Consider the following 68,261-nt stretch of genomic DNA (forward strand, 5'->3'; position numbering starts at 1 on the left):
TTTCAATCAAAGCAACAAATTACCTACAGCAAAACAATGCCCAGTTTCAATACAAGCAATTTCACTTTGTGTAATTCACTTTGTATTTTAGCTTAAAAGCTGAATTCATCAGTATACCTTACAACCACATAGTGATTTATTGGTTCAGAAGGAAGTTCAAAGGTAAGACTGCCTGCTTCTAAACTACTGCAACCTGCTCTTTATCACCAATTCTGACAAAAAATATTTGATGTTCTCCTAAACTAAACATACATTTAAGCTTTAAACACCAAACTGCTCACACACAGAGAACACAACTCTTGTTGAAAGAACAAGCAGCACCCGGGACACTGCATCTCTACTCTATATGCTGATTAGAACCAGTATTTAGTATTGTCTAGACAATTGCCACCAGATCCAGTACGTATATGAATCATGCTTTGTAAAGTTACCCGACATCTCCTGTATCTTCTTTCAAAGAAAAAGAACTTATTATCTTGCAAATATCTTTATTACAATTTACAGATTAGTTCTGAATAGTTTTATATACAGAAATATAACTTTAGATATAAAAACCCAACAAACGCGACACAAATCAATTAAAATCTGTATAAAGCCAATGTTGAAGGTTTTCTAACTTTCTCTCTAAATCATACAAAAATAAAATCTGATAATTACAGTTTTGATTTAAAGTTTAAGAAGTGTTATTTTTACTGTCTCACTCAAAGCCACTTACACATCCTGCAAGACCATTTTAAGATCCGTTATAGGGAAAATGGTGACAAATAAGCTTAGCTTGCTTTTAAGTGGCTTTATTTCTCAACGTTTCTGATCATAAAGTTAGTGTGAGAATAATTTCCTAGCACCTTACGTTTGACACTTGGAAAACATTAGGCTGGGGGGGAGGGACACACACACTTACCCAGGCAGATACAGAAGAACAGAGTCCTTAGTACACTGCAGGCTGAAAACAGGATTTCTTTGATGCGAGAAGCACTTTTGGAAGCAGCAGCTTTCAATCTAGTTTACATCTAATTTGTGTATTGTGTTCAGTTCCAGCTGTAGTCCTTTCCCAGCCTTTGCAAATAGCGCATCAGTATCTGCATGTTTATTTACATCATTCTAAGGCTTCTTACAAACACTAGTAAATTAAGTGAGTTATCTGGAGCAACTGAAGCAGCAGCAAGTTCTCCAAGATCAAAGAAACTAGCAGAGTCAGGGGAAAAAAAAAATCTGACTCGTGTGTTTTTACCAAAGGCAACAAAAAACATTTTTACTTATGAGCCACATTGGGACTCTAAGTCAAAAAAAGTTTCTATTATAGTTCTAACACATTCATCATCCTGCATGCTTTTTTAACTAAAAAGCTGAACAATTGTTATCAAATATGATATAGGAAAACAAACTCCTAGAAATTAAAACTTTTTCATAGGATTTGAGAGCATGATTTGAATTAAGATTTCACAGATAAGATCTTCTGTAGGAATGGAGAACCTGACTTTTTTATTGCACCAGGACTAAAAACAAGTGTTTCATGGCTTTCAAGTACCCAATTAAGACCGCCTGAATTTCAGCCATATTTTAAATTTGCATGACTCTACTACAGTTCACTGCTAAAGCCTGACTTTTATAACAGTAATATTTCTAACTTGTAGCAGACAAAAATCATTTTTAAATCCAAAGATTATACTTTATGCAATAACACATCAAACAAAGCTCTAAAATTTTAGAGACAGAATTAAAAATAATGGCCAGAAAGATCACAAGATAAAGCAGAAAATTCAGTAAAGTTTGGTGAAGCCTGTCATTTGGATACGCTCTTCTCTCCATGTATCCGTACCTTTCTTTTGAATTAAGATTTCAATTCACTGAGCTTACGCATCTAAAGTGTCTAGGTTTCCCCCTTCCAAAAGTAAAGCAATTCTAGTCAGCTGCTGAATTAAGTAGCAGATCATTTATTCAAGCAACTTCATGAAAACAGATCTGAATCCTTTAGATATGTCTGATATTTATTCCATTGCACTACCTCAGTTCTGCTTAGATAGCAGCCACCCAACATCCTTCAGCTCCAAGAGTGTATCCAAATGGTGTTGCCTTTTCATTTTGACTGAAACATCATTAAATATTTTAAGTTGGGAACACAAATAAGGAGTGTTTTTATTCCACCGAGGACCTCTCAACTTCCAGACCCAAAATGTGAAAAGTTATTTTGGTAGCAGTTGAACAAAAGTGCAGAGACAGAGGTATTAATACTGGCTTTTGGTAAAGAACACAAAAATTTGTAACCTTAGATTTCCATAAGTCAAAGATAACTCTCCTTACAAGCACCAGAGCAAGTACGCTGGATACCAGAAATACGAAAAATCCTCCACTGGAATCCATCTTCAGAAAGCAGAATCAATTTATGGTGAAGTTACTTCAAGAGTAACTAAAGAACTAAGGCTTAGTTCCCTACGTGTGGCTACACCTAAACTCAGATTATCACCCATAGTTTCACACATGCCTTGAAGTTTAAATTATCAATCAGGATGAGGCCTTTCAGTGTCCTGAAAGCAAACAGCCTTGGTGCACAAGCAGCCAACACCCTTTGGAACAGTACCAGGCAAAGATATTATTTAAATAAAAACAAACCAAAGGGCTCATAGTGCACCAGAGTTCACCTGAACCCCCCAGTGTTCTAGACTGAAATATTAAGACATCAGAGTAAATGTTACATAAACACTCAAACACCAAATTACATGCAAAATTAGGATCTTAAAAGGAAGGAAAAAAGTACCTGCTTTGCACAGTAAATTTAACATTAATAGCTAGCAAAATTCAAGATGTCTTTTTTTTTTTTTTAAAGTTAAAGAAAACAGAAGAACACAAAGGTAGCACACACATTTTCAAACTTTAAATCAAAACTGCAATAACTGGGTTCTGAGCCCCATAAATATTTCCTTCAAAATATGTTTTGCTTTTTCAAAGTGCAAAATTCCAACTTAATAGCCACCACTTCTCAACATACGGCAGACAAGGCATTTTTGGAATGGATTTAATCTAAAGCAGTCCGTTTCAAGTGCTACTTAAAAGGAATGCAATTATACCACTCTTTACCCTCGATGATACTCAAAAGGTTTTGTTTAGATACCAAAATGGGACACACATTGGTAAATTCATTGGCTGAATATTAAATTGGGACAAAGTGTTAAAATCCCACTTTTCCCCCCCCCATTTCAAAACACAGGCAGCTGCCATTTGTTGTTTTGAAGGTGTTCATGAGTGCTTAGGGTCACACAACTACCACATCTTTTAAGGTGCTAGAAGAGATCAAGCCTTTTGTAGTAAGTTTCTTGGAGTCTATTAAATACTTTTTGTCTATGCTCTACTGTTAAGCAGTATCCTATGGCATCTTCTGTTTCTTGGATACGTTTCTGGAACCTGCATCCATCTCGCGCAAGTTCTTCCCAGGGTCCTTTACGATCCTCCTCGCTGCTTATATAATACTCAGTAACTTTTTCAAGGAAGGTTACCTGGAAGAGACAAGCATTAAAGCATTAAGCAAACATTCATGCAAAAAGAGCTCAATCTTGCACATACATTTCTAATGTTTTATGAAGGTTATTAAATGTCTAAAATAGCAAAAAACCTGAAATATGAACCAGTTCATGCTACATAGGTCTTTGCACCACCTAGACAATAGCGTATCTTACCTTTATTAAATAGATGAATTACACTTCAGCTTTAAAAGTGACCTCACTTCCAGGTGCTGACTTCTCCCTCTACTGAAAGTAGTGCTCAACTTAGTTTCTGAACTATGGTCTAAAAGGCCTCATTAAGCAGAGGGAAGATCACACAATGTTCCAGACTCAAGTGGCCCTGCGAAATAACATACCCCCTGACATCAGTACTGGAGTGGAACCTTACACAGACATAGTTAATCAAGGAGGTTACTCATTAGGGTAGGTCAGAACACTGATTTAAAGCTAAAAAATATGCTACCTACCAAGGTCTAATTACTGAAGCATCTTTCAAAAAAAAAAAATCATTGTTCTACAGAATGAGTAATCATGTGAGTCAGCCTGTACTTTAGCACCAGGAAAGGAATGCTACATTTAAGGAAGCAACACTCATTACTACGTGACTGGAACAAACCAATCTATTCAGAGCTAGTATGAAATTCCAGAGTATTTAAACGCATTCAAGGAAATCAAAACAACGTCATGGTGCTTTAAAATATACTATAACCAGAATTTTCCACTCGTTATCACTTTAAAAAAGCTAGAAGCAAAACATTAGCATCACTCTAAGACAGACTACAAACACCCTTTTTAAGGGCTATTAAAGCTATATTAAGAAAACAAAGAAACCTATAGGCTCAGAACCAAACTTAACAGTACTTAGCCTATTGCTATACTAAGGATTTCACCTTTTCTGTTTTCAAGCAAAAGCCAAACTGTGCTTTAGACTCCTGCTGAATTATGTATTGCTTTTCATATAAAAGGCTTAGAACTAAAGGACAAAACTAACTAGCTTTCAAAGATTCCAACGACTCTTAGACTAGGACTAATTCCTGAAGACAAGGCAATTGTTGCAAATACGGATGACTCCATAATCAGCATGCATTGTAAATTTGCTCTGGTACAGTTACTTTAAGACTGCACAAAGGCTACATACTTTATTTAGCTTCTGGAAGATCAAGAAGAAATTTGGAGAGGTGTAAAAAAATATTACTGTTCCATTCCTATGTTTTATTAATATAGAACCGTAGTTTCACACCTGGTTCATGCTGGAAAAAAGCACATATGGTGAGATTGCTTTTTGTCCTAGTGCCATCTTCTAACCTTTACAAAAAACATATAGATAAAAGTTATGGAACAGCTGAATCTCTAGGGTTAATGACCAGGAGAAGATACAGTCATAAAAGACTGCTGAAAGTAACCTCAAGAAGCCATCTAGTGATTCCAGTGCAGTGATCCCAAACTGCTTCTGAGTTGTCTGTGAAAAGTGAAAGAAAGCAAGCTTGCTGCCATGCCAGTAAGCTTAAACTCAGTTACACATTTCAAACTTAAAAAATTACTAATCCCTCTGAAAGGGATCATAACATCCCAAAGTTAATTTTTAATCAGACAAGTTGCAATTAAAAGTTTTGCTTTTGATACAAGATTCTGTGGCACATCAGATCCCACATGTTCCTTGAGCAGTGTTAATACATTCGCTAACTCCTAAGTGAAACAAAACACTCCCAGGTTTTATGGCTTTAAAAACAAGAATACTGCTGTTTGATTGCAGGACAACATACAGAAAATAGCCTTGACCAGGATGAATGACCTGAAGATTTCTTTAGAACACCTCAATCATTGTCCAGCGATCTTTGTTCAGTTTTGCAGACAGGCCTAATTAAGCATCTGCTTTCAAGCACACGGAGTTGTTACATCAGCCTATCCCTTTGCGACTTACTACCTTTCATCCTTTTTACATCAGTCTAAGATGCCCTTGAGTACAATTACCGGATTTTGTAACATCATGCTAAATATTGCATCTAGATCATTGTTCTTTCATGATGCCACTAGAAAGATGATACAGCTATTGGAACACTGTTTTGAAAGTAGGGTAGCCAAAAAATTACTATTGCAAACAAGAAGTCCACATCTCTAACAGGCAACAAGACAACCCATGGAAGTATGAACTTACAGCAGAGTTCATCAATGCTAAGTTACAGCGTTTCAGACAGATGCTGTTAGTTACTAAATACCTCTCGCAAAGACAGTTCAAGTTAGAGTACTTTCCAGGTGGATGGAAATACAATAGTTTGTCTGTTAAATTGTTAAGTCTGGAACCATCGCTTACCCTAGCAAAAATAAGTACAAGGTTACCTCCAAGCCAGTATCTCAAAGGAGCAATCACTTGTCTTCACTAAGAATGCATTATACAACTTTTCTATTTTGCGAAGTTGTTACACAAGTGTATTATCCAGGGACTTTGTATTACAAGCCATGACTCACACAAAGGTTTGAAATACCAGGCAATACTCAGAAGTACATTATCCTTGAAAAGCAATGTTGTACATCTGTAGTAACATAAGGTTTATTAGAAGCTAAATTTATTACTATTTACCTAAATTTTAGCCCACACATTAGAAAGTCTTTTACCAAGCCAACTCCTCATACACACACTACACTTCCAATTTGTATTCAGAAGCCTAGTTCCAGATTAAATCTTAAAAAAAACAACAAAAACACACACCCTTGAATTACAAGTAACAATCACTTAACCAGAAATAGGAGCATTAATATATATATTGAAAACTTTAATGACTTACTGTAGTGCGTGTTAACCCACAACAGAAGAGTTCTTCCTATCCCAAAAGGCACATGGTTGCTGTAAAGTACTTAAGTCGCCTTGTTAGAGGTCTACATGTTTACAACTAAATGTTTAAAATCTCAATTATACTACGCACACAGAAGTCCCACAATATTTTATCGACATCATTCATAACCCAAAGGATTCTTTCCAGAGGAAAATAAAATGTAGCTCACACAGTTCTCATCTGTTTCTCAGATGAGGAAAACTACATCATAATACCTAAATAAAGAATGAAGAGAGAACTATGCTTTAAAATGAAAATTTAAAGTCTAGAAAGGAAATTAAAAAAAAATAAATTATTTGGTTCGTGTCACTGAATTACAAAATCTGCCCTCATGTAAAAAAAGATGCGGTACACTGACTTCAGCCAAATAATTAGACCATAAGCTCATGTGGGCATGATCTGCCTACCACTGTGGCTGGAATCCCGGCACAAATGACATCACCATTCACATACTACTTAGCACAGTGTTTGGTTTTTTTAAAGCATTCCCAAAACACAAAAACGCAAATGTGAACTGAAGTATACCTTTTTTCTCTTGGAACTTCCACACTTCTCACCAGAAAGAATGCCCTGCTGCACAGAGTCTGTGATGCCACAATTCTGCTTTTCCAGCTGTACTGAACAGACAGTTAAGTAACTACACTCAGGAGTGACCAAACCTGGCCTCTCTGCTACTTTTAAACCAGGCTTCCCTTTTTTTTCTGCTGTTTGAAAGGGTGCTTTGAAATTAAAAGGGTTATAAGGATCATCTGAGGTACAGAATGAATTCCAAAGTTTCAAGTTTTCTGTCTCATCCACACTACTACACTCCCATTCTTCATCCTCTTCAGAACTAGCGTCAGGAGAGCCTGAAGACTCCTCTGCCCATGAATCCTCCTCCTCTTCTTCTGTGTCTGACCCACAGGGCATATCCTTTTCGAGATCACTGGAAGCTGTCTGAATGGTAGCTGTAAAGTTCTGAGGGTTGTAAGGATCCAAACTGTAGAAGGAATTCCAGAGATGTAATCTTTCTCCGTGTTGGCTACCAGCGTCTGAATCCGAGACGAGCCCTTCACTATCGAACCCATCATCATCATCCCAGTCTTCCTCATCATCTGCACTCTCCTCCCCACTGGAAGCTCCCCCTATGATATAGTCTATTAGTTTATTAGCACAAGCAGGCCTGGCTGAAACTGGCAGGTTTTGCTCTGCTTCAGAGTCCGTGTCATCCTCAGCTTCGTCAGTAAAGGCTTCCCCCTCAAAAGCAGCCATCTCAGGGGAACTCCTCAGGTCCTGTTGCAAGCGGCTGTCTCCAGGCTGCCTCCCTGCGCCGTGCTGCTCCTCGGGACCCTTCAGCTCCCTGGCATCGCACCACTGCTCCTGCTGCTGCCTTGCCTTCTCCCGACAGGCGCCCCTATGCTGCTGCTCCTCCTCTAGGCTATGATAGCCGTGGTCCGGCTCAGGCACAGCCAGGCCCCGGCTCGCCAAATGCCGCTGCTGGAGAAACTCCAGGCGCTTGGTCCGGAGGAGCTCGATTTCCGGCAGGCCGCCCCGACCCGAGCATCCGCGCCAGGCCTCCATAGGGACCTCGGCGCTCAGGGGCTGCGGCAGATGGCTCTTACCGGAACAGCAGGCCTGGCCGTAGTCCGAGCCCAGGCGGTTACTGGGCCCCAGCACGTAGGAGAGAAAGTCCATGTGCGGAACGGCGAAGGGCACCAGGCTGCTCCGCACGACCCCGGCTCCCCAGAGGGCCTGCGCGGGCGGCGGGCCGCTCTCCGGCCCCGGCTCCAGCGGCTCCTCCGACCAGGGCAGCTTCCCCTCGCCCCAGTCGAGCGAGGCGGCGGGCTCCGAGAGCAGCAGGAGGGGCGGCGGCGGGGGGGCCTTGGAGGGCGGCTCGCCGGCGGCGGGGCAGAGCGCGCTGCTCAGCGCGGGGCCGGGCAGCAGGCGCTGCAGCAAGGCGGGCAGCGGCGAGAGCAGCTGGGACACCAGGCGCATCCAGGAGAAGGGAGGGCTCGCCTGCGGCGAGGCGGCGGCGGGCGCCGCGCTCGGGGCGGCCAGCTTGGGCCAGGCCAAGGTGAAGCCGAGCCAGGAGCTGGGCTGTGCCCGCCCCAGCGCGGGGCTCGCCCGCTCGCGGCCGCTCGGCTCCATGGGCGGCGGCGGGGGCTCCTCAGCGGCGCGGCCGAGCCTGCGGGGCCGGGGTCCGGCGACGGGCGGCGGGGAGGCGGGCGTTGCTCGCGGCGGGGGGCTTCCTTCGCCAGCTGGGCTTCATCGTGCTGCGGCAGAGGGCTGCGGAGCGGCCAGCGCGGGGAGCCAGGTCCGGCGGCGGGGCGGAGCGGGGCGATCCGGTGCGGCGTGGTGTGGTGTGAGAAGGCAACCGACGAGACAAAATGGCGGCAGCAGCACGGGCGCAACGGCTAAATCCGCCCACGGCCGGCGCGAGCCCCCGCTGCGGGGGGGGGTGGTGCCAACGCGCAGGCGCCTGCCCGCCCACTGGCGCGCAACGCGTGGGCGGGGCGGAGGCGCCGCGCGTCACGGCGCGCCGCCGCCGGCGATTGGGTTCCGGCGCGCCGTCGCTAAGGTCCCCGCCCCCTCCGGAGCCGTTGCCAAGGGCGTAGGCTCCGCCCCCCTACCCGCCCATTCCTCAGCGTGAAGATTGCATCAGCCGTAAGGTGTTGAGGGGGGGAGGCGCCGCCCGGCGGCTGCGCGGCAGCGCCCCCTCTGGCGGCGCCGCGGGAACTGCAGCGGCGGGCGCGGCGCCCCGACGGCGCGGCCCCGAGGGGCGGCACGGCGCGGCCCCGAGGGGGCGGGCGGCCCCGGGGCCTTCTGCCCCGAGGGGACGGGACCCCCCCCCCGCCACGAGGGTCAGGTCGCCCTGGGCCCTCCATCCCGCAGCGGGTGGGACGAGCCGCAGGCACCCGAGCGGAGCCTGGTTATCGGTGGCGGCGAGCAAAGGCCGCGGGCAAAGAGCGATAAGGCGGCAGCCCCACGGCAGCGGGGCACGGGCCAAGGCCGGCTGCAGGCGGCAGCGACAGGCGCCGCGGGGAAAAACGCCGAGCAAACCGGCCCCCTTGCTGCACTGCAAGGCAAAATCCCTGCGGGGCTAAGCCGAGGCAGCCGCTACAACCGGTCATCCGGCCCCCTGCGTCCACGCGGGCAGGAAAAAGCCAATTAGCTGCCTTTGCGAGCAGAATATCAGGGGTGACAGTAAGCTGCAATCATCCTTTAGTGGGGAGTCGTTGACGCCAAATGGCGTATTAATTACCGTTTTAACTGGTAATTAAGCTATTCCACGTTCAATTCAGTGTGGGTGCATTTAGTCAGTATATCCCGTAATTATGGTCCAGGGAAAATTATTATATTGCCGGGGGTGGGTGGGGGGAAAAGACGGAATGATGTTGTGGCCCCCTCTTTGCTCAAACAAGATCTTACGCAGGGTTAGAGCATCCTTGGTTATTTAGCAGTCAGATAAGCCTTACCGGTCCTCGGAGTCACCCAGAGACACAATAATAAATTATTATTTATAGTAATTTACCCTCGCGTTTTCCAGGGTGCCTGGAGAGGAACCCCCCCTCGCCGGGTGCAGGTGAAGCCAGACGCTCGGGGGGGGGGGGGGGATTCAAGACTCTGCGTGCTCCCTTGCTGCATTTCATCTCCTTTATTTTAATGCCACCGTGTTACAGCCAGGAGGATACCAATGCCGGAAAGGTGCCAGCTTCAGGAGCCCTACGCGCAGCCTCGCGCCCCGCCGCGGGGGGAGAGTTACCCGGCCCGCCGCGGGGACGGCTCGGGCGCCGCGTCCTTCTGCACCCTCGGCTTCCCTCCAAACCCCGTCTCCTGCTAGATACAATACTTAAAACTTTTTTTTTTTTTTAATATAAAGATAAGTTCATTATTCTCGATCCTGAGAAACGTTTCATCCGTTTACGGAGCTCGCGCTGTAAACAAAGCACCACAGGCACCAAGCCTGCATCCCGGGGCGGAGGAGCCGCGCGCGGGGCGCTCCCCGGCTCCGACGCTAGATGGGAGAGGACGGCCAGGAGACGAGCTCCGATGGCTCCGTCTCCTCTCCGCCCCCGTCCCCAGGCCTCCTGCCCCATCTGGACGCACGCTACTCATTGTTATTAAAAAAAATTAAAATACCGATGTCCCAAAAGGAAGAAATAGACCCCCCGAAAGGCCCCCAACAGTCCTCCCTGACCCCGTCCCCCCCCACGTTGCTCCCTTGACACAAGGTAAACTTAAAAAAGAAGACGTCTACTGCAGCTTTCCACGTCACGATAGGGGCCCTATCATGACTCGAGCGCCCAGTCCCTACAGGCAAAACACAGAGAGAACAAAGTCCCCGCGACGGGCCGTGACGGCGTCCCCGGCCCCCACCGGCGGGCCCTGAAATCCGTCCGTCAGTCCAGGATACAACTCCTGGAGCGGGACCCCCGCGCCGGCGGGACATGGGTCGAGGACACTGCCACCGCCGCCGGGCTCCTCAGAGGGTCCCGTGTCCCCGGGAGCCCAGCGCGAACCAGCCCATCTTCTCCTGCGTCAGGTCCAGGTCCCGCAGCTTGATGCCGACCTCGCCGAGGAGGATGTTCTCCCAGAAGCCCTCCTCGCTGAGGACGCTCAGGCGCAGCTCCCGCTGCTGCAGGTCGCCCTTGGGAACCCCGTCGTAGACCAGCTGCGGGCGCAGAGCGGCGCAGGGCCTCAGCCCAGGCCACCCTCCTGGTGCAGAGGCCCCCTGCGCGGACTCATCCTTCGCCCTCCCCAACGGGCACCTCCGTGCCTGCTCCCAGCCGAGCCTCCAAGCCCCTTTACCGGACCCACAGCATGGGTTTGACCCTCCGTGGGCACCCCCCTGGCCCGCCGGACCCCCTCCTACCATCTCGTTGTACGTGGGGTTGCAGGTTTTCCGGGCCACTTTGGTTTTCCTCTTGGTGGTCTTCTGGGGGTCGGGCAGCAGGTAGGTCTTGACGTATGGGTCGGGGTCGTTGCCGTCCTGGAGCGGCTGCTGCGGGGCAGAGGAGCGGGGACACCCAGTTAGCTGTGCGGCGGGATGTGTGCTCGGAGCCGGGAGATGCCTCCGAGGAGTCGGGCACCTACCAGACCCCGGATGTGCATCACCATGATGAAGAGCTTGTTGTTCTTGTAGGAGATGGAGAGCTTCACCTCCCCGCCGACCTTCCCCACGGGCCGAGCCCACGTGGCATCTGGAAAGGAGAAGAGGAGGGATGGCAGCAGCGCCGGAGGGTGGGCGGCGGGTGCAGCCACCACGCGGCCGGGCAGCCGCTGTCCCGAGCTCCGTGCCAGCTCCCCAGCACGTGGCAGGAGGGCAGCCACCCCACGCAGCAGCCGCCCATCCGTCTGTCCTGCTCAGGAGGGCCGGGGAGGGATGCGGCGCCTGGCTCCGAGGCCCCCCCTTCCCTTTGCTCCACGAGGCGTGGGATCGGGTACCTGCAGGCTTTGGGGCCGGGTTGGTGCCAGCCGCCTTCTCGTCCCGTGGCAGGGGGTGGAAGAAGGTGTAGATGAGGTCGCACTGCAAGGCAAGGTGGAGGCCGTTACCGGCGCCGGAGGCGGCCGTGCATCGCCCAGTCTCGCCGTTCGCGAGCCGTGCATGGTGCATGCTCTGACGTTTCACGTAGCACGTCCACCTCAACAGATCCCATGGACCTTTCCCACCTAGGCCAGGTGAACCTCGCAGGGCCCTGGTGCCATCCCTGCTTCTCAGGAGGAAAAGCCCCCGTGGAGAGCAGCCCTCTCCACCCAGCGCCCGCTCCAAGCACCCCCCTCACCTCCGCCACCTCGGGAGCCGAGTGGATGAGGTGCCAGATGTAGCCGTTGAGCTCCTCCTTCCTCCTCTCAGCCACCGCCTCTCCCCGCGACCGCCCGATCACAAACCTGCTGGGGAAACTGCCCCGCACGGGCGAAGGGAGAGTGGGCGAACCCCTCGGGGCAGGGGAACGCGCGGTCCCGTGCTCGCGGGGATGCGAACGCGGCCCCGCCGGGATACCTGGGCAGCAGCGAGGAGGGGAAGACGAGGCGCAGCTTGTTGTGCAGCTCCTGGAACTCCTCGAAGGTGCGCTGCACGAAGGCCACCTCGCACGGGCTCTCCCGCTGCACCTTCACCACGTAGGTCTGCGGGGAGACGCGGCTGTAATGCGGGCCGGTGCTGCCGGGCAAGGATGCGGCTCTGGGTTTAGCAGCGTTAAGGGACGGGCAGGGGAAAAAGCAGCAGGACAGAACTGTCCTAGGCTAGAGACTAGGTCGTCCCTTTGCTATTATTTGCAATCCAGGGCAGGAACCAGCTCTCAGAGAAGGAATGACAGGAATAGGGAGGGAGAAATTAAATTAAGACCTCCTTGTGGATGTGGCAGGCGTGTCTGCTTCTAATTATACCGACGAGAGACTCTTCCTCCAGCAGCACCAGAGCTGCTATCAATAGGTGCCCCGTTCCCCATCCCTCCGGACGGCTCGGCTGCCTGACGCCCCCAGGTAACCTCAACCCTCCCAACTCACGTAACCCTTGCTGGGGTTGAAGACTCTCTCGTGGCGGCACAGGAAGACGTCGCGGATCCGGCCGGATGTCTTGATGGTGTGCGTGCGGGGGGCGAAGGAGAGGGTCGGGCGGGCATCAGAGCCCGTGAACTTCATCTGCGCCAGGTTGTGGATGAAGAAGTTGAGCTTGGTGGCCACGCTGCCCAGGCTGGACTCGATTAACCTGCAATGAAGGCCACGTGCTCAGCACGGAGGGGTCCATCTGCTCTCGGTGCCGCAGTGCCAGGTTACGGAGCCCAGCTCCCTGCTGAGAAGGAGCCGGTGCCCGTACCTCCAACTGAGAGGTCTCCGCTCCCACCGTCCCATCCTGCCCCATCTCTCAGCCAGCATGCCCACGTCCTTTACCTGGTGAAGTAAGTGGTGGCATCGGCTTCAGAGTCCTGCGGCCTCAGGGCATCGTAGACGTACTTGAGGTCCTCCAGGTCGGAGAGCTCGGGGATGCCGCAGGACAGCATCTGGGGAGCAGAGCAACCCGGTGAGGGCAGGCGAGGCTGGGGCTTGGGGTGGAAGGAGAACCACCAGCCCTTAGGGGATCCCATCCTCGAGCCGTCCCCGCCATGCTGCGGAGGAGCAAGCAAGCCGCCTGCGGCCCCCCGGCTCTCACCAGCCCCAGCAGGTTGAGGAAGAGGTGGGTGTGCTTGCGGATGAGGTTGTACGCCTGGCAGCACAGGTCGACGAAGTCGTGGAAGCGGCTGGAGGGCTTGTCCCCGCCGTTAATGACGTACGCCATGTCCGAAGTGAAGACGAACGGGGCCCGGTCCCTGCGCCGGGGAAAGATGCGCAGAAAGTGCCACGTTAGCATGGCTAGGGTCACCCGCCGCTGGGGCCACGGCACGACAGCACCGGGGACGGAGGGGTTCACCTACAAAATCAGGGCGAATCTCTGCTCCAGGCAGTGCGGGTGCTAAAGCAAGGGGAAAGGAGATACCAGGGACTTTTCTCACCTCTTGATGTTGCCAAACATCTGTGCGTGGCCCAGAAACCTGCCGAAGTCGATGTGAAACATGTGGCCGGTGGTTTTGAGCATGATGTTGTCATTGTGCCGATCGCAGATGCCCAGCACGTACGTAGCCACGCAGCAGCCCGCACACGAGTAGATAAAGTTCTCCACAGCCTGGGAGAGGAGGGGAGGGTTGGAGCGGCCAGGGCAAGGAGAAAGGCTGGACAGCCCTGTGGTGGGAGCAGGGCTGTGCTGGTACCCGCTTGTTGGGAAGTGATGCGTCTTGTCCTTGGAAAGGGGGTGTGAAGAGCAGGGACCCTGCCACGCTCATCCTCACCTTCTCGTACTCGTCCTCCCCGGGGTTGTGTTTCTGCAGCCAGTCTGCCAGCGGGCGGTCTTTGAAGGAGCCCGTCACGCCATGCTCCACCTGGATTTTGCGCAGGGTCTCGGCGCTGGGGATCATCTCCACCATGCCTGGCAGTCGAGACAGCAGGGTGAGACCCATCCTGCCAGCTCAGGGCAGTGCAGAGACCCCCAGCCCCATTCACCACCGACCTGGCTGTTCCCCAGCTGTCACCGTTCGGTGGCAGTCCACAAAAGCCATGCTCCTACAGGCGGACTGGTGGGATCAACCCACAAGGTGAACCACAGCTACCTGCAGTGGCTGGAGCCCTCCTAGGCTATCACCAACCCAGGAGCATCACAACCCCGGGGGCCACCGGCGCCTGGGGATGCCCCGACGTCTGGTTACCTCGGCCACGGCCTGTTGAGAAGCAGCGGAAGATGACCATGCGCATGTCCAGCCCCTCCTGCACCCAGATCTTGTTCATAATCCGGATCATCTGCAGCGTCAGCATGTCCTGCCGCAGGTCGTCTCCGCACTGCGAACCCCCAGGGGAGACCGGTCAGACCCGGGAAATGCCAGGCAAAAAGCAGAGCCGCCCCTGCGGAGCGGGACAGCCGTACCCGTGCCTGGGCATCACCAGCGGGACAGCCTCACCTTGAAGATGACCCGGATATTTTCCCCAAGGGGATCGACGTTCTGGAAGGAGAGCTTCAAGGGGACGGCGTTGGAGTTGAAATAGGAGCAGTCCTGCCGCCGGCGGAGGAAAGAGCAGCCCGTCAGGGTTAGGGGAGAGGGTTAGCGCCTCCCCGAGCCGTGGCACCTTGCTCCGCAGCCCCGCGAGGGTCCGGCGCTGCCGCTCACCCTGGGCACGATCCCCTTCACCAGCAGGCTGGGGCTCAGCGGCAGCCGGCACGACCCGTTCGCCTTGAAGAACTGCTTCACGTCCTCCAGCCCCTCGCGGAGGATGGCCTGCCGGGGAGGACACGCAGCGCTGAGACGCGGCGCGGCGCAGCGCGGTGGCCCCGCTCCGTCCCCGCCGCCCCGGGACTCACCTGGCGCGCGGACGGCGCGGCCTCCCGCACTTGCTGGGCCAGCTTGGCCAGCGTGTTGACCAGCAGGCACTGGCGGTCGAACTCCTCCCGCAGCCCCTTGCCGCAGCAGCAGAGCAGGGCGGCCAGCAGGTACTGGTAGCGGATGCTGAACTGCGAGTCCTTGAGACCGTCCTTGAGCAGCCTGGGCGGCAGCGGAGGTGGCGCGGGGTCAGGTCGGCCCCGCTGGCAGCCCCCGCCGCTGCCCACCACCCCGACCTCTCGGGACATCCCTTACCAGAAGAAGTAGTGGGTGATTTTCAGGTCGCAGATAGCCCGCTTCATGAGGAAGCGCACCAGCGGGCTGTCCAGGTAGCACTCGTACTTCAGCGCCTGGACGGAGGAGAGGGGACACGCGGGTCAGGGGACCGGCAGGCTGGGCCCCCGGGGACCGCGGGAGCTGCCGCTCACCTGGACCAGCTGGGGCAGGTAGTCCAGCAGCTCCGTGTCGGAGATGGAGTCGATCCACTGCACGGCCGTTCTCCGCACCTCCTGATCCGGGAACCTGCGGCCGGAGCAGGAGTCACCGGGACAGCGGTGCCCACCGGCCCCAGGACTCGGCAGAGCGCCCGCTCCCGCTGCCAAAGCGGACGCAGCCCTGGATGCTCTTCAGCTCCCTGGTTACTCAGTGGCATTGGGGTTACTTGACCCCATTTCCACCGCTGCCCTCTCCCCTCTTGGTGGCCCCGGGCCGGAGGGCAGCCCGACCGCCGCAGGCGCAGCCCCCTGCCCCTCGCGCGCCGGCGGCTTACGTGGCGTGCAGCAGCCCCAGGGCATCCTGGTGGTTGACGTAGCTCCACTGCTTCAGCAGGGCGTAGATGTCGGGCAGGCAGGCCCACTCCCAGCTGGGCGCGCTGGCCAGCAGCATGGGCAGCGCGCTGGGCTCCGCGTGGCAGTAGTAGCGCTTTTCCCAGAGCCGCTTCCGATCGGCCTCCATCAGCCTAGGGCAGCGGGGAGAGGAGCGCGGGGCGCGCGGCTCAAGCTCAGCTGGGGGCTGCGGCATCCCTCTGCCCCCACCATGGCACGGTGCAGGGAGGCAAATTCAGCGGGCAGCTCTGCACCGCGCTGCACGGTGCAGTGCATGGTGCCGGGCTGGAGAGCGGCTTGCCGCAGGGGCCCTGCACGACACCCCGTGCTGGAGAGAGCGGGGAGACCGGTGCCAAGGGCGCAGCGTGCCCCGTGAGACCTTGTTCTGCCTCCTGCCACCCTGGTGGGACCCCCGGACGCTGGCCCAGCACACGGCGCACCCCGGCCCTGCGCGCAGCGGGTCCCAGCGCAGCTGCCGACACCTGATCCTTCCTGTTTATAGCCAGCGCCGGAGGACGGCAGCCCGGCTCGGCCGTGCCTGCTGGGGAAGGGACGTGTCTGGAGAAACCCTCCGCGAACACGGACATCCGGGAAAGGCTGCTCCTCTGCTCGCTCCCCGCTGCCGGAGCGCGGGAGGATGCGCAGATGACAAACAGCTGCAGGGAGGCAGCTCCACCAAACGCCAAAACCCCAGGTTCACCCCGAACCCCAGCGCTCCCTCGGGGGAGCCCCGGGCTGCCCAGGGCAGGGTCAGGCCCCGAAACGCTCCCTGCCGGCGCGAGCATTGCCGGGGGGCTCATCAGCTGCAGCCTCCGGCGTGGCGGGGGCCGCGGGGAGGCGCAGGGACGGTCCCACCCGGGCGGGACGACGCTCTCCCCCCCCCTTCTCACCAGTAGAGCGACTTCTTCTGCATGGCCTCCCGCAGCTTGCGCTGGTCCTCCTCCCCCAGGCTGCCGAACTCGTACCTGGGGCTGAAGTCGGCCGCCAGCGGGCTCGTGAACTTCACATCGAAGGCGGAGGTGGGGAAGTCGACCTGGGGCAGAGGCGGCGGGATGAGCCGGGGCGGGGGGGGGGGACAGCGCGGCCCCCCCGGCCCCTCCGCAGCGGGGCGCAGGGCCGCCGCGACGCACCTGCAGAATGACGCTGTCGGGCTGGTTGAAGTTGGGAGCGCTGGAGCGGGCTCTGGAGTTGTCCTGCGTCGCCGGCCACAAGCCCAAGAGCTTCCGCCCGCAGGTCAGCACCCTGCGGGAGCGAGCGGGGAGGGGGGCACTGAGCGCCCCGCTTTCCCGGGGGGCTGCCTTCCCCGCCGCAGCGATGCTCTTCGGGATGGAGACGCCCCCCGGCACGAATCCGGCAGCCGGCAAGGTGCCAACAGGGAGCCGGCGGCTTGGCCGAGGCGACTGCTGGCCCCGGGCCGAGCCAAGGCGCTGGGGACCCTCCGGCGCTGGGGACCCTCCGGCAGCCACCCCGGGGGCACCGGCACGTCCCCCTCGCCCACCCCTCCTGCCACCGGACGGATACGTACTGCCTGAAGTTGAAGAGCGGGGTGGTGACCCAGCCCAGAGCCTCGGGCACCCGCCGCTGCTTGTTGGTCTCGGAGGAGCTCCCGGGCGGCGGGACGGGCACGGCGAAGAGCGTGACGCTCAGCAGCGTCTCCCGCGGCAGCCGGTTCACCTGGACGGGGAAGCAGATCCTGGAAGAGAGCAGCGGGCGGCTCAGCCATGCCGGGGCAGGAGGCTGCTGGTGCCCCGGGGCACATGCCGGCCTCGGCACCGCCGCCGCGGGATGCCAGGCATGCCCCGAGAGGGACGAGGCCGGCAAATGCCTTTGCCACCGGCATCGCGGGTACCGTCGGGTACCCCCAAGCGGGGCACCCCGTGCACCCTCTCTGAGAGCCGCCTGCCTCCCCTCCGGGCCGCACGCACTGACCTCGGCCGGCTTCTCCCGCCCCGCACCAGCCCCGCCACGGGCAGCACCGTCCCCCGGAGCAGCCGGGGCCGCGGCTCCTCTCGCAGCCCGCAGCGGTCCCGGGGAGCCGCCGGCGAGAGCTACATCCCGCCCGCGGGCGGGCGAAGGGGAGAGCCGCGCGGAGGAGACCGGCCCGCAGCTCAGCTCCTCTCCGCGCCGGCACCACCGGCCGCTCGGTGCGTGTCCTTCGGGGGGGACAGGCGCCTGCTAAAATTATCCCGTTCCCATCCCTGGTGCGGATGCCAGGCGCGGCAAGGGCTCGGCACAGCCTCCCTGCCTGCTCCCAGGGCTATTTTTAGAGCAGATCCCCTTTCTCCCAGGGCAGCTGGGTGCAAACACCCGGGCGCAGGGATCACAGGGCTGGAGCCGCGAGCCAGCGCTATTCCCGGGAATGACACCAGGGCTTCCGACACTCGCGCTCCCTCCAGCCTGAGCACCGCCGGCGCAACAACCGCTCCAGCAGGCTGGCGGATGGGGCCGCCCCGAAATGGGGAACGGCGAGGAGAGGAGCTGGAGGACCCAAGGGAGGAGGAGGAGGAGGAGGCAGCGTCACTCCGGATGGCACCCAGCTCCCAGGAGCTCCTTACTGCTGGTCCCAGATGATGAGGTGGAAGAGGTACTTGTAGACATGGGCCTTCCTGGTGTGCAGGGGGCTGCAGAGCTCCTTGCCGCCGTGGCTGAGGGAGCAGGAGAGGTAGAAATCTTCGTAGCTGCAAAGGGAGGAGAGGCGGCGTGAAGGGCAGGAGCCGCGGCGGGCGCGGGAGGTGCCCGGGGCTTTGCACGGGGCGGGCAGAGCCGGCGCAGGGGGGCTTTACCCCGCTACGTGCCCCCGTGCGTGGGGCTGCTCCTCGCACCGGCATCGCTTCCTTCCCCCCACCCCCGGCAGCTCGGGAAGGGGGCGCGGAGCGGGGAGCCCCCGTCCCTCCCAGCCGGATCGCCATATGCCGCCGCGAATGCCATCACACGGGGGTCTCCCGGGAGGGCCCTGCCATGTGGCAGGTGCCGAGCGACAATCCGGGGAGGGCTGCGGGGGCCCCGGAGGTCAGGGGCTGCCTGCATTTCCCAGGCTACCCGCTTTGTTCGGAGGCAGTCACCAGTGGGAATACATTAAGGACAGGACAAAGGCGAGGGGTCCCCGGCGGGGTGGCTGCCGCCGCCGCTGCCTCTGCCTCTGCCTCGCGCGCCCTCCCCGCGGCAGCTCCGGCTGCCGGGGCCTGCGAGCAGCCAGCGGCGCGGCCGTCCTCCGCACGGGGCCAAGCACGGGCGGCCGCTAACAAAGGCGCATCCCGGGAAGCGAGCGCGCGGCCGGAGCTGCCGCGGGGCGAGGGGACCAGGCTCCGGCTGGGACGGGGCCATCTGTCACCGTTTGCAGGGCCGCGGCCAGCCCCGGGCGCTCCTGCGCCGGCTGGCACGGGCAGAGCGCCGCGGAGCCCAGCCCGGCTCCGGCCCTGGTGCCGCTGCAGCCGGTGCCTGCTGCCGCGCTGGAGATGCCCTGGCATCCCGCTGGCTCAGGGCACCCTCCACCGCCGCGTCCGCGAGCACCAGCGCGCCGGGCGCCCCCAGCTCCGGCCGTGCATCGCCCCGTGCTCCTGCCCTTTAGCAGCTCCGGGGCGCCTTAGCCCTTTTTTTGCCCGTGCCTGCTGCAGATGTGGGACGGGGACGCGCTCTGGCCAGCCCGGGGGGAGGAACCCCCCTGCTGAGGTCCATCGAACATGGGTTAAATGAGCACGGGAGGTGCTCAGGACCGTGCCCCGCGCCGCGGCCCTCACCTGGCAGCCCAGGTGATGGGGATGCGGTGGGTGGCGTAGACGGTGAAGGAGAGGGGGCAGGTGAGCAGCCGGGCCTCCTGCACCAGGTAGTGCTTCCTGCTGCCGTGCACGGCCGTCTGGAAGTCGGCGTTGAAGGTGTTGCAGTACAGCTCCACCAGGTCCAGGATGGAGGCCGTCAGGCTCTCCACGATCCTCTCTGGCGGGGAGGCAGCGGTGAGACGGGGGGCTCCGCGGGGCCGCGTCCCCCCGCACGCTGCCACCCCACGCCACCCCCTTCCCGCGTGGGACGGGGACGCTGGGGAGACCCCGGGGCTGGGCGCGCGGGACCCAGCAGGTCCAACCGCGGACAGAGCTCTTCTGGGACCAAGCAGGCGAGAGGAAGAATTTTAATCTTCCCCTTCTGCTGAATTTACGGGGAGAAACAATAGCTGTTGCCTCCAGAAACCTTCTTTTCTTAAACAGACAAGTCTCAAACACATTTTTTGCTCTTAATAATCTAGGAGGAGGGGTTTGAAGATTAAAAGCACCAAGAACTTCAGCCCAGAAGGGGAGGAAGGGAATAGAAATACCTCGATTTTCCCTCTTGGCCAGAACACTTGGATCCTGTTGAGGGAAAAAAAAGAAAAGAAAAGAAAAGAAAACAGAAAAGCGGTATCAGAACGAGCCCTGTGCTGCAGGCTGCGGCTGCAAGCGGTGCTCCCAGCCAGCGGCTTTCGGTAAGCAGCCTGGGGAAGCGTCCCGCTCCCTGGCACCCCGGGCTAGCACTAGCTGCCTGTGCCCGGCTGTTGAGGAATTTTGCACGTGGTATGGCAGGGAGGAAAGGGAACAGGGCCGTGGAAACCCACGGACGCTTCTCCCACTGTGCCCCCAGGCCGAGCCGCCTCTGCCCGGGGCCGCGCTCGGTGCCCCCAGCCCTTCCCGGGGCCGGCGCCGCCGGGGCTCGTCGCTCACCTTCTGGATTTTGGGCTGCATGCGGGAAGGGCAGGGGGGCATCTGGTTCAGGGCTCCCGTGATCTCCTGCGACTCCACGGCAGCCAGGGCGTTGCAAATGGCCATGACGGACTGGATCACCCGCTCGGCCTTCAGCTGGAAGTCTCCCTGGAAGGCGGGCGGAGGGCTCGCACGACACCGCAGGCGGCGACGGCCGGGAGCCGGGGCTCTCCCACCCCTCTCCGAGCCCCGGGAAGCCCGGTGCCGGCAGAGCAGCGGCTGGAGCCGGGCAGAGGGTGCTGCCCGCCGCCTACAGCCGGCTCAGATGCCCGCGGCGTGCAGGGGCCGTGCACCAGCCCGTGCCTCGGTTTCCCCCGCGCGCTCACCTCGGCCGCCAGGAAGGCGTCCACCTCGTTGTGGAAGGTGTCGAAGAGGAGACTCAGGGCCTGCCTGGGGGACAGAGAGCGGCGCTGAGCCCCGGCGAGTGGGGGCCGCCGCGGGGCCGCCGGGGCCCCCCGTACCTGCTGATGGTCTGCTTGATGGGCCGCTCCTGCAGGTGGATGTAGTGGTTGAGCGTCGAGGGGCTCCGGTCGTCGTTCGCCTGCCGGAGGAGAGCGCCAGGGTGCTGCGGACCGCCGGCGCGCGGCCGCGGCGCGCAGCGGCTTTGCAAAGCCGGAGCATTTCCCGCGGGGCGGCGAGCGTGACGGGAGGGCGCGGGGACGAGGCAGGGTCCCCCCCGCCCTCCGTGGGGTGGAGGCCCGACGACGGCCCCACTCACCGTCCTGGCCAGGTCGCTGCGCACCGCCTTCCTCCGCATCAGCTGCAGGCGGATGTCGATGTCGAACTTCCTGCAGTGCTGGATGTACTCGTGGCTCCCCAGCGCGTGCTTGCTGCGGGGACACGTGCAAGACGCCTGGGCCCGCAGCCTCTCCCGCCCGGCAGCACCGGGATGGGAAAAGCCTGGAAATTCAAGCTGGGGTGCCTGGTCCTACCCCCCCGCGCCTGCAGAATTAGCGGCATTAGGTCACTTGTGCTAGGAAAGCATAAGAATCGGCTGTTGTTTTTGCTCCTTCCCCTGCACCCTCCGAAAAGCAGGCGTGCTCCGGAGGCTGGGACCGGGCACGGGGGCACCCGTCATCTCCAGACCTGGCTCCCGAAGCGTGGGAAGCACCGCGCGGGTACAGGGAGCCGGAGGCTGCTCCGGCTCACAAGGGGACGTGGGCAACGCCGGCAGCGCGCGGAGGGGTGCGCCAGGCTGCCTGCCAGCACCGCGGGGAGACACGTGGGGGGGAAAAACCACGCGGGGAGCAGAGCAGGGACCCGCCAGGCCGCACAGAGCCGCTTTCTTTGCCAGCTGCGGGGGAGAAGGAGGCAGCTCAGCTGCTGCCGAGGGCACGGCACCGAGGGGGAGGATGGGGAGGCAGCACATCTGCAGGCGCGAGGGCAGGACGGGGCCGCAGCGGCAGGACGCTCGGGGCACCCCGCGGGTCCCGAGCTGCCGGAATCGGGGAGCCGGGAAGCCTCCCAGGCAGCACCGAGCTGGGAAGCCCCCCATTTCCTAAAGGACGGACGTCGCCCTGCCCGGCCCCTGCCCATGCGGGACAATGCGGCGGCGGCGCCGCAGGAAGCCTTGCCCTGGTCTCAGCGCCGCGGGGCCGGCGTCCCGCACACCCGCCGCGGCCGCGCTGCAAGAGACCCTGCGGATGCAAACCGCTCGGCTGCCCCCCTCCTCCCACCTTTCCCCCCCGCCGGGGGCTCGTCCCGCTCCGTCCTGCTTTGCGGGAGCAAAGCCAGGCTGCGGAAAGCCGCGGCAGCTCGGGCTGGTTTCGGAGCGCAGCAGCTCGACCAGCTCCGCACGGTGCTTCCGCGCTTCCGGCATCTCCTCCGCTGGGGAAGGCGTGAAAAGAAAAAGTCGGGAACAAAAGGGCTTTATTCCCCGGGGCTTTCTCAAAGGTCCTTTGAGAGCCCCCGGGGAGATAGAGCAGCGCCTTCCCACGCGGGTTCCCAGGAACGGCTCGCTGGGGACGCGGCAGGCACAGCGTGTCCTGCTCAGCGCCCGGGATGCTCCGTTCCCTGCCAGAACAAGGCATGGGGCACACGGAGAGGCGGAAAAGGCTGTCATGCTCTTTGCACGCCCCTCGCTGAGCAGGGCTCCCCGCCGCGCTGGGCTCTGCGCTCCGACACGGCAAGAGCGAGGCCCTTGGCATAGCCCACGATCTGCATAGCGGAGGGGATGAGGCTCTGGTGACCCATTTTCCAAAGGGAGAAACTGGGTAGAAGCGAGGGAATTCGCCCCAGAGCACGCAGGAGTGCTGCGGAAAGGAACGGCTCCCGAGACGGCCATCCCCGGCCCTGCCAAACCGGCCTTGGAGCCGGTGCGACGGCTGCAGCATCCCACAGGCAGCGGTTCGCTCCGGGGCCGAGGAGGAAGGAAGGGCTGATCTCGCCCCTTCCCCCTGCACAGCCAAAGCGCTAATCTCCCTAAAAACCAGCGCTGAGGAGGAGCCTGTAAAAGACACGGCAAAGCGCTGCTGGCTGCCCTGATGCAAATGCCCTTTTTCCAACAGAGGCTGCTTCTAGTTAAGGCTCATTAGAGAAAACAGAGAAAATCTTTTTGCTGACAACGACAGCATTCACAGAGAAAAGCCCCACAGCTGAAGCCCAGCGGGGACGGAGGGGAACACGCTGCTCCCTCGGGAGCTTTGCTCCAGCCGTCCCTTCGGAGAGCGGTTCCCTGCAAGCCGCCTGTGTCCATCCCACAGCCGGGCCCTCCCGGCGCTTCCCGGCAGCCCCAGAGCCGGCTCACGGCAGAGGTTTGCTGCATGGGTGGGGTCTGTGCAAACACTCCCATGTCCCTGGATGCTCAACAGCTTGCGCACCCCGCGGCGTGCAATCACACCCCGCCACATCCGTGCACACACACGCTGCTCAGCTGCACGACGGCTCAGCGCAGACGGGAAGAGCCCCTTCAAACGGCTGCGCCGGCCAGCCCGGACCACCGGCTGGGCTCTGCTGAGCTCTCCTCGCCCCTCTCCCCGGCACCGAGGCTGCACGGTGCCGTTACGGAGGCGCTCCCATGCTGAGCTATTCCCAGCTGCCCCTTTAGGGCCCAAAACTGCGGCTGTTGGAGGCAGTGGCAAAGCTCCCACGGATTTCAGGCTGCAACGCCAGGCCTTGGGGCAGCTCTCCAAGAGCTGGAGCTGGCTCGCTGCACGGAGCCGACTGGAAACGCTGCGTATGCCCGTGCGTGCATGTCTACCCTGCCTCTTGCCTTGGAGAGAGCTTCGGGGAGATCGGACACAGAAACCGCTCCAGAAATGCAGCTTTCCTCGGGCTAAAGGCAGCGCAGAAGGGGGAGCAGCGAGCCGGGGAGGGATCTCCGCAGGCAGGAGCCTGCCCCCGGGAAGGCGGCCGAGAGCCCGGGGTCCGGCAGCCCCCACGCCGCTGCTCCGACCGCCCAGCCCCAGCCCTGCACCCGGCCGGCGGCCCTGCGCTCCTGCGCACGCCGTCCCCGCGGCTCAGCAACAGGAAATAGCCCCGAGGCTTAGAAAGCTTTTATTGCTTTCCGTGCTGGAAAACTGCAAGTGATCTGGGAGAGTCATTCCCTGGATCTGCCGCCTGCGCGCCAAACCGCCCTGCGCGGCGGCGGCTGCTCCCCGGCCGCAGCGGCATTTGCTCTGCGCGTGCCAGCTCGCGTGCCCGGGCAGCGCGGCCGGGCCACGAGCTCCAGCGACGCAAACTCAGACCGCGACCAGCGTCCTCCCTCCCCGATTAACCCGCCCGTGGGACAGCAGCCGGCACAGGGGACCCCAACGGCGGCCGCGGGGCCCCAGCCACGGGCAGGGAGCTCCCAGGCTGCTCCTCCGCAGCTGAGGAAGCCGAGGAAAAGACAGGTTGATTTTGGTTGCGTTTCACACGAGAAGGCAAACGTGTCCCTTTTCTACCCCCTTTGCAGAAAAGGACATTTCTGAGGCAGACTTGGAAAACCCCTGAAATCCCTCTCATCTTCCCCTGCCTTTCCCCTGGAAATGACCTTTCAAAGCCTCCCTCCGCAATTTAAAAACAGGCATGGAGAAGCCAAGCTCCCGCCCGGACAGCTGGGCCCGACCACTCGGCAAAGTGACATCGCTATTATTAATACTCTTCCAAAGAGCTTTTTTGGCAGCTCCCTGATTTTTAGGGCTTTCCGCGAGCCCGCGCTGCAGGCACGTGGGGGTCAGCTGCTGACTTACGTCCTGCTGCCGAGAAAGATGCTCCCGACACGCTGCTTTTGGCCAGAGCATCGCCCTGATTCGGGAGGCAGGAAAGGGAGCAGCGAAGAGGCTCCTGACGTGCACTTGGACGCGGGAGGACAAACCCCAGGCCATCCACCGCTGCCTCCCGAGGCCGCGCACGGGGCGCGCGAGCCGGTTAAGGGGCGACCCGCGCGCCAGCCCGGACCCGCCGTCCCCACGCGGGTCCCCTCCGCACGCTCACTTTTGCAGGAATTCCTCCAGGCCGCAGAGCTTGAGCACGAAGTCCTCGACGTCGACGGCGTGCAGCTCGTCGTGCGTGTAGCACAGCGTCTGGTAGATGAGCAGGTCCACCGTGGAGGAGCCTGGGGGCCGGAGCGGCGCGCTGAGCCGGGCGCCGCGGTCCCCGCGCTGTGACGCCAGCCCCAGGGACGGGGCGACGCTGCTTCGTGCACGGCCACCAGGAACTCGGTGGAGAACCGCCCAAAGACTCTGTTGCTCGAGTCTTACCCTGCCCTGCGTCATCCCGGGGCCCCCCGAACATCGCGAGGGGGACGGGCAGGAGCCTCTGCCCGGCCGGACACTTACAGTCGCAGGTGAAGGTGAGCGGCTCCCGCAGGCTGTCGCACACCACCGTCACCTTCAGGCTCACGCCGTGGCCCAGGTGCTCGGGGCTGAGGTTGACCGTGCTCCACACGTAGCCGGTGAGGGAATAATCCTGGGTGCTGTAGCCCGAGCGCAGCCTGCGGGCAGAGGACAGATGGTTGGAGGTCAGGGATGGCACTTTGCTCCTCACCCACACGTATTTTGCACCCCGCAAACGCCTCTGTTTCAGGCCGTTCCCATCGCAGGGCTGCTCTGCTGCAATTGCAGGGCGCCGCGTCCACCAGCCCTTGCTGGGGTCCGGCTCAGCCGCAGCGGGCAGGTGATGGAGAACATCTCTCCTTCGCCCAGGGCTAACTCAGCCCTGCAGGCAGGTCCTCGGGGGCTGCAGCCCGCGCTGCTCCGACAGCCCCGGCTCGTGTTTTAAGGAGAGACCCAGAAACGGCTCCGGGCATCGCCCGGGTACTTACACGTCCAGCATGTGGCAGAAAGCAGCCACCTCCTCGTCTCTCTCCTCGGAGACTTCGAAGAGCTCGTAGCCGTTGGCTAAGGAGTGCGGCCGGGGGGCGACCTACGGGGGGGGGAGCACGAGCCCGTGAGCCGGTGGCGCTGCCAGCGTCCCGCGCGGGCTGCAGCCCCCGGCCGCCCGCCCGCCTCCTTGGGGACCCCAGGAAGAAGCGAGGTGGCCTCCCTGCCCCCTCGGCCGCTTACGGTGCCCCCGGAGATGCTCCGTCTGATCCTATGCTTATAAATTGTCCTACAAGCTCGGGTTGGAAAGGTGCCGAGAGCTTTCACTCGCCCCGACTTCGCCGCGGACGCGTGCCCCGGCGTGCTGCGGAGCCTGCCCGGCGCGGGGGTCCCCGGCGCTCCTCGGCGGCCCACAAAGCCCCGCCGTCGGAGCAATTGACCCAGCGGGGGAGAGAGAAAGCGGGAGACGGCGGCAGCCGCTAAAGGCAGCTTTGAGGCTCTTTTATACTCGGTTGCTGGCGGCGAGGAAGCAGAGCGCGACTCGCACTGCCCCCGCCAGCGGTCCCGGCTGCGTCGCTCGCAGGCAAGGCGGCTTCCCCGGATGTTTAGAGCGGTATCTCGCTCGCTGTTTAACGGAGCCGGAATCCGAAAGGATACTAGGAGCCCTCCACGCCTAACGGGAAAGCGGCTGCTGGCTCCCAGGAGGAGACTCGCGTCTCTTCCCAGAGGATTTGGTGACATTTCCCAAGCTGTTGGTGGAGCTCACGGGAAGAGCAGGGACACGAGCCCTGCTGCAAGCCACCGGCAGCCCGGCCACTGGAAACGGCACTCGCGGGGACAGGGACGGCTGGGCCCTGCTCTGAGCAATGTCCCTGGCACGGCATGGGACCAGCTGTGCCCTGCTCCAGGCACCATCCCCGGCACAGGATGGGACCGGCTGTGCCCTGCTCCAGGCACCGTCCCCAGCACGGCACGGGAACAGCTGGGCCCTGCTCCGGGCACCGTCCCAGGTGTGGGATGGGACCGGCTGTGCCCTGCTGTGGGCACCGTCTCCGGCACAGCCTGTGACCAGCTGTACCCTGCGCTGGGCACCATCCCTGGCACAGGATGGACCAGCTGTGCCTTGCTCCGGGCACCGTCCCCACCGCGGGATGGGACTGACCGTGCATTGCTCCAATGCTTGCAGCAGGGTTTCGGCAGAAGCTGGCTCCGGAGGGCGAGGGAAGGAGGTGCCGCGCGTGTGCCGGGGACACGGCAGAGCCGCCGCAGCCCTGGCAGAGCCACGTTTCCCGCTGCCCCCGCGGCCTTCGCACAGGCCGGCGCTCCCTCTCCCGGCTCCGTCCCCAGCCCTGCTTGGGAAGCAGGAGTGGAAAAGCCTCTCACCGGGTCCACCGAGATCCGGCGGTTCTTGTTGGGCGCCAGGTTCTTCCGGTTGCCGAAGCGGGAGACGTAGGTGCGGGGCGGCACCTGGGGCGGCATGGTCTTGCTGCGGGCCACGGGCTTGCCGCTCGACTCCTTCTCGAAGATGCTCCTGCCCTCCTTCCAGCCGCGGGTGGCTTCCCGCAGCACCTCCGCCTCGTACGTGGACTTGAGGTTGAGGCAGGTGATGGCGTCGTTGATGCCGTCGAGGTCGGCGATGCCGTAGGGGTCCTCCTCGGAGATCCGGCGCCCCAGCAGCTTCCCGCGGGCCGCGGAGAAGGTGTTGATGTCCTTGGGCGGGGGGCCCTTGCGGGGGCCCTTGGGGGAGCAGCCGTCCGCCTCGGGGCAGCTCCAGACGGAGTGGCGCGGGGGCAGCGGGGGCGGCGAGAGCTTTTTGGGCGAGCTGCCGCCGCCGCCGCCGCCGTCCGGGGGCGAGGTGCCGCCGAGCGGCTCTCCGAGGAAGCCGGGTCCCGAGCCGTCCAGGATGTAGAGGTAGTCCCCGGCGAGGGGTCCCAGGAGCCAGGGCTGGCCGCCGGGGCCGGGCGGTGCACCGGGACAGCCGGGCGCCCCTGCCGCGGGGGGGTAGTTGAGCGTGGGGTCGGAGCCGGAGAGCCCGCGCGTCCCCTTGATGCCGTTGCAGCCGCCGCCGCCGCCGCCGCGGGGCGAGGGGGGCTCGTCCCAGGAGATGAGGGGCGGCTCGGCGGGCCGCTTGGCCCGGCTCTCCTCCTTGTCCTGCCTCAGGCGGGACAGAGCGTCGTACTCCATCTGCAGCGCTTCGGCCAGCGCCAGCTCTTTGCGGCTGATGCCCACCGACTCCAGGGACTTCCAGTGCTCCCCATTGCCGCGGGTGGCAGACATCTCTCCGGGACGAAGGCCTCCTCCTCCTCCTCCTCCTCCTCCTCCTCGGCTCAGGGCTCAGGAGAAAGGCATGCTGCGTGCCGGCCACCTAGGAGAAGGGCAAGGGGAAGGGTTAAGCGTGGGAAAGGGTTAAGCGCTCCGCACGCTCCCACCCCGGGAGAGCGGCGGGGGGGGGGGGGGGGGGGTCGGCCCGGCCCGGCCCCAGCAGCTGCTGGGGCGATTTGCTGGCGCCCAGCGGATTTTCCCCGAGGACAAAATAAGATGCGGAGGGGGAGCAGGGAGGGCGGCGGGGACGGCGCCTGCATCTGGGGCTGACTCAACCTGCAACCTCGCCGCGGCAGAGAGGCTGACCCAGCACCGCCTCCGCGGCTGAGGCCCAGCAAACTCATGGCATGCACCTGGGACATGGCCTCGAGCCACCTCGCCACCTCGGGAGCATCACGGCTTTGAGGACAGCACAGTCTCAAGGCAGCCAAGCCAGGGCCTTTCCGAACAGAAAGGAAAAGATGAGAGAGAAGAGCAAGGGAGGAAGGAGCCGGGCAGGGGGCCGCCTTCCCCTCCTCCTGCGTCTCCCGCGGGACCCGGCAGCCGGGGACGAGGACGTCTGCTTTGCATCCGCCCGGGCAGCGGGGCAGAAACCTCCCCGGCTGGTCCCCAGGGCTGTACCCAGCAAGACGCCCGAGCCAGATGTTGCACTCGGCTCTCGCAGCCTCCAGCAGTCCCGGCGCTCCGCAGATCCCTCCGAGCCTGCCGCAGCGCCCTCGCACCCCAGGGTGCTCCGCGGGCAAAGCGCCAGCAGCTCCCGCTGGGAGCGCTGGGGCTGACGACGTGGGCGCGCGGTCCCTGCCGCCGAGCACAGCTCCTTCCTTCCTCGGCGGAGCGGCCGGGAGGGAAAGACAGACTTCCAACCGCCTCCCTGGCCCCCTGCCCAAAGCATCCCAGCCGCGGCGACCGCAGCACCGCGAGACGTGGAGCCACGAGACGCGGAGCTGCGCACCAGCCCCGCCGGCCTTGCGCCCTGGACCGCTGCCCTGGGACAGCGCCGCTGCGCCGGGCCAGCCGGCCGCTCTCCAAGGAGGGATATTTCACCTCCTCTTGCCTTCCTAGCAAAATAAATAGCTAAGTGGATGTTAAACAGGAGAAGGGAGCGAGCCCAAAGCCCTCGGAGACGCTCGGCACTTGAAATCTCCCGAGCCGAGAGGCAGCCGAGTTTCCGCCCTGCGGCCGGGGCCGGCTCACGAGCCTCAGCGAGGAAAGGACGCGGGATCGGTGCTGCGGCTCCCGCTGCGGACTGGGCTCTCCCTCCTCTTCCCCACGACACTGGCTCTGCAAGGCGCAGAGCAAAAATGATGCTCTGGTTTAAGGCGAAAATGTGCAACTGGCCCTTTCCCATGACCGCGAGAAATTACACTGGGAAGCACCGTTCCCTTGAGCAGATCGGGAACCTGCGCTGCCCGGAGCGGCGTGGATGCTCCGTCGGCGCACGCACCCAGGGAGCCCTAACCGTACGCAGGCCAGGCGGGGGGGAAGGACCCGGGCTGCATCCTGCCCCGAGTCCGACGGAGCGGCACCTGCATCCCGCATCCCGGCCCTCCTCAGCACCCGCTGCAAGCGCCGGACGCGGCAGCGGCCAGATCCTCCCCGACCTGCAAACGAGCCCTCCCGACCCCGCGGGCGCCTGGACCAGATGGCCGCCGATTAGCCCGGCGGGGGCTTCGCCTGCTGCGAGCACGTCTCCCCCCCAAAACCGCAGCCGGCTGCAGCCACGGCGGCCTCGCTTCGCCCGGCGCCGGCTCAGTTGGCGCGCGGCGCGAGGAGAGGTTTCCCCGGCGGGCGCAGCGCTGCCCCTGCACAGCGAAACTTGGCCAGGCTGGGATTACCAGCGGCGAGAAAAGCGGGGCAGACAGCTGCGAGAGCGCGGAAAAACTGCAGCGGGGGCCGAGGAGAAATGACCCCCCATCCCCAGGCAAACGCGGGGCTGGGCTGCGCCTGAACTGCAGGAGCTGCTGCCTCTCCCCTCCAAGCTGAGGCCTGTCAAACTCACTCCACCCACCACCGCTCAGATCAGTCGCTGCCACCCCCAGCCTGACAGACACCTCACTGAAACAGCTTTTTTGTTCTTCCAAACTGGAAAAATGACTTCTGGGGGTGGGGTGACAGGCTGGAAATGTTCCCTTCCCCCAGCATTTCTGCCCCTGCCGACTGCCGTGGGCTTTTCCCAGAAAAATAGAAATCCCAAAAGCTGGCAGTCCTGAGCTTCTGGAAGCTGAACAAAGAAAATCTGCTTTTAACCCAAAAGCAATAAAACCAAACCGACTTTTGTGGCTGACAAAGCCACAGACCCATTCCCGTCTCCAGGAGCAGCATCTGCATCCCGCGGACATGCTGAATGCCGAACCGCTCCCGCCCGGCGCGCGCCAAACCTCCCCGGAAAGGCGAAGAGCGAGCAAGCGGGCTGGGGAGACGGACGCCCCGCTGCCCCCCGCCTCCGCGAGCCTCGTTCCTGCTCTCGCGGCGCCGCTTGCCGAGGGCTGGGGCAGCATCCGTCTGCATTTCCCCCCGCGCGCCTCTGTCTGCCCGGCAGCCTATTAAAAATAAATTACATAGGAATGAAATTTCGCGGGTTAGGTCTCGGCCCGGCAGCTGAAGAGGCTGGATGCAAATTCCAGAGGAGCCGAGACGACCACGTTTTTCCTCCTTAAAATAATGCCGCTAATAGTATAGGAATAATTTTCTGACTTTAAATTTCCTGGCATCTGCCACGGTCACGTCAGCCTTGGGAGAGCCGTTAAGCGAGTGCTTGGTATCCCACCTTTTGGAGAAACGCTTCCCCGCGCTCCGTTATTGCTGCTTCAGCACACGGCTTGCCTGGCAGCGCGTGGATCCGAAAGCGAGTAGCACTTGTCCACCGGAAACTCGTTGCCCTAAACCCCCCGTTATGGATAACACAATTTTCTTCATTGCTCGAAAACGCCCACAAACGTCAGTGCTGAGAACCCAAGGCCAAAAAAAGGACTCAAAATCCTCGGACTTTCAGAAACCTCAGGCATTTTAAGCCACTCCAAAGGATTTCAGAGCACCTGCTGGTGGCAATGAGGCCCCTCATCCGGCTCCCGCCACTGGCTCCCGTCGCAGCTGCGGCCGGAGAGACCGAATCCCTCGGTTGTGCCAGTGCTTTCGGGGACGTGCTTGTTCTGCCGCGTTTCAGCCGCCAGGCCAGCACCGACCTGCTCTCTCCGCAGCCGGGCATGCCACGCTTCCCGCGCCGCTGCGCTTCCCGTGATTCCCGTGCCACCAAATTTCCCATGCTTCCTGCGTCGCTGTGTTTCCCGCGTCGCTGCGTTTCCCGCACTGCCGTTTCCCACACTTCCCACACCGCCGTGCTTCCCGCACCACCGCGCTTCCCGTGCTGCTGCCGGCACCCAGCACTCCGCTGGCCCTCGGGAACTCCTCCCAGGAAGATCCGGCCCGATACGCCAGGCGAAGCGAGATGGAGGCTCTCACGCCTGGATGCTGGTGGATCCCGCGGGATTTATTTCTTAAATACCAGAGTCGTCAGATCCCCTGTGACCTTCCCAGCCTCAAATCACCCGGCAGTGGCGTGCGGGGCTGCAGCAGAGCCACGAGCAGAAGCCCAAAAAGCCCCGCGGGTTTCCCCAGCGTCTCCGTTGGTTTCCCAGCCGCTTCGGCCGTCCGACCACAGCGACTGCACCGGGCGCTGGCACCGCCTGCGAGCGACGGAGCGGCTCCAGGAGGGCGAGCGCGGAAAGGTCTCTCCGGGGCTCGCAGCGGAGGCTCCGCCGGCCTGGCTGCGGCGCCGGGATTGCAGCAGCCCGACGGCGGCGCAAACCCTCCGCGAGGCGCCTGCCCGGGGCGCGGGGCGGCCGGCAGCCGCGCAGGGCGGCCCCCTCGCCCGTGTTATTGCTGGACGCCGGCGTGGAAGCGATGCGTGCCGGAGGGCCGCGGCCGAGGCCGGACGTGAGCCGCGGCCCGGCAAAACCTCCCCACTGTTCGGGGGCTGCAGCCCCCCGCCCTCCCGGCGAGGCCCGGAGGCTCCCGGCGCCGCCAGCGCTCGCTGCTCTCTCCCGCGCACGGTGTTAAAACGCCGTGCAATTACGGAGCGGAGCAGACCGGCCGGGCGGATGGACGCTTTGCTGGGAGGTTTCGCTGTGCGGCTCTGCCCTGCGGCATCGCTCCCCCCCTGCGGCATCGCTCCCCCCTGCCCAGCCCTGCCGGGTGCTTGCGGGGCTGCAAACGCACTCGGGCTCCCGGGGCGCAGAGGACCCGGGGTGGCGGGTCCCGGCGGCGGGGATGGAGGTGCGTGGGGTCCCGGAGGTGCAGCCCGCGCCGCACAACCCTGCTCCCCGCAGCCGGCCCGGGAAGGGAGCAGCTCCCGGGGATGCTCGGAGGGGCGGCGAGCAGCTCCCGGCTCCCTATCCCGCCCTCCCTTCCCCCTCCCAGGCAGCTGCTCCGGGAGGCAGAGAGAAATGTCTGAAGCATCTGGGAAGACATCAGACACGGGAGGGCAAGGAAGCAAAGCAAGCCCGGAGGGGCACCTCCCCGGGGTGTGGGAGCCGGCGTGGAGGTTACGCCTATCAAGGGGAGACAATTCACACCCATTTATAACCCGGCGAGGGAGGAGCGGGCGTGAGCAGGATAAAGCACCAGCCTTCACCTCTGGGGCTGCCGGTCCATCCATCCTGCCGCTCCCGCTGAACGGGGCCGAGCAGCGGCGTTCCCAGCCGCCGGAGCGGGCCGTGCCCCGCCGCGGCCGGCCAGCACTCCCCGGCCTGGGGGATGCGGAGCCGCCTTCCCCACGGCACGTCCCCGCGTCGTGCCGTCGCTCCCGCTGCGAGTTTCGGCACGCTGCGGGGCGAGGAAGCGCCCCTGGACAGGCGTCCAGCACCACGGATGCTCTCCCAGGTCCAGCTCCTCGCAGAACGAGGCTCTTCGCACGGAACCGTTGCAGGATGAAGCACGTGAACCCAGCTCGCCCTGGCTGGGAAGAAACCCTGCGCTCTTAATTCGCCTTTCCCACTCCGAACCGGGAGGGAAGCCAGGCCCTTGGAGACCTCCTGCGCGACGTCGGGACCAGCGAAACCTCTTTGCGTTGGTCTCGAGGCTGCGTTTCGACACGGCGGAAACACAGAATTTCACCACAGTTTGAAACCCGAGCTCCAGAAAGTGAATTTGGTCTCAAAGGTCATTTAAAAATGAAACCCCAAATCAAAATGCTTCATTTCTGAAGCCGCACTTGGTGTTGCCCAAACACCACACGTGGAACCGAAACCAGTGAAATCGGTGCTCTGGAAGCATTTGCCGCGAGAACGACACGATTTCACGCCAGATTGGTCCCGACAGACGTCTTCAGGCAACTCCACTCGTTCCCTCTCCCGTGGGCAGACAAAAAGCCGAACTCCAAAAGGTCAAGCGAGGTGCCCGAGGTCAGGGAAGCGTCTGTGGCAGAGCCCGAAACGAAACCCCAGTCTCTCAGATCCCCGGCCAGGGCCTCGACACGGGATCAAAGCCACGGGATGGGGAGAGCCACGGGGCAGGGATGCGCCGCGGGAGAGGAGCCAGCGCGCGGCCCCGCAGCCGAAACCCCCCTCCAGCACGGCCCGAATAAGTCGAGAGCAGCAGCTTTCGAGGAAGGAGCCGATGCGGGTGCGCTGCTACCTGCCCGCCATCCCCCGGGACGCGTTTCGGGTTAGCACCGTGCAGCAAAGCCACATCGTTGGCTCAGCAAGGGGATGCGCGTTGGGTTTGATCGGCAGAGCCTTGGAGGAAGAGGAAGAGGAGGAGGAGGAGGAGGAGGAGGAGGAAGAGGGGGGAAGGTTTCCATCGCAGAGAAGAGGGAGAGAAGCCGAGATCAGCCTGGACGTCACGGAGCAGAGCGTGGGGAAGGGAGGAGCAGCCCGGAGGGCTCTGAGACGGAGCCAGCCCAAAAATCACGGCACCGCAGACATGCTCGCACACACCCAGGGAGCTTTGCTGAAAACTTTGATGTTCCCGTCAAAACCCGTTTCTCTCAGAGCTGGATCGGAGCCTCTCCCTCGTCCCTGCTCCCCCGGCACCCAAAGCTCGCCTTTCGGCAGCGTTTCTCGGCAGGGCCAAGGAATGCCCATGCAGGGCGGCCGCTCCGGCGCTTTCCCGCACCGCCCCAGCGTTTTCCCACGCCGAGGAGCCGGCTTGCTCCAAGGAGCCCCCCTGAAACCCCTCCTGGAGAGCTGCGCTCCGGCTCGCCCTCGCCTCATTCGGGGGAGTTTTGTAGCACCGCTCGCTCCCGGCAGAGCTCTGCCCCATGCACCGGCGGATGGAGTCCCGGAGCGGCAAACCCGCCGCCTGCTCCGCGCCGGGGCCGGCTGCAGCCTCGCCACGCGCCCTGGGGTGAGACCCTCACCCGGGACCAGGGCTGCACCCAGGGCCCATCGCCACCCTCTCCCTCCCTGCTCTCTGCCCCTGTGCCGACATGTTTTGGGATGCGCAAAGCGCGGCGCTCAGCACGCCGCCACGGCCCCCTTCCTGGCCGGGGGTCAGGCAGGAAAGACTCAAATCCTTCCACAAATCTCCAAGTCTCCTATCACCGGTGCAGACTTCCAGAGCTCACCGGAGACCCGCAGCCCCCGCCTGGCCTCCCAGGAGCGCCTGCAGTTGTGGCGGCTCAGCACCACGCAGGATTAAACCAGTCACTTAAGGGCAGCAAAACACCACTATTCGGCTGTTGTCCTGCACCGTGCTGAGCGCACTGAGCCGAGCAAACGCCTTGAAAACAAACAGCCACAGCATCGTTTGCTCCCAACCTGTTGCCTTAGAGCACGAGGAGTTTCTTCCTCTTTAAGCCAATCTGTTTCCTATTAATAGCAGAGCAGAGCCCGGTCCAGCCCAAGCTCTCCGGAGGAGGCAGGATGTGCAGCTTGCTGAAGCCAAAGGCTCTTCAGGCGTTTTTCTACGCATTTCCACCCTCGGGAGGAAATCCTGCCCCGGGAAGATGGGTCAGGTTTGGGACGGGAAAGCCCTCGCTCCGGACAGCCGGAGAAGGGAGCTTTGCAGAGCAACCAGCCCAGCAGAGCGGCCGGGCGGCCGCCCCTTGCCAAAGCGGGGTCCGGGCAGGACGGGGACAGCAGAGGGGACACGGGCACCCGCCAGCAGGACCGCAGCCCCGGGCATGGCTCTAGACGTCGCAGCCGTCACCTTGCCGCGCGGGGCAGGCGGGAGCGCGGCCCAGGGGGACGTGGCAGCACGGAGGGCGACCACCGTCGGAGCCTGCCCTTGCAGCGAGGTGCGACAGCCGCGTGCCCGGCTGCACGGGAGACATTAAACCCAGGCCGGCATCTGCGCAGCCGGCAGCAAGGCGAGGGGGGACCCGGCAGGGCCGAGGGTGGAACCTCGCTGCAAAACCGCCCACCGCTGCTTCCTGCCCAGGGCTTCCCGGTCGGCTGCTCTGGCGACGGGGGAAGATACCCGGCGTCTGCTCCCATGCCCCGGCCCCGGCGCACACCTGAGGTCAGAGTTTCTAAATTACTCAGCCCTCCTTCCTCCACCGCTCTGCGCCCGAGCCCCGGCCCAGGTTTTCTCAAAACTCAGCTTCCCTGGGGATGCTTGCGGTCGGGCTCTACCCCGCACAGCGGCTCTGGCACTCGGCTCTTATGCAAATCTCGGCTTCCTCCGCTGCAAGTGCACGAGGCCGACTGGCTGTCTCCGGGGCGGTCTGCGGATCCGCGCATGCAAACGCACGCGGGCCCGCTGGTAGCGTTCCTGCGCGACGCAGCCCGCAGCGGGGCTCCGTTCCTCCCGGCAACGACAGATTTAACCCCTGCGTACACCCAGACAGAGCCTAGCAACACGAACCCCGGCAACGCAACAGCTCCCGGCCTTAGCAACGGGCGCTGCACCAGCACCGCTGGCCCCACGGCAGAGCCCCACGCAGCGCCGAGAGCCGCGACGGCCCGGATCCCGCTGCTGCGATTGCGGCTGCATTTGCCATGCCCTGTGCTTGCAGGGCCGTTCGCTGCTGCCGCGGGGCTCGGGCCTCTCCATGACCCAGAGTCTTCAGCAGCGGCAGCCCAGCTTTGCACCCCCCCCCCCAGCCCTGACGGATGCAAGAGGGGCTGATGGCTCGCTGCAGCACCCGAACCAGCCTGCCGCGGGAACCCGGCTCCGTGTGCCACTCAGCCCCGTTCGGCAGGGCGGATCCACATGCCGTGGGAGAGAAGCAGCCCAAGGACACACCGCGCGCACGCAGATGCACACGGCTCCTTTGGAGCCAGCATGCTGCCACCCGAAACACACAGAAACGCCTCACCGGGGACAGGGCTGTCACGGCTGCCCATCCTACCCGCTGCTTGGGGTGCCCAGCGCGGGGCGAGCGTGCCCTGGCCTCTCCTGGCCCCGCGGCCGCCCGCGTGCCTCGCTCCGCACCAGGCTGTGCACCGGCTACAGCCGCCTCCCGGGTGTGCATCAAGGCAACACACACGCACACACACACACAAGCATCTACTCACGCCGCAGCAGGCGAGGAGGGCTGTCGTGCTGCTCGCCCCGGTGCACAAGCGCCAGGACGAGGCGACAGGCAGCTCCTTTCGGCTCCTTTCTCTCCCCGACCTCGTTTCACTTCTTCCTGCAGACGGTGCCGGTGGGGCGAGGGGGGGCAGGCGCCTCGCCGGGGCGCTGAGCCTGGGAGAGCCAGAAAGCCCCCTTGGCCGGGCAGATCCCCCTCATCCCGCTGCACTCCCTGGTAGGCTTTTCCCTCTCGCGTTGGGAGGGAAGGACTGATTTTTCTGCTCGCCCTGGCCCAGATCCCGCAAACAATTACGTTCCTGTTTGGCTCTGTGCGTACAAATAGCTGTAGTTAAGTCAATATATCGCCTTTGCTGGGCAGTAATAACCCCAGTTAGCCTAATACACCTCCCGAGCCCTCTGTTAAATACATGAGCACTTCTGCACATCCAGGATCCAATATACTCGATTCCAGGGGCAGGAAAACCACCACAGCTCTCTGCAATAAGCCCAGCATCCCGAGAAGCGCTTTCCCTGCCGCAGACCATACCTAGCGCCCACGGCGGGTTCGGTGGGACGAGCCGACCCCTCTGCAGCGAGCAGGGGCACGCGAGCGCGGGCCTGTCCCGGGAGCGGCGAGGAGACGGCTTGACATCGGGGAAGAGAAGGGGAAACCTAGCGCTGCCTCTCTCTGCCACTGAGGCTTTGCTGACGGGCAACTTTACAGTTCGACGCGGATTGTTTTATTGTTCTGCTAATAAAAATAACACCCCCCCCCGCCTGATCGTGCATTTCGAAAGGGAAGAACCCAGCCAGCGCTTGGCTTTCGCTAGCCCAGGCGGCGCAGCGCCCTTTGCAGCCTCCCCCCCGAGTCCGGGTCGATTTCGCTAGGATTTTTCGGGTTTGCAGTCCTGGAAAAACACAAGGCTGGGCTTGACTTTTTGGACAGCACGCAGGAAATGAGTCACAGCAGCCCAGTCCGCGACCCGATGGAGCACCGACACCTTCTCGGAGAAGGGATTTTTTTTTTTTTTTCTTTTAAAGGGGGGTGGGGGGGTGAAACCCGGAATGGGGGGAGTTGAAGCCGCCCCCTCTCCCCGCCGCGGCCGCAGCCCGCCCGGCGCGCACAAAGCCCGGCGGCGAGCGCGGCCCCGGCCCCGGCCCCCGGCGCGGCCCTACCTGCTCGGAGCGCGGTGCGGCGGCGGCGGCGGCGGCGCGGGGCAGCGCTGCGCCGGGGCCGGGCGGCGGCGGCGGCGGCGGCGGGGCCGCGCCGCGGCGGCGGGAGGAGGGAGCGCGGCGGCGGCGGCGGCGGCGGCGGCAGCGGCGGACAATGGAGGGGCGCAGCGCGGCGCGGGGCCATCTCCCGGCGGCCCGCAGCATTGCACGGCGCCGGGCCGGGGCGGCGAGGCGGGGCTGCTCCCCGCCGAGCCCCGGGGTTGCTCCCCGCCGAGCCCCGACCGACCCGCCGGAGCCACCGGGATGCTCCCCGCCGAGCTCCGGTTGCACCCAGCTCCCTCCGTGGAGCCCCCAGCTCGCCCTACCGAGCCCCCCGGGATGCCCCTGACCAGCCCCGGGCTGGTCCCCCCCCCAGGCTGGCCCCGGCATCCCCGCAACGGCGCGGGCGATGGGCTGTGCCACCCCGCTCGCACGGTCCCCTGCCGAAGCCCTCGGGGCTCCTGCTCCCCCCGTCCCCCTGCGCCTCCCTGGAGAGCTCCGGCCCCATCCGCAGGGGCAGCTGCTGGCTCCTAACTCCCCATCAGCACCCAGCTCGCCCTGTTTCCCGCGGGGGTCGGTACCTCCGAGGACGTGGGCCTTCCTCTTGCGTCCCTTCAGGGTGCTCTGATGCCCCACATGGGTCCTGGGGGTGGCAAGGGGGTCAGCGCCTCCCCAGTTCCCTGCTGCACGTGGCCACCTGCCCTGGGGTGAGAAGGGACCCGGGCGGCGCTGGAGAAGCCACTGCACAAGCGACGAGGCGTCATCGGGAGCAGATGTGCTGGGAGCGATCGCAGCAGGAGCCGTAATTTGTTTTTCCAGGCAGCTGTCCCTGCCAGCCTCTCACAGATGAGGGTAATGTTCACCTCCGCAACCCCGGCGCTGCCCAGAGCCGCGTTCGGGAGCTGCCAGCCCTGCTGGCACGGCTGCGGGGAGGCTGCCGGCCCCTCTCCGAGCTGCCAGGAGGTGCCTGCTTTGCAATGCCACTCCCGGGCATTGCCGTGAGGCAGACATTGCTCCAGGGCCGGGGCTTTTTCCCTGCAGTAAACCCCCCAGAGCCTTTCCCAGGGCCCCTGACAAGCAGCGCATTTGCTTCCCTGGCCTGTCTCCAGCCAGCTGAGGACATGGGCACAGCCCAGCTGACGGCTGGGCTGGGTGGTTTTTGGTTTGCGGGGCTGTGTTGACATAACATCATTCCAGCCTCCATGTTTCTCTAAAGAGCCTGGAGGATGGAGTTTGCTGCTGCATTTGCCCGCTTTGGAGCCCCCGGACATCCCTGGGTGTGATCGGCTACTCCGGGTTATCGCTGGTAGCAGCTGGGCCCTTGCATCTCTGGCGATTGCAGGTGCGGCAGCGGACACTCCTAGAAACTGAGATTGCAAGCACCCGTTCACGTTTCCAAACAAATCCAGTGCCTAAAATTAGCACCCAATTCAAACACCTCCCCTGAGGGTGCGGTGCCAAGTGGAGCGGATGCCGCTTGGAGCTGAGCGTGCCGTGGCCCCCTTCCCCCCGGCACGCATCCCCCCTCCCCAGGGCCAGCGCCCCATCGTCACCCGCGCCGGGCTCTCGTGGGGGTCAGCCCTGAGCGCGAGCCCCTCTTCCTGCACAGGAGGGGAAAGGGGGGCTCGCTGGGAGCAGGGCGCTCCAGGTGCAGCTTTGCACGCCCTTGCAGAAGGCCTTTACAGAAAAATGGCTCCGGCCGGCACGCCGCCTGCCTGCAAAACCACGCGGGCAGCATCCGCCCTCTGATGGAAAACGTTACCCATTGCACGGTGGGAAGGAGCCAGAAACGCGGCCCGCAGGCGAGCGCCGCAGGCCTGCTCGACCACTACTCGCAGCAAGGGGATTCATAGCCAAATCAAGCCCAGCATCAGTCAGTGCGACTGATCTTTCCCTTTATGCTGCCCCTTTGCACTCTTTGCTACCTAGGAAAAGAGACAGCTGAAACCCAAGGGATCGCAAGAGGGAAAACTCTGATCTCATCATTCCCAGTGCATCTGCCCCATGCCCGATTTCCCCATGCCCTGCTCTCGGCCGGCCCCAGCTCTCGGTTCCTTTCCCTGACCCCTGGGCAGAGGGCAAATATACCCCTAACACTCACCTCCCTGTACTGAAATACGCGGCGTGGCCCTCCCCTCCCGCACCCCTGCATCCCCACACTGGAGGAGTGCAGCATCTCCACGTCCATTGAGCGGCAGGAGGGACGGGGGGGGCACATCTGCCCGCATTTCTCACTTCTTAGAGCATCCCGTTCCCACACTGCTTTTCATCCTTATGGCCAAAGCATGCTCCATGTCCCAGCCCCGCTCCGGTGTCCCTCCAGACACCGATGCCCCAGCTGCTTTGGAAAACCACCTCTTTCTTTCCAGGGAGCTTCTTTCGGGCTGTGCGAGGGCATGGGATGGGAAGCTGGATTCTTGCAGCCTGTGCTTGACCTACATTAAGAACAAGATTCAGCATCAGCCTGTACTGTTTCATCTGTATTTCAAGATGTGCAATAAACATGGGGTTAATCAGCAATGCTGAGCATTCAGCTGGGGGCCCCGCCTGATGTTGTCCTTGCCATCAACATGGGAAGAGCAAAGAGCAGTGGTAAAAGGCCACTTTATGCTGCTTTGCCAGGAGGTGCGTCCTTCTTGGGATGGGGCAGGTCAGTCCCCTGTGTTTCCGGGACAAAATGCCAACCAGGCCATACTGTCACCCTGCTCTTTCAAGGGCTTGAAGGCACCTGCGGAAGCATCTAGTCCTTCGCTCAGCCCCCACCAGAGCCTGCACAGAGGACGGTGCACTGGCTGTTTCTAAGCAGGGCTGGCTCCTTCCCTGGAGGAAATCTCCTTCAAGCTGCAGCTGAAGGCAAACCAGGTGACCTGGTCTAGCTCAAAAGTTGCGTATGCATCTGCAAAGGGACAAACGTGAAGCAAGCAATGGGGCAGGGATGAGGAAGCCCCGGGAACGGGGCTACCAGGGGCACAAAGTGGCAGGGGTAGTGGGGTGCAGGGTGGCAGGAGTGCAAAGAACTCTGTGCAGGGCCCGCGGAGCAGACTCATATTGATGCAGAGGGAAACAAGCTTGCAGAGCCCGGATAGCTCAGTCGGTAGAGCATCAGACTTTTAATCTGAGGGTCCAGGGTTCAAGTCCCTGTTCGAGCGGCTAGTTTTTTTTTCCCCCCACCCTTCCTTCCCTTTATGTGGGTGATTTTCCCTCCTCCAAAGCTGTTTAAACCCGGTGAAGGGTAGCTCTTTCCACCCGCGGGTCCCGTCTGAGCACCTCGACAGCCCGTCCAGGCAGCAAAAAACCCCCGGGGAGCGTTGAGGAAACCAGGAGGACGGGAAGCATAAATAATAGGCGGAGTTTGAAGAGGAAAAAAAGAGAAAAGTGACTACGCCCGAACAGGGACTTGAACCCTGGACCCTCAGATTAAAAGTCTGATGCTCTACCGACTGAGCTATCCGGGCTTCGGGCAAAGTGTTCCACAGCCGCTACTATAACCATGTCGCTCTGGCTAATACGCGCTGGGGGCGGCACCCAGCCCTGCGTTGTCCTGGGGAGGGGGGAATGCACAGCGACGCAGAGGGCTAGGAAGGAAAAAGGGGGCTTGCACGGGGCGGGGACAAAACCATGCGCTAGGGTGGGGGGTGGAGGGGGCGCAGAGAGGAACTTGCACTGGGCTTGGGGGGAGTTGGTGCACAAAAGGGCTTGGAGAGGGGTGGGGGCACAGCCATTTATCAGGCTGCAGGGTGGGGGGGGCAAAGGGGCTTGCACGGGGCTGGGGGGTTGCGGCAAGGGGGTTTGCACGGGGCTGGGGTAGGCCACGTGCTCCCCCAGCACCTCGGTCCTCCACCGAGCGGGGGCAGCAGAGGCTCCCGCGCGGGGCCGCGTCCTCTCTAGCGCCGCTTCCGTCGGGCTCTGTGGCGCGGCCCAGCCGGGCCGGGCGCGTCCCCGCGGCCATGTTGCCTGCGAGGGGAAGTGGCGGCCCGGAGCCCCGCTAAGATGGTGGCGAGGAGCCCTCGGGGGGTGTAGGGGCCCGTCCCCCCTCCCCCCCGGGCTGCGGGGCGACGCGGGGCCCATGGAGCAGCTATAGGGTGAGCCTGCCGCCTGCCAGGCCCCGGGCTCGCCGGGGGTGCTGGCCGGGGGGGGGGGGGGGGGGCGCGGGGCCGAGCCGCGGGGGCGAGAGGTGGCGGCTGCCGGGCGGGCTCAGGCGAGAGGGAGAGGTCGCACAGGCAAAGACTCGATACTGCACTTTACCTTGAAGGTGTTTCTGCTCCAGAATGTTTTTCTTGGTTGGAGAAGGGAGGGGGAAAAAAAAGTCAAATTCGAAAAACGAGACCCAAACCTTCCCCTTTGACCGGAATCTTTCTTTCAGCATCATGTCAGCTGATCGCGGTAGTGCTACAACGTTTATTTCTGCTCGAAACTCAGCAAGGGCTCTGTCTGCAGAGAGTCATCAGAGCTCTAGCAGCACTGTTCAGAAACTAACATATACTTCCAAACTTTAAGTATTATTCGAATTGTATTCATTTTCTGCTGAACAGTTTTAAGGAGCTCTTGCTGTCATCTGACAGCTTATGGTTTGCAGTTAGCTGATGCTTATACCATCCGTTCTGGTAATAAAAGGAGATGTGACAAGTGTTTCTGCATTATTGCATCTTTTCTGTAGCACACTGTCCCAAGACTTTGCATACTTAATGGTTGTCTAGAGCATTGGTAACTCCAATGGCATTTAGAGTAAGGAGCCAGTTGAATGCAATATGACCTGACTACAAAGGAAAACTATGACCAGGACTGTTTGTGGCCATGTGTCATCTTTCACACCATCATTTTTAAGCTTAGATCCTACCATGCTTTTCCAGGGCAGAACACTGCTAGCAGCTGTGCGGTTTAGCATTAAAAGAAGCTGTTTTGCTAAGTGCAGTATTGACACCAAGGAAGTACTTTCAGAGAAGGATTAATAAGTGGAAGATTAGGTGTGTAATGTTCCACAGTTATTACACAGATGAAGTTTAAAAGAAAACATTCCATTTTCTAGGGCAGTCATGACATTCAGTCTGAAATACTGCACAATTGCAGGTAACTCAGTGGGTTAAAACAGGTGAAAAGCTCTACTAAAAATACTGAATAGTTGTGGCTTTGATGGAAGCAGAGTTTAACAGATGCAAATTATTTTTTTCAGAAGAGGAGGGGGGATAGCAAATGTGAGATTGCTGATACTGAACAGCCCACTGAAATACAAATAAACTGTTACAAGAACTTAAATTTATTTCTGCCCTGGTATTTGATCATTTCCTGCTCTCCTGCAATTGCTAGCATAGGTGGCAGTATGCTAAGCAGTCCAGTGTGCACTGTTCAGGCCAGGTGAGTGGGTAGGATGCTGAGTACTGCCCTGTGTGACACCTGTCACTAGGAGGCTGTATGGTAAATGTGCTCATCAAAAAGAGTGAAAGTTTGTGTCCCAAGTACCTGTCTCTTGGAAGCTGTACTGTGGCCTGTGTGTACATGGCAAACAGATTGCAAAAGGACTTAAAAGTGAATACTTATATATTTAGCAACTCTTAAGAGCAGAGCAAAAGTCCCTAGATGTTCAGTAATAGGCAAACTAATATTTCTAGTGAAACATTACATGCTTACAGCTAGTCTTGCTGAAGGTATGACTAAAGGGCATTTCTTGGGGTTTTTCCACTGCTACAAGGAAATGGTCAGTTCCCTGCTTCAGTTTCATTCATCATATGTTCTAAAGTACTTGGCTCAGCACTGAAGAGAAACAAATTGAGGGCTAAGCTGTGTGACAGAAACAGCTGCCATGGTCATTTCAGTGTATTACATGCACTTACCTGGAAGAAGCATTTTAATCATCTAAGTATTTCCTGCTTCTTGTTTGAATGTATTAAAAAAGTGATACTGATTTTACATTCTGTTAAGGAATATATCCCATTAGAAAGAGTATCCCTGAGAATAGCCCAATTTAATGTGTTTAAGTAAGAGATAACTGAAAACAATGGCTTATGTAGTAGGGTGGAACTGCTGCAGGATTCTAGACACATCACCGTCAAGTACACTGTCAGCAGCAGTTGATTTTGGAAGATTTACAGGGCAATTTGCCAGTGTTCCATTTTTAATTGAAACAATCAGTTTTACTTTTTCTCCTGCTTAACTGGTTTTGCAATAAGCATTGCATAACATTTATACTTGTTAGCTGCTAACATTTACCAAAGGCTGGGTTATGTTGATGTATTATTGGGAGATCTCTGGGTAGCAGCACACTCAATTCTTCATGGCAGCTGCATCATGTCACTGACATAACTACAGGTGGAATTCAGACCTATTAGAATGGATTTTTAAAACAGAAGATCTGAATTTTACTCTACAGCAATTTCCCAAAAGGAACATTTTAAAATGAGTGTTTCAGCTAAATATTAAAAATAGTACCACTGCCTCTCCTCCTGTTACAGCAGGCAATGCATTAAAAGACTTTTGCATTCTGAAATGAAGCTATTCTCCGGATACTTCCTAGCAGAGGGTGTTTTTCATAATTGAATGCCAAGTCAATATCAAAGCACTGAATTTGAGCACTTAGAGCAGGATAGCAAAAATTGAAGTCAAACAGGTTAAAGTATGAAATCTGTTAACTCAGAATTCATGTCCCAGATATTTCTCCTGCTGCTGCCACTTCCCAGGGGCCCCCCAAACACCCAACACTTGCACTGTCCCATGGAATAAAATCATAACAAGGCACTTGTTGGGAGATGGCACTGAAAGAGCAATTTGGAGGTTTCCTTGGCTGACATCTCAGCTCTCAAAGTACATGGGTGAGCTTGCTGGGAATACAGTGATACAATCAGATGAAATTATGGCTCAGAGAAAGGCCTAAGTGCTGTTAAAGCAGTGATGAGCAAAAGATGTAAGCAAGGCATGGTTTGTGGGGAGGAGTAGGTGTTTCTTTAGTAAGCCAACTGAGATAACTGGGCAGAAGGACTTTCAGGCATGTAGACTTTCACAGGGACTCACACTGATGAAAACAAGCCTAGTTAGCTCCAGCTCAGTTGTCAGCTTAGTGCTTGTTTAAAGCCCTCCCCTCCACAGCTTCTCTCTGCATGATACTGTACATGAGACTGAGTTTATTTTCTGTAGAACTTCTGCATTATTTGAAAGCAGGGAAAAGGATGATGCTTATTGAGCAGAAGACTAAATTTAATCCACTGTTGAAGTTAGCCATTACTGAGTCTACAGATGCACTGAACAGAATACTGGTGTCTAGTTTGCACTCCCAAAAGTTGTTCTCACTTCACACAAAAGTTAGAAACTGCATTATTTCCTTAAAGGAACAAGATTTAAAAAACCCCAAACCTTAGAAATTTAGCTTCAACTTTAACCTTACAGACATTGATGCCAAGAAAAGTTTATACACCCGAAAGCTTGCATTCTTGTCCCAGCTATACTAGTCTGTTAGTTACGATCTTTTGCCACAAGCCTTGCCTTCCCCAAGCATCAAAGCTATGGTCTAATGGGGTTTTGAACTGTTTGTCAAGCCAAGGAACTTGTACTCACAGAATTGGCAAGCTGCTTGCTCCTGTAGTACTCATGACCATATAAAGTGTTTGAATGAAAGAAATAGTTATTTCATGACTTTTCTTGTGATTCATGGTTTCCTCCAAGTCATTAGTCTAGTCCAGTGTCATTTTCTTATATGTGCAGCTTCAAAGCTATAGAGGGGAAGAATACCAAGTTCACTGGTGCTTTTAGTTGGATACAAATTCAGTAGAGATCCATAGTTTAGACACTTCCAGGGTTATGAGGTAAAATATTTGCCATAAGTGGCAAGAGCACAGTTGCAGGGAAAAGTTATGCAGAACTGGTGGAGCAAGAAGCTTCAGATCTCTAAGGACTCCCTTTTCCATTTCTGGCTATCCTGTTTAGAAGGAGTAATAATATAAGTTAGATTTTCTGTCTTGGCAGTACTGGGACAAGATGATCAATGGCTGCCTCCATAAATCCTGCATGTATCTGCAGCCTAGACACACTTGGGAAGATAGCATTCAGTAATCCCTAATTTCCAGTTAAAATGAAGTTAAGTTTTAGTTCTGCCTTGTAATATTAACTAAAAATATGTTACTTGTACAGACTGGAGGCAGGACACTAGCTTGGCTGCCTGTTTCTCTAATAAAACTAGTACTGAAGCAGTTAAAGTAATCCTTACATCTTAGTTCACTGTCTCAACCTAGCAGAGATCCCCTTTCAGGAATGCAGGGTGGAGGGGCAATCCATTGCTTTCTCCCATTTTGTCCGTTTTTCACACCAATTCAGACTCTCATCAGGAGCTGATGTATTTAGTGCCTCCTCCCTCTCACGACTAAGAAAGTAGTCAGAGGAGGAAGAGAGCCCTCACTGCCGCCAGCACCACAGACAGGAGCATTTTTTGAAAGAGTGACTCAGATCCCAGCGACCAGCAGCAGAGGCAGGACTCAGGAGTTGCTCTTAAGCACAAGGACTCAGACTCTTCTTAAAAAGGAGCAAAGGGACCGCCTGAGGAACCGAGGAGACACTTGCCAATCCTGGTAATATTCATTACAGTAGAAAAGTGGGGCTGTTCAAGGTCAGTAAGTCAGTCTGCAGCTAGTACAAAGTACAGCTCAGCTTGCAATGCGCAAAGGCTCTTGCGGGCAGTCTGTTGCAGTGTGCATGGCAGCGTGAAGCAGAAGCCCTAGTTGAAATCCAATGCACTGATAACATGGAAGTTTTTTGCAGTTATAAGTAACTTGGAAGCTAATATTGATAGTGAATACATCTAGATAATTACTGAACTTGAATATTTGATGTGCATTAAACAGGCTTTCCTGTGTACTTAGAGATGTTTCATATTTGGGGACGATTTTATTCCTGATAGTGCCTTGTTTCAGAGACATGTACTGGTATAAGAAATACATCAGAAGCCTCTCAAAGTAGGCGTCTGTCACTTGTTGACAGACATGGCAGTGAGAAGGATAGAGATTGACTGGGTTGCACTGGTCAGAGAGTTAAGCTTGTTTTAGAACTAAGATTTTAGTCATGGCTGAATTTTCTGCACTGACTACTACATAGATAATCTGCCTCTAACTTTGCCTAAAACCCTGAAGTGTTTGATTATATTCTTCAGGTGCAAGGTTTTTTTTTGCTAGTTTTTATGCAATTAATCTTATTGGCTTACTTTATAACTTGTGGTAAAATTCATTTACTGTATCTAGAAAATTCTAACACAATATATGTATTTTCTGGAAAGCTTTTGAAAATTTTCAGCTTTAGATTTTCAAATCTATTTTAAACTACTGCCAGGGGTAAGATGGTATCTCTTCCAGAATCTCCACCCCAAAACTTTCCCAAGTTTACATCTATATATGTAAATTTGGAGAGCAGACTTCACTTTAGTTCATCTCTTACTCTAGCCTTAACTTTGCCAAATGACAGCATCAGTTGCATGGCTTGTTTTGGTAGTGCCTGTAGAAGTGTGACCAGAATCATGCTGAAATTCTACTGTAATTGGGTCCAGGGACACAGAGCAGTTTTATTGGTACATGAGTCTGCACTTTAATGCTGAGGCATTATTGTATAAGAACAGCAGGTCAAGACTTTGCTTTCTTCTCCAGCATGTTGAAGTTGCATGTGTTAATGAGTAGTTAGTTTACACTGTCCTTTGTTTTAATATTATCAAGTTTTTGAACCTATTTTGTGGTGAGTAGACCAAGCTGAATCATTCTGTGAGCATGAGTCATTACAGATCATTCTACATTTGAATCTGTGATCTTTGGGTGGATACTGAAACTATTCAGATAGCTTCAGGACTTCCCCTTTGTTCCTTTCCAGGAAAGGATCCTTTCACCTGCTCACCCAGTTATGCTGTTAAAACTTATTTGTAGCCTTCATTTAGTCATTTGTGATGAGGGCTCCAGCAAGTCTTCACCTTTTGAAAAGTAGGTGGGGAATGTGTTAATTATTGCCATCAGCACTGGGCACTTCCCCAGCTGAGGACCTCCTGGGCACTCAGGGGGTTGGTTGCCCTTTGATAAGGATTTCCATTGGGGTTAATTGTGACTCAATTTCTATCTTTCCCTTCTGACTCACAAATTTCAACAGTTTAAGAGCTTGCCATAGCATGGTGGAGACTGGCAGTTCTCCTCAAGCTGGCAGGTCCCCAAGTTCCTCAGCCTGCCATGCTGCTCCCAGAGATGAGCCAAGTGACAAGGTCCTCAGTAGCCCAAGTCCTGCCAGCTTGTCCCAGCTGTTCTCTCCCATAGCTACTTGTCCAGGCATTGAGCAGCCAGATGCAACATGAACAGCAATAAGCACATCAGCTTTGACAAGCAGAACAGGTGGGGAGGCACAGTAGGGTTGGTTTTCTTCAGTTTATTTTTAAATGCTGATTTCCTGAAACTTCTAAGAAGTGGAAGTGGTTAAACTCAAGACCAGGTTTCTCAACTTAACTGGCAAATAAACCTTCTAATTTCTAGGTTTGTACTACAAACAGCTAATCACTGCCAAAATGACATCTTCAAGCTCTGCCCAGTATCCAGCAGCTGAGAATGCCTGCAGAATCACACTTGGACAAGTCAACCAGGTAGTTCTCTTCCCCACTTATCTTGATTGCTCTGTTCTCTCTAGTTCCTTAATAAAGCTCAGACTTCTTCCATCAAATCAAAGTTCTCTAAGTACTCTTAAGTAGGAAGGATTTCACCTCATGGAATATGGCTTTTATCCTGAGCAGCTGTGATCTGAACTTTCACTGTCAATGGTTAACAAACATTTTCATGGAAGGAAAGAGAGAAAAACAATTTTAATGGGCTATACAAGAAATTGTATGTGTTTTTGCACTGGACCCATACCTGAAAAACATTACATGCAGCATTCCTCTTAATACAGGAATGTGTGACAGTTATACTGGGGCATTATAAACTTGCATATTGAAATTAGTTGTAACACATCCCTATGCCTTTTCTGGCATTAGCTTGGGTAAGTATAACATGTAGTACTCCCACTGACTGTTCCTAGTAAGCTGTAGCTGAAAGCCAAGGCCAGCCTGGCAGGTGAGTAGTCTAGTGTATAGGAATGTGGCTCTGGTGGAACATGTTAACAGCCAGTTGCAGAGGAGAAATTGGTAGGGCAAACAATGGCTAGAGAAATCTGGTCTAAAAAAAAAATCAGGCAGGTTTCTTCAAGACTGGCAGCCCATCTTCCAAAGCTGCTTCATTAAAAAATACATATCCACAATATGGAGGGAAGTGGCAGGAAGGGAGATAAGCTGTTGAGAAGTTGAGAGATCCTCCCCTTTGAGGTTAATTTAAAAGCTGTGAAATTTGTCCAAGTCCTGTGAAAAATTTATATGCTTATTTATTCAATTCGCTCTGCCTGAAAAAGTTATGGATGACCAGGCTCTGATACTAGTACAAATATATTGGTTGTCAGCACTCAGTATCCTAGGCAATGGGAGTAAATAGCTCTTCCATTTTGGCTACATTGTAGTAGCTAAGGGCCTATTTAAAGCGATCAAGTTAGCTAGGTTACTTCTTCAATCAGAATGAGATGTATGAGGACTTATTTCAAAATCCCTTTGAGAGTGGTCATTAGAGAAATGAATAAATGCAAATATATATTTTTATTGTGTTAAATACCACATGCTGATATAAGCAATTCAGTTGAGTTGTACTCAGTTTTTTTCCTGGTGGAATAGCTGTTCTTGAGAACCAGACTTGTGGCTGGACATTAGTTCTATTTGAGCTTGAAAACACAGCTAGCAGTCATAACAATAGGAGAACAAATAGATAAATTCAGAGGAGATGAAGTGTTTATAGTGCTCACAGACAGTGGAACAAATACCTTGCTGAGATACCACCTGATAGCTGAGCGACAAACAACAGCAGTGACGCCAAACCAAAACCCCCTCTCCTTACCTTATGCAGGAAAAACAGTGCTGCTGCTGGAGCTGTGTGTTGAGGAGCTGTTGCAGGAGTTCTGAGCAGGCTCATTCCTTGGAAAGGAAAGGAGTATTTCAATTACATTTATATAGGCAAGGAGGAGGGGTGTTTATGAGACACAGCTGAACCCACCTAAAACTGACAGGTGAAGGCCTTTACAGGTGAAGGCAACTATTACATGCCTTGAGAGCAGAAATCTGTCAAAGTCTAGGGGAAACTAACAAACATCATATGCCGAGTATTGGACTTTTTGTCACGTGACTGATTAAAATATCTTGCTGTATTAGCTTTTGACAGACAAAGGAGGAGAACAGAGGAAGAGATTCATTGTGGGAAACATATACGTTAGTGTACAGTATTTGTATGCAATTGTATAGCATACAGCTTCCTGGCAGAACAGTGAAGGCTTTCTGACTTTTAGGAACACAAGGCACGAGTTCACAGGGTGACACTGTCCTAGGGATTCTTAAAAAGCTTGTGGAATAAAGGAGGTGGGGGAGTGGGGGAAGTAGCTATTTAAAACTTGCTACTGTGTTATATAGCATCATCTGTCTCATTCGCTGTTCAAATTTGCTTGGTGTGGATGAAACCTAAGGGGGCTGTGGTGCACTTGCATCTTTCCCGTGATGCTTTATGTTTCATATAATACAGATTTGGTTTGATGACTGAGATCCACAGAAAATACAGGTTCTGATCCTTGTTAGTTGACCACAACTTGTGTTTAATGCTGTCTTATTATTATGTGTCTATTCACAAATCCTAATAAATACATAAGCCCTGAAGTCTGTGCAGAGCAGATCTGATCTATTCACTGCACTAACTGAGGAGGTTCAGGCCTGCTGTTATTAAAGTTAGGATGTGAATATACCATCATTGCTACATTTGGTTAGTCACTGCCTAGGACTCCATACCAAGGGTCTGAGTTTCCAACCTTCCCTCACATGATGAATGACATCAAAGTTAATGGGACAATGTGAGTAATTAAAGCATTTAGAGCTGGCTGCCCAAGGTCCCTGGCTTTTTTTGTCTTGCAGGTGAGTCAGAGTAATTGTGCTGATTTTCAGTCCTTCCAGCTTTTTTAAGCATTTGTCCATGCAGATTATTTGTAAAAGAACACTAGCTTTCAGGAAGCTAGCCTAAGGCAAGCAGTATTCCCCATGGCTTCCCACTCGTAGCATAGTTGTCTGCTCGGTGCTTAGTGTGACAGTCGAATGTGCATCGAGCAACTCAGGCTTACTAGCTGTAATATGCAGGCACGCATGCCAGGGTGACCTGGTTTTCTCTCAGAAGGGCGCTGCTTAATATCATTCAAACAAAACTCTGTACTTTGCATTTTAGATGCGACCCAGACTGCCGCTTCTGAAGATTCTGCAGGCTGCAGGTGCACAAGGTGAAACCTTCACATTGAAGGAGGTGAGCTTGGTTTCTAGGCACTGAAACTGAGCCTGTCCGTGGCTGTTTTGCAGATGATTCTTTGTGGGGGAGGAATGGGGCTGGCTCTTGATTTTTCTGTACTTCAAAGACCTATCTGTAAAATAGGGATACCTTACCCATGGGGCTGTTGTGATTCGATTGATCTTAAATTACATTGAGAGCCTCTGAAGGAATTGGTATAGGAGTGCAAAATATTAAAAAAAATTACTTATTTTGGAAAATCAGAAACCACTTTAGAGAAAGGAGAAGTAGAAGAGTCTCATGCCGGAGATTCTGTTGTCTTGCTGTCTGCTCAGCCCTTGAAAATTGGATTCTAGTTGATATTTTTCCTTTAAATTTCCTTTGAAATGGCTTGTCAGCTAAACCTAAGAGACTCTGTGAATTCATTTGTTTTAAGATTAAAATGCAATATGTGTACAAGATTTAAAAAAATGACACTGACTGTGATTTACAGGAGTATTCTGTCTACAAAGAATTAAATGCAGTGGTTTTTCATTATGAACATGTCAAATATTCCTGCAGAGCCCTGTAACTTATTTTAAACACTTATGCATTTAAATAACTTATTTAGCGTCTAAAAATCTTTGCAAAAACAAATTGAATGGTTTAAATGGGGAGAGTTGAGTGTTAAATGCAGGTTACTCATGTAGATTAACATTTTGACTCAGTTAAGTCAATTTTTCTGCAATGAATGGAGTACTGTTAGCAACTTTTTGGTTGCATTTACTGTTGCTCAGGGGGGTCACTTTGATGGCTAATTGGGGGTGGAACTTTGCTTATGTTTTGCTTAACACGTATTGCTTTTCCCTCTGGTACTCTAGATTTCTTACTGTAGCTGGCAACGTCTGGTAGCTCTCAGAGCTTTTCCTCTCCATGCTTCTTTGTGATACTAATGCACACATTTTTGCATCTTTCAAGCAAGTTGTCTCCTCAGCGCCAGCACTGTAATTGTGGTCATCCTTCAGTAATAGCTTATCCTTTCAACTGGTGATACCTTCTCCCTCCTCATCACACCATTTCCTTCTCACCTTTACTCTGAGTTGTTATGTTGTTCCTCCTCCTGTTTCAAGGAGAGGACACAATCAACAACTTGGTGTGGTCCTTGCAGGGTGTTCTGCACTGTCTGTGTCTTGGCGCTGCTGCACTGCTTCAAACAGTTCTTCCGAAGGCATTTGGAAGAGCGGCAGAGTCCCATCTGGTGCTCTCACTGAGCCGCAGTTCTGCCACTTGCTCTCCATGTTGCTGAGAGGGAGATTGCCCAGTTTAGAGTGTCCTTCCCATTGTCATGGTCTGTTTTAATGTGGGCTAGAAAAGAGTCCTCTAATTATCTATCTTTGACACAGTTTTCCCTTCTGTCAAGGGTTAATAATTACAAACCTTAAAGCATATGGTGAAGCATAACCCTCCCTTGTTTGGGAGGCACAAATGCATGACAGAAATGAAGAATAAGCACATATTGCTTGACTGACACTGTGTAGGGCAGTGGGAGGCAAGTATCATAAACCAAAGCAAATTTCCAGGGTCTTTGGTGATTTGGTTTCACCTTCAGGTATGACTAAAGGTATGCTATGTATCCACAGGTTATGCATTACCTAGGACAGTATATAATGGTGAGGCAGCTATATGATAAAAGACAGCAACACATGGTCTATTGTGGAGGAGATCAACTGGGAGAATTGCTGGGACTGGAGAGCTTCTCTGTAAAAGATCCAAGGTAGGAAAAAGTGACCTTTAATATATGTTGCATTATAGAAATTGCTGAATCAGGAGACCCTTGGTGATACTGTTCCTGTTCACTGTAGCAGAAACCTCCGTGAATACCAAATACCCAGCTCAGTGGCTTATTGCTATTGTTCTGGAATGCCGTTTAACAAGCTTGAGTTTAGCTCCTGTGTTTTGAAGAGCCAGTCTACATGGTCCAGGCCGTGAGCTGTTTGAGGTTCCATCTCTTCCCCTTTTTATTTCTGCGCCTTCTCAGCCTCTTGATCTCAGACCCATGCTAAAATTTGCATCCTTCAGTTACATTCTGAACTAGACTTCTCTACAGCAAGCATTTAGGAGAGGCAGACAATCCACTGCAGTTTCCAGCATCTTTTTGAATAATAAATGTGAATTTATGTCTATAGTTTAAAAAGGTAATACTGTTTGTTATTGTGAGTAAACTCCATGTCTCCTTCTTTCCTGTAGCCCAGTCTATGACATGCTGAAACGGAACCTGACTTCTGCTGCTATGGCAGGTAGGTTTGTCACGGTATGGGCAAGTATATTCAGTACAGTGTTGATGTAACTTGGGTAAGTAACAATATTCAGAAAAGAGAAATGTTTCTGAAGTTGGAACAAACTGCTAATGAAGGCTTTGATGAGAGAATCTCTTGAGTATGTGTCCTTTGTGTGTGTCCACCATCAGTAGCTGTGATTTGAAAACAGTTAGCTGTTTGAGTAACATGGCTGCCTATAACCAATGGCCAAACCTCAGAGCAGCAGACAGACTCTGTCTGGAAACATGCAGACAGGGCTAAATACTGTGGATGTGCAAACCAACTTGGCTGAAGTATCCCTCCAAATCATTATCAATTTTTCCATCTTTTTCAGTTTCACAGCATGCAGTGACTTCCCACTCTTATCTCATTTTGTGCTTTCATGTTCTTGAGCCTGAATGTAGAGTGCTGAAAACCCTAGTTCTGCAAGCCAAAAAGGTCTGCGCTTTAACCAAACCCTTGAACACTTAAAGGTTACTATCTCAGCTCATGGGAGAAGATGTCATACCCATCTACATCAAAAGTCTTCAGTCATAAATTAAAGTACATTCATAACTTAATCTCAGCTGATGGCTCCCTTGCAGCCATTTGCCACTGTACAGCTGGCAATCTTTATGTGAAAAAGAACTTCTGATGAAAATGCAAGTGTGCAAATCATGAGTGAGATGCACTGAGAAAGTTGTGAAGTCTTGCGTCATACTTCCGAGGATCTCTAAGCAGAAAATATGGGCTTAGTTTTTCAGAAGGACTTAGTCTATTTTTGCACAAGTATAGAAAAGCTTGTGCCAATTTAGAAACTGTTTGAGAAAATGGGGTCCTAAATTGCATAGTCCTCTGCTCTGAGCCACGTTTCTTCATATATTGGTGCCTCTGAGGTCACCTCTTTTTGCTATTTATATAGAAGAACCTTCCTAAGCGGCCTCTTGTCTAAACACCTGTTGTCTACAGAATAACTGTGTGAGTGCTCTTTCCCTTGCTGGTGATTCCCTATCCTTTTACCTATAGGCAGTGTATGAGGAGAGCAAAGGATCCCAGGGAAATGCTCTCTCCTCTGCTGCCCTTTTCCTTCTACTTGGTGTGTGCATGTGGCTGTGTGTGCATGTGGCTGTGTGTGCATGTATGGTCCAGTCACGGTGTAACTACTTTTTAAACCTGCCAAAGGAAACACTGTTCTTTTAGTGAGCTGACCATTGAGTTATACCAACATGCCTGCATGTGTGTGTGTGTGTGTGTGTGTGTGTGTGTGTGTGTGTGTGTGTGTGACTACAAAACGAAACAAGCTTGGCAGACCAGGCCTTTGACAAGTACATAGGAAGGAAGACTCAAGGTATTATTTTTCCTTCATCTCAACATAGGAATAACGAAGTGCCATAGGCCTTAAAGAGGCCATCATGTTTCGTAACAGCCACTTATATTCACTAGCCAAATCAAGGCTTATCAGCATGTCATTTTGCAGAACATCCTGACCACTTCTTTAAAGTACACTTGTAGAAAGAAAAGTGACTGCATTACAACTTGATAATACAGACTAAGCTCTTATATAGTGCTCTTTATCCGATGGTATCCTTACTTGTCTAGCTTTTACTGTAAGTATGAATCATATGAGGTATATTTAGGAATACCTCACTTTAAGGACATTTTGTGTTCAGTTCATAGTATATATTGCAGGAACACTTCTCCAATAAGTGGAGCGTATTGTCACACAGTGTAAAACTGGTGTGTATTATTTATAAAATGTCAAAAAGGCAAGTCTATATCTCTTCTAATGCCACTGCAGAGTCAAAGCAATTGTGGATGAGCCAGTTGGCTTCTGTTTTGCTTCAGGCATCAAATATCTGTACAGCTGTTGGTGATGGAAGGGAAGAAAGGAGAGCTGAACTAATGCATGGATGGCAAAGAATATGGGGTTCAGCCATAATGCATGAATGGCAAAGGATACAGGATTCAACCATGTCATTTTATGGTCCTGTTTTCTGGTCCATTTTATGGACCAGTTATGGTCCACTTCTCTCCCTATAGCAGCAATTTTCAATGTCTTCATATCATGCCGTGATTCATGACTTGAATCAGAGTGTGCGTGTCTCCCCAGTATTTGGTGGGGAATTTCTCTGCCAAATTGAAAGGGGAGAAAGCGGAAGCCATCCTTGCATCTTGTTCTCTAGCAAGTGCTTCTGTTCATACTTCCTAAATGCAGCTCTCGTTATGTAGAAATATTTATATTCATTTGATTGTTCTTGCTAGTTAGGTTGGCCTTTTAATTAACCCTTGGGGCCAGCATAATTGTCTGGATTAAATTGTGGATGTGTATACAGTTACCCAGGAAAGAGCCTGCTGTACATGGAATTTTCCCTTCTTTAATCTAGTTTTTGTTTTTCATACCCACCCCCTTTAAAAATGACATTTTTCCTGTCTCAGCATATGCTGAAAAAGACAGTGTCCTCAGGTATTTGTAAAAATCTTACTCTTCTTTATTCACCTTCTTCAGCGTTGATCTGATACAGCCTTCAGTTGAGAATCCTCACCCTCTGCTATTGCTCTGGGTTTCCTGCCCCCATGCAGGCTTGTTGTGTAAGGGAGCTAGAGCTTGCAATGGGAGGACAGACTGTAGGAAAAAGAAGATTTTTTTTACATTGGGAAGAAGATTCTTACATGCTGTGAGGTTTCAACAAGCTTTATCGCTCAGCAGGCACAGACTCTATATTCCCTAGGGCATTGCCTCCATACATACCTAGCAAAACCAAGGGAATACTGGAGTAATGCCTGTCTAGGAAATGGCCAGGTCTCTAAGGAAGAAAATATTCTGGTTTCTCTCAAAGGGTTACCTAGCAGTCTGCCAAGCCTGGCTCGTTGGTTGCTTGCTGAAGGCCTTCTGTGTTGTGAGAATGGTTATTACCAGGGAAGGTTTTTTCTTTTGTTTTACCTGCCATCTAGATGCTGCACAGAATCTCGCAAAGGAACAGAGCGTCGATAAGCCAAGCCAAGACCAACTGAAGGTAAACCCACTGCCTGGTGGTTTCTTTTGTTGTACAGAGTGCCCCTTCTCTGTACCTGTGCATGGTGGACTATGAGAACTTTTTGCTGCTTGGCTGCCAGGTCCTCACCTTCCTGAAAAGTTCTTGGAGTCCACAGAGCAGGGACAGAGTGACCCTTCTCTGTTCTCTTCATAACAGAGTTCCAGTCTCTGAGCGCGTTTCTCTGGGGTGTAGCACTTCTAGTCCTCAGTTCCTCCAGCGTGCTCTGTATTTTCATGTCTTTCCCCCTCTCTCCCCCCTCCTCTGAATAAGAATTACCAAATAATTAAACTTTCTAAAAGTGTAAACAGGTTGTGTGTTCAGTAGGATTGTTTTCAAAAGCTTTCAGGCAGAATCTGAAACCTAGGAAAAATCTTTGCGTATTCTAACTTGTTTCAGATATATTTTGGGGTTAAGGTAGTCTGGTCTGGGAGGTGTGTGCTGACATTGGGGGCCAGAGAGTCATGAAGATCATAGTATTACTTCATTAAAGATGGCAACTTTTGGACTTTTGCCAATCTTAAGATTTTTCCTGGGTTGAAAGTATATTGTGTGTGCTGATAACAGGTGCATTGCAGCCGCCTTAAAGGGTTATAGTGTGTAGTTTTTGTTCAGTAAACTTTATTCCTGTGTGTAACTTCTTGGTGTTGTACTGCTGCTGGTGACTCAGAATGGAAGTGCTACATCCCCTTGTCCCTATAAGCTCTGGTGGACTAACATCTGTGTTTTCCTTCCTTCATGCAGTTTAGCACACAAGAGGGTTCAGACACTGGCGTAATGGAGGGTGAAAGCAATGCTTCTGCTTTGTCTACCTCAGAGCACAAATGTGGGAATTATGAAGGTGAGTGCCAGTTATCCCCCCGTAATACAATGTGTACAAGTTGTTCTGCTCGTTCTCCAGTGTGACACACTGAGCTCTGCATCGGGAAACTGCTGGAGGAGGGTGTTGGGAGACTAATAAAACTATTGTGGAAAACAATCTTTAAATGTCATCATTTTATAGCAAAGATTTAGAAAACCGCAAATGTCTGCAAAAGGTATTTTATGATGGACACATTTTCTAGCTTGGATATTTGGCCTCATAAATAAACAACACTTGGAATAAAATGGCAGGTTAAGCCAAAAAGCGCATCTATCACTAAACAGTGCCACCAAAAATCTTACAGACCTTGCTGAAGGGTATTTTAAATGCTGAAATTACACCTGTATCTATTTATCTTCCCAAAGGACTCTTTCATCTGATTACATAGAACACATACTGAGCTGTCTGCAGTCATTACTTGCAAACCAATCAAGGAAATGAATAACAATGGTGTATATTTTCTATCCAGTTTAAGAATAATACAGCTCCTTCATATTTAGACATTTCCTTTGTTTTAGTACCTGGGGATTTCTTGGTAGTTCACTAATATGGATTTCTGATGTTACAGAAGCAATTTTCCTGTTTTTCCGCTTTCTACTCTCACATCCATTCTCATATCAAGGAACCTAATATGTAAAACCAGATCTTCTTTGCAAGTGTGGTTATATCCAGATCAAATGAGGGCAGTAGATATTTTCCTGGCTGCAGATACAAAGCCGGTAGAAACAGTCCTTGTCTGTGCCTTTGAAACTCTTGGCACTGAAGGGAGATGGATTGAAGGTTATCTTGAAATTCAGACCTCTGCATTTAGGATCATAGATTAAACTTCCTGGGCTAAAATGAAGAAGAAAGCTGAGGCAAGGAATTATGCAGGACAGATTCTTACATTCCTGCTTCCTGTTTTGAGCCTGCTTTTGGAATCCAGGGGCTCCAGTCTCTGGAAATTTGGACCAAATTCAAACCAGTTCTTTTTCTGCATCCTAAGTTACTCTGGAAATTTACTCAATGTTGACTTGGATAGAGCTCTGAAAGAAGTGTACTTATTTGTGTGTTGGATCTTAAAAGTAAGGCAATGCTAAAGAGAACCTGTACAGTTATAGAGACACTGGGAACATTGGGGTGCTACTCTGACCTCTAATGGCTGTGCAGTGACTATTCTGCCAGGTTCACTTGGGTAGATACAGCAATACAGATGTGCCGCGTATCTAGCATTGCAGTACTCTCATACAAATGCCAGAGCTGCTAGCCATAACTCTGGCTGTAAGATGGAGCAAGAAAGATTTCTAAAATTGGATGGGACCAAATTTTTTTCTGCTAGTCTCTCAAGTAATTTAGGTGTGGCATGACTTAGATTCTACTTGGCTCTTACAGACAAAGACTTAATAGAAAACCTCTCTAAAAGCAAGAAGCCTAAACTGGACCTAGTGTTTGAGGAATGGGATGTAGCTGGTCTTCCATGGTGGTTTTTAGGCAACCTCAGAAGCAATTACAAGTCCAGAAGTAATGGATCAACAGATATTCAGACTAACCAGGTGTGTAGACATTTTAAAGAGGTGCACTGTATTCTCTTCCTCTCCTCTCTTGTATTCCAAGTAAATAATATATTCTTGTCCTTTCTTCCCTCTTCCCACTTCAGGACTTTCAGCCTCTCCCTTGTGTGTTCCCGTCCCAGCCTTTCACATCACACGGTTACCTTTGGTGTTTCTAAATAAACTGTGTGCTCTCTGAAGGCTGTGTTCAGCCACTGGAGGTCCTTCTGCACTCCAGAGCATTGGTTGTATTTCAGGAGTTGCCCCTCTTCTGGATTGAAAGTTGTTATACAGTGCAGATGACTGTAGCGTGGCAACCAGCTGCTGTATGAACAGCTAGCAAGGGGAATGAGCTGTAGTACTGCTTGCCAAAAGGGGCATCTTTGTGAGAGCAGTTAGTGAGTTGCCCCTCTCTCCCCAAGGGGTGACTGAATAAGCTGGCCAGGGCTCAGGCTGTTAGTGAGGAAAAGGGGAGAAGCATTCACTGTGCCCATGGCTGCAGTACTGGTACTTCTGCTGCTGAAAAGCTGATCTGTAAGTCTTCTCTCCTGTTTCTTCTCTAACAGGACATAGACACTGCCATTGTTTCAGATACTACTGATGACTTGTGGTTCCTCAACGAATGTCCATCAGATCAGAGCAGTGCCACAGTCAAAGTGGAAACAGTTGACTGCGAGGAAATGAAAGAAAGTGACAAAAAGGTACTTCTTCAAACATGGATAGTGTCTGTGTTCCACAGGTTAACCTTGTTTAACTGATCTTATGGATGTGCAAAATCCATAATTTTTCATCTCTTTCCTGCTGCTATTCTGAGTTGGGAGGAGCTAGATATGTAACCATCTGGAGTTCTAACTTGTGTTTAGAAAAGGCTGTCACCGTGCCATACATGGGGTGATAGCTTTTCTCTGTAGCTGTCGTGCAGGTATTAGGAAGAATCTGCTTGGTTTTGGTTTAAAAGTGTATATTTTCAAGGCTTAAAAATGATTTAAAATGACTTAAAATTCTAGGAGGAATTTTCTCTGTACCATATCTCTAGCCAGTATCTGAAGACTAATAAATTAAAAGACTTGAAGAGGAAAATCTCACTTGATGTTTTATTAGCTTTCAGTATATGATAGGCTGGTCTGAGTCTGCTCGCTGAGGTGGTAGAGAGATTGGTCACAAGAATATGTTGAAAAGATTGAGCTCATGATCTCTTGCATGAAAATTAGTAGGACTGCTCAGGTGCATGTTTGTTTGCAGTATTTGTATGATTCTTTTGTGCATCAGGGAGAGAGATGATTTAACCACAGGAAAATATGACCATAAGCCAGCCCAGCAATACTTATCAGCAAGATTCTGGATTGGCTGCAGTACATAAAATGGCTTTTCATTTGCTTCTAGAAATGGATTAATTTTCAAGGCCATTATATTGTCATTTTAGCTTTGGTGTACAGTGCTGGGCTCATCATAAATACAGATTTCTGCAACGCTTCTAACAACATATCCACTCTTTCCAGGTGACTGAGGATGCATGTTTGCATGACTTTGAGGATTCTCAGTGCTTAAGTGATGACACAGATACAGAAGCTGCCTCTGAGGTAGGCATCCTTTAAGTCAGCGTTCCTTGCTTGGAGCGTGCTGCAGTCTCAGCTGTAGTTGCAAAAACTCCTCCTACAGCTCCTACTGGTCGTGGTAGGAGAAGCTGATTCTTGTGTAGGTTTCAAAGGCCAAGAAAAGCAAAAAAAAAAAACCAAACCCCAAAACATTATTTTTTATAACCTACATGAAGGAATGCAGAGAAGTTGATTTGACCTGGTCCAGTTTGTTTTGGATAGGGCTCCATTAAATCCTAAATTGGATTGGCATTAAGCATTGGCAACCCGTCAGTGCTCTGACCTACCCAGACCGAGAAGACCAAACGTCTCTCCTGGCTGCAGAGCAGTACTGGTATATATGTGATTTGAGCCACTTTTTGTGGCAATGTCAAAGGATTTATATGTGCTCTAGCTATGAGTGTCTTTCCAGTAGAAGATTAGGGTCCTTATTTTCTACATTGTGCTTCCCTTTTGTACAGGGTAATGTAGTGTCAGAATGGGCAACTGCTGGCTTTTAATATGTGATTTAACTTGTCCCTTCACATACCCAGGAAATGAATGAAGATTAGGCCCTCAGTTTCCGGCATGGTCAGTCTAATGCTATATTGAATTAGCATTAACAACACCCATGCATGTTTTAGTAAAGTTAATTCTGTATTGTACTTTGAAAGGAAGTTTGGGGTATAATCTTTGGTGGAGATTTAGAGGTATAAAGTAGACACTTTGTAATCACTGAAGTGGCCAAATCCAAACTGATTGCGCTCAAAAACTTGTTAGTGCAAATTTCTGTGTCAGAATCAGGGTTCCAGTGGGTCCTGGAGGCTGCAGGCCAGCTCTGAATCTGTCCGTTGCTTCATGGTGGTCTCTGAGATGAGAAGAGAATCCATTTCCCATTTCAGCCTTTTTTTCAGAGGTGCTTGTATGGCCTTTGTCAGGGAGAGTGCCTGGGTACCTGCTGGTTTAATGTCTTTGTCCTCACAGTGCCTCTCTGAGGACAGACCAGAGCTATTGTTTGTGTTTAAATGAAAAAATAAGGTGGAAAGAGAGAATAAGGAATAATTATTGGGTTGTCACTCCTCCTCACTACCCCATTTTTCTTCTGAATTCCCTCATGGTAGATATTGAGGGACATCAAATCTGTGTTCTTTCACCTGTGCTTTTTTTCTCCCAGTCCTGCAGGCTGCCTTTTGAGGTATTGTTAAGTCAGCAAAAGTATATCATGATACTCTTTGCAGCTGGTGGCACCAAAATTTTTTAGCATAATTTTCTAGACTGTGCATGCTTGACAAATTAGGTTGTCCCTGGCATTGGACAGCTAAATCATAGCTCTGAACTTGGGCAGCTCTTGCCCTTGCTATGTGGGGTAATCAAGTAAGCCACTATTAGTTGTGCAGATTCAACAGATGCTAAGTGATTACTGAGTCTGGGAAATATATTCCTAAATGATTCCAGGAGCTCTACCCTTGAATTTAGAGTGGGATATTTAAAATTCAATAAACTGCATAGCTTGAGAACATTGCATTCTTCCAGAGTGCTGAAGGCTGGGAGGAAGGAAGGACAGAGTTAAATGCTTAAGAGGTCTGAATCTGTAGAACGCACAGGGGTAGTAAAATATACCTTAGGCTTTCTGAGGTGCTGATAATCAAACTAGCGATCATGCATCTGCAAGCCTTTACTCAGTAACAGATGTCCTCTTCTGATGAAGCGTCTTTGCTGCTTTTCCCACATAGAGGAAAGCACTCGTATGTAAGAATACTCTAACTTCTGCTGTTTTTGTCTGCCTCGATCATTCTTCAGGACTGCTGGCAATGCACCAAATGCAAGAAATTTAACTCTCCAGTCAAACGGTACTGTTACCGCTGTTGGGCCTTACGGAAAGACTGGTACTCAGATTGTCCCAAACTGGCTCATTCTCTTTCTCTGTCCAACATTGATGCTATGCAAAACAAAAATGATGATGAAGGGATAGATGTCCCGGACTGCCGAAGGACTATTTCTGCTCCAGTTGGCCAACCCAAAGACCTGTACGGGGTAGAAAACAAATCACGTATAGATCCCTGCAGCTCTATTGAGTCTTTGGACTTGGCACGAGAATGTGAAAGCAAGGAGTCTCTGTTGCAGTTCACTGAGCATAAAAAGGAGGAAGAAATACAGTCCTTAGAAAGTATAAAAAAATTACTGAATCCTTGCTTCTTATGCCATCACAGACCACGAGATGGGAATATTGTCCATGGAAGGACTGCTCACCTGGTGGCCTGTTTCAAGTGCGCAAAAATGCTGAAGAAAAAGAGATCTCCTTGTCCAGTGTGTAGGAAAGAGATTGAGATGGTGATCAGAATCTTCATGGGGTAGTTGTGTTAGTTCAGGGCTCCTCTGCCAAAAGATTTCACACAGGTTTTCTTGCAGTCCCACAAAACCTAACTTCAGAGCTCAGCTGGTGTATACCAAAGAGAAATAAGATGCAAAACTGACCAAGGACACTGAGGAATCCTCTGCATCAAATGAAGCAGCATCCAGTTTTTGATGTCCATTTAAATTAAAGCATGTAGGGAGCAGGGAGCGACTGACACATTGGTATCAATGCCCTAGGTTTGAAATTGTCTAAATCTTTTCATTTCAGAAGTTCTGTGGTTTCACTGGTTCTCTGTTTTGACAACTGATCCTTGCAGAAAGCAAGTTTTGGAAAGAGTTATAACTTTGGCTGTTGGAGTGTTGTTCTCTAGTAAGTCAAATCCTGTGCAATGCCTTTAAAGGGAGGAGTCCACATTTGAAAAATATGGTGGGGGGGTGGTGGGGGGGTTGGGAAGGGTGATGGGAGGGAAGGATAGACCAAGGGTATTGTAATTTAGATAAGCCATTTCTCCAAGGATCAGTTCTCATAAGGGCAGTGAGAAGTAAATACCCTGTTTCTGATAATCTCTGATTTTCCTTTTAATGTAAGTTTGTTTGTTAGATAAGGTAAAGGTGCTCTTGCTCCCAGACTTGAATAAGTCCTCCCAAGCTTTTAATCTGTAGCAGTCTCAGGTCGTATATCAGTTGGCAGAAGAATAGGGTGTTACACTTTGCTTCTTGATCCTTTAATTTGTATTGATTCTTTTTTTTTTTTTTTTAATTCAGATACAATGCTATGTTGGTTTGCATAGCTTTGTTGAAGCCTGTACAATGTTAGCTGAGATTCTAGCCTGCCAGTTGAGTTAAATTATAACAGCTCTGTGTATGTTTTGGGATGTTCTCGTAGCTCTTTGCTCATGGCTCCTTTGCAGCTCTTACCTGCCTTATTTCATCAGGCCAATCTAGAAGAAGCTCTCTTTGGAGTGTGGTGGAGATTTATTGACACATTGTGGACCTTTGAGAAACAAAAATATTGCCTGTAAAGCACCAGATTGCAGCTGGTTAGTCTATGTCTGGTGGTTAGCATGGTTAGTCTACTGTGCTTGGTGTTAGTTTTTGAATTCCTCCACTGACTTTCTTTCCTAGTGATTGAGCACTTCAAAACTATTTACAGCATTTATATTATCCTTCAAAGAAGTGCATGGTCAGCCAACTGGCCATTAAAACTCAGCTAGGACTTTCAGTTTAAAGCTAAACTTTCTCTGAGATCAAGTCCTAGTGTGTGCTCAGATCTTCAGCCTATCTTCATGAGGGTTGGTGTTCCGAGAATATTTCCCCATGGAGAGGAGCTTTGTTCTTCCAGTGTGTAAAACGTGGTTGGATGTGGCCCTAAAACTGTGGGGAATTATAGGAGGGTAAAGTGGTCATTGTTGCGGCTTGCCCTGGGGCTCCAAGAACTGCCTGCAACCATCCTGGAAGCCCTGAGATCCTTGGGTGTTCTGGCTTTCCCCTCTGGGGAGGCTGCACAGGGCAGAGGCCTCTGCAGAGTCAGTGGAGAAGACAGTGCTGTGAGAGCAGGTGTCGAGCTCAACCTCTGCCATGCACAGATTTGCAGCAGAATTAAGAGCAGATTGTTCACCTTTTTTGACCAACACCATCTCTCCTCTCAAAATGCATTTGCAAAACAAAGGGAATTACTTCTCCTCCCATTTTTCTCCTTCATTCCTGATTCTTTTTTTTTTTTCTTACCTAGAATGGCCCTGAGGAGACAGGGGTAGCAGAGCAACTTGCTCTTTTAGTTTTCTAAGTCATTATTTATTTAAAATGTAAAGCTGACAAATACTCTTATGGCCAATCCAGTCTAGTGTTCTCTAATGTGAGCAAGAGGTGTGGTGGAGGCATCTCTTGACATATTCTCCAGGGCTTTGGGAGAGCTCATATCATGTAGCATTAGCAATAGTGCCTTCACCTATAGCTTTCAGGTATACAGATGTTTGAACTCAACACAGTGCATCAGCTCCATGTCCCTGGCATACACCCTATTTAGTCATCTTCTGTATAAGTCCCTCTCTGACCTAGAAGGTGCTTCACTCCTTTCCAAAGACAGACATTCCCACTTTCCTGCAGCAAACATTCATACTGTGCAAGCAAGGTGGGAAATCCCATTTGGGTGGTGTGCTAGCAGAGCTCAGGAGGAACATGCTCACTCTACTTTCAAGAGTCTGTGTGGAATCAGGAGCTGTTCCCTGCTCATATTTAGATGCTTCTCAAGGCAGTTTCCCATTGCTTTCCACACTCCTTCTGCTGGTCCAGTCCTAACAGGCCAGCTGTGCAACAGGAGGCCCCAGTACTTGGCAGCAACCTGCTCTGTCAGAGTTGTTCCTCTGAAAAGATATTGGAGTAGATGCAATATGCAGTCACTGCCTATCACTGCCAAAAGATGAATCCACTTTATATTTTGCATAGCGTTGTGATTATTTCTATGTTGGCTATTATTTAGACTATTATTGTTGACTGTTATTTACAGATGTATTTTAAAAACCAGAGGTTAGCTGTCTGGCATTTGCTGCACTATCTATAGTCCATAGAAGTCAGTCCAAATAAAAACCTACTTATTGCTCCCTTAGTTGAAGGGCTGTTAAATTGAAGGTGGTGCACTTTAATCATGTTAAGTTCAGCAGCGTTACCTCCTGGAACCATGGAAGGGAGTTCTGCTGGGTAGTCTCTTCCCTTTTAAGTGACTTGGGCTCAGCAGGGTACTTCGTAGAAAGCCCTTAATGCACTTCTGAATACTGTGAATCCCCCCCCCCACACACACACACACACCCCGATTGCTAGTAAGAACTTACATTTTGCTAAAAGCAGCTTTACTGAATTGTTCAGATCTGGCTGCACTGAAAAGTATGTAATTTACATTGACCAAAATAAAAGAAAATTGGGAGTGTTTAGGTTTGAGTAAGTTAGGGGTTAAATACACATACCAAAATCCTACTGAGATCTGTATGTAGGAAGTCAGCAGTGTTTCCTGAAAACATACAGTGTCCTGAGGTGCAGCTCTCCCACTGTTAAGTGAAAACTGATTGCCTTGTTACAGTTTGTGATAAAAAGTGGATCTGCAGGATAGCTTTCAGGGTAACACTCTTCATATCTGTGATTGTGCTTGTTCAATATAACCGCGTTGGTTAGGACATGCATTTACTAACTTCGTAATTCTTTTTAACTGAACTAGTTACTGGATATCACATATCAGAATGTTACAGCCCATTTTTCCTCCTGTAAAGGAATAAGCTATTGCGATGTAAGCACAGTGTATGTAGGGGTAACTGCCCAGGTTGTGACTGGGACTTGGATGGGGGGAGGCTTGGGGGAGGGAGGGAGGATGTTTTATTACTTTAACTTAAATCTAAATCTGAATAAATTGTAATTCGCCAAGAACTGCTTTTTTTCTGACACTTTTTAGGAAGTGCAGACTTGAGATATAAATTGAAGAAATAGCTCAAAGCATTCATTTGTAATACTTATATAGCAGTTTAGAGATGTGCAGGTGAGATGTTTCTGAGGTGGTGTTACTGCTTTCCTTTTCTACAGATGAGGCATTTAACATGGACACCTATGTCAGAACCCCAGGTTTTTCAGAGGTGCTGAGCATTTAGCTGAGATGGTGTGAACCACAGATGCTCAAGACCTCTGAATATCTTACATTGGTGTCTCATAGTGAATGATAGCTCTTCTCTCTTACAGTGGTTTTACTATGAAGTGCAATATGAGAGAAGAGGTCCTAGGGATATCTTTAGCAGTTGTTGCCACATTTCTGTTATGAGTAATATTGAGCGTAGCTGTCTTTTGATGCTCTGACTAGAAAGGTTTATCTGTTTCCCTGATTCTTTCTTCAGTGACATTGGTCACTGTCCCTTGGGAATGTGCGGAAGTCTCACCGGCACCTGCCCTGCAGGTGGGGTTTCATGCACAAGATTCCTTGACTTTTCAGCCAGAAGTTCTGACACCATTTATCCCCAGAAATAGCAAGTTTTGTACTTTGATATTTAAATATAGTATGGGAACCATGAGCCTCCCAACTAAATAGTGCCACTCAGTACATTATAGTGCTCTGCAGTGTGAAACCATATGTATATGCCTACACTCTCTGTTTTGGTAACCAGAGGTATACATGCTGCATTTACTCCTAAAAGTCTTTCCAGTTTTAAGTGCCTCTTCTCAGTTGCTCTCTGATTTGTTCACTAATGCACCCAGGATATCGTCCTTTTCCTATGCTCTCTGTTCAAAAATCTCAGTGTCCCTCCTCTGCTGGGATGTGTTATCAAGCTAAATTTAGCCTAGCCAAAGCCTAGACATAAATTATAAAGAGCCTCTAGCGCTGACCCCCAGAATGCTTATTTCTTCTGACTGATGGGTATTCCCAAGAAGACTGTTGTGAACTTTCAGCCTGTGTATATTACATATTTATTATGCTGCATGACTGTGATGGAAACCGTGGTGCAGCTAGCCAGCAAGCTCTTTAGCCTTCTGCATCCAAACACTGATTGTGTCTGCTACTGAGACGCTATCCTTGCAGAAGAAAGTAGCTATTGGACAAACCAAGGCTCTCCAAAGAGATGTGGATGCCACCAGGATTCCCTGTTTGCATGTATGTGGAAATGGAGTGTTTCAAAACCCACTGTGGTAGCTTGCTTTTGCCTGCTCACTTTGCCTCTTCGGAGCATCTCTCCTGTCATGGAGGAAGACAAATGCTCTCACTGAAGGCCTTCAGTGAAGGCTGACCGTTTTGGAAGAGAGCATGATGAAGTGACTGAAAAAAGGATTCAGAGCCAGGGCACTGGTCTCTGTTTTTGCTTTGCTCCTGACTTGTTGCATGAGCTGAGCAAGGCACTCCCTCAGTCCTGTGCATGCTCTTCAGCTACCTGAACATTTGCAAGCAGTGTCAGGATCCTTGAGAAGGAGCTGCTGCAAGGCTGTTCTATCAAGAGCAAGAACAAGAACCACAAATGATGTGGGGTGTGACACACTTCGTGCATGAAACATCTCCAGGAGCCCAGATGACCTTCGGACAGCTGCTTTTCTGCTCTGGAAATCCTCTTTTGGTTATCTGCCCACAGAGGCTGGAATTTGCCTTACTCCTTAGGAAGTAAGTGAGAACATGCCTGTAACTATATGTTATTGTCTGGCCAGTAGAATGGTCAGCTGCCACAAGCTAGACTATATTTCCCATCAACTTGCTGTCTGTATCTGATTTTGATTAGTACAGTCAGCTGTTAACGTTTACAGTCCTGTTTTTCTGCCACTTCATAAGTGCATAGGTGCTATTGCCCTGGT

At 53.9% G+C, this 68,261-nt stretch overlaps 3 protein-coding genes and 2 non-coding genes across 7 annotated transcripts; 2 read left to right on the plus strand and 3 right to left on the minus strand.

Annotated features, from left to right (window-relative positions):
• Positions 1-451: 451 nt before the first annotated feature.
• On the minus strand, positions 452-8,698 carry PPP1R15B (protein phosphatase 1 regulatory subunit 15B). Of its 2 annotated transcripts, XR_010886322.1 has the most exons (3): positions 6,854-8,698; positions 3,672-3,837; positions 3,454-3,491 (listed from the first exon to the last, which is right to left on the minus strand). XR_010886322.1 is itself a non-coding variant. In XM_067310558.1 (2 exons), exons 1-2 carry the CDS (start codon positions 8,453-8,455, stop codon positions 3,279-3,281), a joined length of 1,815 nt encoding a protein of 604 aa, XP_067166659.1. In that variant the 5' UTR covers positions 8,456-8,695; the 3' UTR covers positions 452-3,278. The 2 variants fall into 2 exon arrangements, 1 of the variants encoding a protein (XP_067166659.1); XM_067310558.1 differs by lacking the exon at positions 3,672-3,837 and having other exon boundaries at positions 452-3,491; positions 6,854-8,695.
• A 1,249-nt stretch (positions 8,699-9,947) lies between these two features.
• Positions 9,948-28,348, minus strand: PIK3C2B (phosphatidylinositol-4-phosphate 3-kinase catalytic subunit type 2 beta). Its single transcript, XM_067310593.1, has 32 exons — positions 27,388-28,348; positions 26,007-26,107; positions 25,522-25,676; positions 25,178-25,298; positions 21,480-21,591; positions 21,223-21,302; positions 21,088-21,151; positions 20,723-20,869; positions 20,341-20,374; positions 19,772-19,967; positions 18,590-18,712; positions 17,560-17,727; positions 17,165-17,276; positions 16,925-17,067; positions 15,980-16,168; positions 15,639-15,732; positions 15,466-15,560; positions 15,192-15,372; positions 15,001-15,108; positions 14,794-14,886; positions 14,545-14,674; positions 14,131-14,267; positions 13,798-13,967; positions 13,458-13,614; positions 13,199-13,308; positions 12,815-13,016; positions 12,309-12,433; positions 12,091-12,208; positions 11,753-11,834; positions 11,402-11,508; positions 11,181-11,309; positions 9,948-10,979 (listed from the first exon to the last, which is right to left on the minus strand). The coding sequence occupies exons 1-32, from the start codon at positions 28,279-28,281 to the stop codon at positions 10,791-10,793; spliced, it is 4,866 nt and encodes a 1,621-aa protein (XP_067166694.1). The 5' UTR covers positions 28,282-28,348; the 3' UTR covers positions 9,948-10,790.
• A 12,720-nt stretch (positions 28,349-41,068) lies between these two features.
• TRNAK-UUU (transfer RNA lysine (anticodon UUU)) lies at positions 41,069-41,141 on the plus strand. The gene has a single exon. It is a non-coding gene; the product is annotated as a tRNA-Lys (tRNA).
• Positions 41,142-41,374: 233 nt separating this feature from the next.
• Positions 41,375-41,447, minus strand: TRNAK-UUU (transfer RNA lysine (anticodon UUU)). Its single transcript has one exon. It is a non-coding gene; the product is annotated as a tRNA-Lys (tRNA).
• Positions 41,448-41,933: 486 nt separating this feature from the next.
• MDM4 (MDM4 regulator of p53) lies at positions 41,934-63,379 on the plus strand. Of its 2 annotated transcripts, none has more exons than XM_067310818.1 (11): positions 41,934-42,074; positions 48,468-48,574; positions 51,267-51,341; positions 52,943-53,076; positions 53,550-53,599; positions 56,552-56,613; positions 57,376-57,472; positions 58,865-59,025; positions 59,589-59,723; positions 60,522-60,602; positions 62,397-63,379. In XM_067310818.1, exons 2-11 carry the CDS (start codon positions 48,500-48,502, stop codon positions 62,949-62,951), a joined length of 1,425 nt encoding a protein of 474 aa, XP_067166919.1. In that variant the 5' UTR covers positions 41,934-42,074; positions 48,468-48,499; the 3' UTR covers positions 62,952-63,379. The 2 variants fall into 2 exon arrangements, with proteins under 2 accessions (XP_067166919.1, XP_067166920.1); XM_067310819.1 differs by lacking the exon at positions 41,934-42,074 and adding an exon at positions 48,251-48,329.
• The last annotated feature ends 4,882 nt before the right edge of the window (positions 63,380-68,261 follow it).

The sequence above is a fragment of the Apteryx mantelli genome, chromosome 25 (assembly GCF_036417845.1).
Source record: "Apteryx mantelli isolate bAptMan1 chromosome 25, bAptMan1.hap1, whole genome shotgun sequence".
Taxonomy (NCBI): Eukaryota; Metazoa; Chordata; class Aves; order Apterygiformes; family Apterygidae; genus Apteryx; species Apteryx mantelli.

Coding starts and splice junctions, on each gene's coding strand:
- PIK3C2B (XM_067310593.1), bottom strand. CDS start 28,281: ATGTCTGCCACCCGCGGCAATGGGGAGCACTGGAAGTCCCTGGAGTCG. Junction 25,299..25,521: donor GCTCACCTTCACCTGCGACT/GTAAGTGTCCGG, acceptor TCCGGCCCCCAG/GCTCCTCCACGGTGGACCTG. Junction 11,835..12,090: donor CGGCTCCCGAGGTGGCGGAG/GTGAGGGGGGTG, acceptor CTTGCCTTGCAG/TGCGACCTCATCTACACCTT.
- MDM4 (XM_067310818.1), top strand. CDS start 48,500: ATGACATCTTCAAGCTCTGCCCAGTATCCAGCAGCTGAGAATGCCTGC. Junction 57,473..58,864: donor CAAATGTGGGAATTATGAAG/GTGAGTGCCAGT, acceptor TGGCTCTTACAG/ACAAAGACTTAATAGAAAAC. Junction 60,603..62,396: donor ATACAGAAGCTGCCTCTGAG/GTAGGCATCCTT, acceptor ATCATTCTTCAG/GACTGCTGGCAATGCACCAA.
- PPP1R15B (XM_067310558.1), bottom strand. CDS start 8,455: ATGGAGCCGAGCGGCCGCGAGCGGGCGAGCCCCGCGCTGGGGCGGGCA. Junction 3,492..6,853: donor GAAGTTCCAAGAGAAAAAAG/GTATACTTCAGT, acceptor TGTCTCTTCCAG/GTAACCTTCCTTGAAAAAGT.